Source organism: Argentina silus, assembly GCF_951799395.1.
Source record: "Argentina silus genome assembly, chromosome: 13".
Taxonomy (NCBI): domain Eukaryota; kingdom Metazoa; phylum Chordata; class Actinopteri; order Argentiniformes; family Argentinidae; genus Argentina; species Argentina silus.
The window spans coordinates 9686430-9747927 of NC_139667.1; the positions used below are offsets into that span (position 1 = coordinate 9686430).

At 41.3% G+C, this 61498-nt stretch overlaps 8 protein-coding genes across 8 annotated transcripts in view; 5 read left to right on the forward strand and 3 right to left on the reverse strand.

Moving 5' to 3' along the window:
- LOC310813909 (calpain-1 catalytic subunit-like) overlaps window positions 1-2527 on the forward strand; it is a 14571-nt gene extending 12044 nt beyond the window's left edge. Inside the window, exon 22 of the mRNA XM_083683088.1 lies at window positions 1629-2527. Within this exon, the coding sequence (XP_083539214.1) occupies window positions 1629-1655 (27 nt within the window). The 3' untranslated portion in view covers window positions 1656-2527. The remainder of the gene's footprint in view (window positions 1-1628) is intronic.
- A 12511-nt stretch (window positions 2528-15038) lies between these two features.
- LOC310814228 (olfactory receptor 10J4-like) lies at window positions 15039-16216 on the forward strand (the record flags this gene model as incomplete). The annotated part of the gene is made up of 1 exon (XM_083683527.1): window positions 15039-16216. One exon carries the CDS (start codon window positions 15039-15041, stop codon window positions 15933-15935), a length of 897 nt encoding a protein of 298 aa, XP_083539653.1. The 3' UTR covers window positions 15936-16216.
- Window positions 16217-17965: 1749 nt separating this feature from the next.
- On the reverse strand, window positions 17966-18913 carry LOC310814229 (olfactory receptor 11A1-like; the record flags this gene model as incomplete). The annotated part of the gene is made up of 1 exon (XM_083683528.1): window positions 17966-18913. The coding sequence occupies one exon, from the start codon at window positions 18911-18913 to the stop codon at window positions 17966-17968; it is 948 nt and encodes a 315-aa protein (XP_083539654.1).
- A 7212-nt stretch (window positions 18914-26125) lies between these two features.
- Window positions 26126-27064, forward strand: LOC310814230 (olfactory receptor 5M5-like; the record flags this gene model as incomplete). Its single annotated transcript, XM_083683529.1, has 1 exon — window positions 26126-27064. One exon carries the CDS (start codon window positions 26126-26128, stop codon window positions 27062-27064), a length of 939 nt encoding a protein of 312 aa, XP_083539655.1.
- A 2658-nt stretch (window positions 27065-29722) lies between these two features.
- LOC310813931 (toll-like receptor 5) lies at window positions 29723-37557 on the forward strand. Its single transcript, XM_083683120.1, is given in 4 exon segments — window positions 29723-29829; window positions 30921-31740; window positions 31742-33272; window positions 33529-37557. Coding segments are annotated over 3 exon segments (2646 nt in total). The 5' UTR covers window positions 29723-29829; window positions 30921-30927; the 3' UTR covers window positions 33831-37557.
- Window positions 37558-40242: 2685 nt separating this feature from the next.
- On the forward strand, window positions 40243-43298 carry LOC310813828 (programmed cell death 1 ligand 1-like). Its single transcript, XM_083682962.1, has 4 exons — window positions 40243-40395; window positions 40777-41124; window positions 41297-41575; window positions 41716-43298. Exons 1-4 carry the CDS (start codon window positions 40326-40328, stop codon window positions 41910-41912), a joined length of 894 nt encoding a protein of 297 aa, XP_083539088.1. The 5' UTR covers window positions 40243-40325; the 3' UTR covers window positions 41913-43298.
- A 194-nt stretch (window positions 43299-43492) lies between these two features.
- LOC310814231 (zona pellucida sperm-binding protein 3-like) lies at window positions 43493-46063 on the reverse strand (the record flags this gene model as incomplete). Its single annotated transcript, XM_083683530.1, has 8 exons — window positions 45816-46063; window positions 45629-45741; window positions 45445-45551; window positions 45150-45324; window positions 44761-44878; window positions 44566-44645; window positions 44366-44454; window positions 43493-44217 (listed from the first exon to the last, which is right to left on the reverse strand). Exons 1-8 carry the CDS (start codon window positions 46050-46052, stop codon window positions 43493-43495), a joined length of 1644 nt encoding a protein of 547 aa, XP_083539656.1. The 5' UTR covers window positions 46053-46063.
- A 1343-nt stretch (window positions 46064-47406) lies between these two features.
- On the reverse strand, window positions 47407-60107 carry LOC310814648 (sodium-dependent lysophosphatidylcholine symporter 1-B-like). Its single transcript, XM_083684140.1, has 14 exons — window positions 59993-60107; window positions 58365-58493; window positions 56956-57080; window positions 53490-53613; window positions 53294-53372; window positions 53001-53170; window positions 52630-52720; window positions 52028-52146; window positions 51796-51879; window positions 50836-50919; window positions 50587-50699; window positions 50316-50459; window positions 49860-50036; window positions 47407-49527 (listed from the first exon to the last, which is right to left on the reverse strand). The coding sequence occupies exons 1-14, from the start codon at window positions 60077-60079 to the stop codon at window positions 49473-49475; spliced, it is 1581 nt and encodes a 526-aa protein (XP_083540266.1). The 5' UTR covers window positions 60080-60107; the 3' UTR covers window positions 47407-49472.
- Between the last annotated feature and the right edge of the window lie 1391 nt (window positions 60108-61498).

The window sequence follows — 61498 nt, forward strand, 5'->3', positions numbered from 1 at the left end:
CGACCTCGAGTGGAGGGCATTTGAGGGTTGGTTTGAGAGGCGGGGTGTGGTGCCTTTTCAGTGTTCCACTCCCATAGCCCTCTCCTTCTTACAGGACCATCCGGCATGCCATGTTGGTCCTGATGAACTGACTATATATACACCCCCTTGTCTGTCGTTTTCTGTAGTGAGCGCGCCGCATCTGTCTGATGATGCGCTTATGAGCGCTCGATCAAGTCTTTGGTGACCGTTGACTGTTGACTCTAGGGTGACGATACATCCTAACACCACGTTCGTTTTCAAAGTCTATGATGTACAGTAGTCGTGCTACTGTTCAGTTTTCCTTGCATCCCCCGCCATTTCTTCTCTGGGATAGGTGTCTGAACACTCTCTGCCAGGTGGGCGCACTATGCAAGGACAGATCTGAGGAGTTCAGGGGGTGTGATCAACTGTTTGTGTTTCGCAACCCGCATATGGGGTAGGGCACTATCCAAACAGCACCTTCTCACTATATAGTGGAAGCATACAGTTCTAAATGCCTGCAGCCCCCTTTGGGAGTCCGGGCACATCCCAGTAGAGGAAATGCTATGTCAAATGCTTTCCAATCAAGGGAGATTTGTGCTGCAGTCAGTTGGGCTCTCCCTCACACTTTCGTGGGATTCTACCGCCTGGATGTCCCTGCATCTTCTTTAGCTCATGCGGTCCATGGCACTGTAACTGGGTAGGCTGAAACGGGTACATTTCCATGTATTCGCTCAGATTTTCTGTACAGGCGTGATTTCAGCAAATAGGGTACACAGGGGTGCACATCCCATAGTAGATGTCTCAGTCATCTCTTTCAGAGAACCAGTGTTACATACTGTAACCCAAAGTTTTCTCACACTTAAAGGTGGAGGAATTATGAGGGAATTAAGTCAAGGTCAGAATACATGGATCTGTATGCTCTAATGGATACACCTCTACAACACACCCTTTTCCACCCATCTCCGCCCCAATCATGTATATGGCAGGCACACATTGTGGTTCCCTATGAGGTTTCTCCATGATTAAGTCCAATGTCAGAATACGTGTAGAGATAAGTGTGGGAAAAGTTCCACTTCAGGGCCAGAGTGCACACATGTGATTTCCCAGATCTAAATCGGACACTGATTTCGATGATAGAAACAAAACTAGCAGACACTCGTGAATCTGGTACACATGACTGGTGACATATTAGGTAATTCTAATATTACATTTTTCTTCTCCTACTATGAGTGTACCCAACAATTATTTAATGTCTGTGATTCATGCATTCAGAGAAACATAATATGTTGATAATTTTTAGTTGTTATAACTTACAAATATAATATATTTATTGTAAATTCCTCTGGATATGTTAAATGACTACAATTTAAAACATGTAAACTCTACGGGAATGTTAATCAGTAGATTAATCATCTAATAGGACACACATTTTTATCGACTTATCGACCTGTGATGCATTGTGTAACTGTTATAAAGGCTTTATGAATGCATACAAGGGTCCCTACAGTAAAGTGTTTCCAAATATTCCTTGATTCAAACTAAAACATAACATGTTCTTTGTACATTTTCACATGTATACTGCTGCCAAACAATTTATCTGTCATCACTTTTTGCGTTTTTTTCAGTGGATGTTTATCTCAATGTATACATAAACTACTGAGCGTTACAGAAGAGGACGGAGAGAGGAATTCTGCTGGAGTTGTGAGACTAGAAATAGTGTCAAGATGTACTAGACAAATCATACATTAATGTAATATTTGGTGTAATTTGTATTTGCTGTAATGAACATAAAGCTAATTCACTTAAAAAAGAACAGAGAGAAGATGGGCATTATGGTTCAGTGTATATGGTTTGGGGTATATGGTTCAGGGTATACGGTTCAGGGTGTACGATTCAGGGTATATGATTCAGGGTATATGCAAAATAGTGCTTGCAAAATAAAAAGGTCACAGACAACCCACACATCTTGAAACACTGCATTTGATAACAATTATCTTATTTGAGCTACCAAAATGCGTGTTTTTTTTAAAAATATGTTTTTAGGGCATTTCTGCTTTATTGGGATAGAGACAGTAGAGATTGACAGGAAGGATGGGAGAGAGAGGATAGGTCGGGGGTCGGAATCGAACCGGGATCCTTTTGATTATGTGGTAAGCGCATTAGTGTGCTACGCCACTAAGCGCCCCCACGTGTGATAATTCTTAAGTGCTTTTTTAATTTTGGGATATCCAAGCATTTTATCAGGACTTTTATCAAGAACTACAAAAGAATATTTGTTTCCTGGTATATTAATCAGTACCACTATATATTTCTATATGAAGGCTGATTCTGCCAAATGTTTTGATAAGTTGTCCTTTGTTCATTATTTTGTTCTGCATGTACTACTTTTCCTTTTTATCTTCACTCTATCAATGTATGAGCTACTCTCAGTGTAACCAGACCATAGTAACACAAATCAAGTTGTTTTATTTTAGCAACCTATGAATGTTGAATTTTACTGGTGAAATAAAATGCATATATCAGATTACTATTCATCTTTATTCTCCAGGTGCCTTTGATGGCAATTGCATACAGAGTTTATCTGAAATAAAAATGACAGGCCAGTCACTTATAGGATACATGCGCCTGCACACAATAGTAGTTACCGACTAAGTGCTTAGTGCTTAACTAAGTGCTTAGTTTGCAAGGTGGTATGTTGGGGGTGGGAGATGGTGTGTAACCAATAATTGCAACCCAAATGTTTGTGCTTTTAGTGTTTTTGTTTGTTAATTCAAGTTAATAATGCTAATAACTTCAAATAAAAGCTGAGAATCTCTAATTTAACCTCATGTTTGATTTCAAATCCAAACTTTTGGATATCTTTTTTTTTTTTTTAACCCTCTAAGTAGTGCTGAGTGGAAATGTGCAGATTCAGCAGTACAGAAACATGCAGATGAGCATTTTATGGTGGCCTTGTACTATCGTTTTGCTAGTAGACTGTTGAAAAATTACCATATAAGCAGCTCTATGTGGTGTTGTTATTAGAGAAAAGGATGTGATAATGTGATGAAAGGCTAATCGTGACACTTGCTGTGGCCCATACAGACATCCTCCAAAAAAACCATACCTTTGGGTGTCGTATCTCTCCTATCAAGGTTCACAACAGCACTCTTGACAGCGTTCCAACGTCCCAGGTACAGTATCTAGCCACACAAGCTATGAAAATCCCCCAAAAATGTGGTAGGAGAACCATGTGAGGAAATTCCTGAGCCAAGAGATTTGGTATAGAGGGAGAACAGTAAGGGCCCTAGGACAGAGGGCCCTAGTGGTGAAGGCTTGTGGAGAGGACAGCGATCCTCTCCACACCACCTGGTAAGAGCGATCGGCTAGGTAGGATGCAAACCAGGAGAGTGCAGAGCCAGAGATGCCCAATTCTGAGAGGGTGGAGAGAAGGATCGGGCGGTTTACTGTATTGAATGTGTGCATACATTGTATTGGACACATGTAAAATAGTTTTTGAAGGTTGTACTCATCATAATAAGATAGCCTTTCGCAATCGCTTGCTTGATCAATCAAAGCAGAGCAGTTGATGTGTAGTTACAATGGGAGGGGGAGGGAGAGGAGACTCGCTCAGTCACGATCAAGCAAGAGAGAGGGAGAGAGAGAACGGGAGAGGGATACAGCGTGTCCTGTGGAATTTCATTATTAAAGTACCTAAAAAGCCTGCAGAAGTCGGGGAATAGGTCTTTTGGACAGATAAGATTCATATTATCATGTACCATGAGTGTTTGCAAGTGGAAAGTTTGGAGAAAGAATACCACCTCATCTGTAAAACATGGTGGGGGGGGGTGTTATGATGGACATGTATAGATGCCACTAGAACTGGCTAACTTGTCTTAATTGATGATGTAACTGTTGATGGCAGCAGCAGAATATATCAGCAGAAGTGTACAGAAACATCTTGTCTGCTAGAGTACAAGCAAATGCCTCCAAATTCATTTGATGGCACTTCATCATACATTAAGACAATGACCCAAAACATAATGCTATAGCAACTAGGGAGTACCCCCAATTTAGTTTTATTCATATTTTGATAGAATAAGACAGAGATGTTGATAGTAACAAGACACCTTTGAAATCTGAAACAATATCCAGTAAATTGTGCATTCTGTGAACTAGTTCTGCTGTTATACAACAGGGGGTTCCTTTGACACCCTTGGCATGTTCCACACCCTTGTGTACCTTTCTTGTTATTTCCATGTAAACAGATCAAGAGAATGCTGAGATATGTTATGGGTCACACCCAAGGACAGGTGGATTGACAAAACAGGTTCCTAAGATGAGATGAGATGATGTGACAAAAAAAGAGAATCATTTCTATATATGTCTTAGTACTTTGAAAGTGTATACTGTAGTTTACATTGATAATTGCAAAATGTCAAAATGTTATGCCTGTTTGAAATGTGGATGTTTTAGGGGCCTCTTAAATTAGGTAACTAGCAATATACTTTTTTATTGGTAATAAAACAATTGTCGTAAAGAGAGGACATATGTGCATATGAGGAATAATTAAGAATTGTGCTCTTTCTTAATATAAGCCTGACTGGTACTGATTTCAAATAATATCTAGGAATTTCCATTCCAAATGCAAAGGCACTGGGAACATTGTGTTATATACAATATATTGTATATATACATAATATATTGTGTATATATATATATATATATATATAGATGTTATAATATTCATTTTGTAGATCACAGAGTACTTAATTAAAGAGAGCTGCAGAACACTTGTTGAGCAGCCAAAGTATATTGCTAGGTGAATGTTGCCTTTGTTATGACCACTTGTTAGTCACAACAAAAGAGGGGGACCACACGGTAAAGGATTAAGGGTTAACCAAAATGTATTCAAAAATTAAAACTAAAGAATATAATAATAATTAGATGAGGTGTGGAAATCAGTACATCAGTGTGAATGTAGAGTGTTGCATGTGGGATAAGTGTGTCTGTGAGGTTGTTGTAGAGTAGAAAGCAAAAAAAGGAAACAACCAAATAAAAAGGGCGCCCTGCCCGGAGGAAAAAACTGAAGAGAGAGCCACAGGCCATGGTCCTCTTAAGGCCTCTGCAGGTCATCAGCTCGTTAGGGCCATATATGTCTTGAAGGCACAGAACACAGGTCAGGCAAACAGGCCCGGAGGCCGTCACATCCTCCTGCTTCACTTAGAAAACTGTCAATGGATCACAAACATAGAACTAACAACGTGAAATCTCTTGTTGCGACCACTGATGCTTAGAAATAGGCATGGACATAAAACACACACACACACATTTTAAACATAACATTTTATAGGCGTTTTGCTCAACACATTCTAAAACATACAACCGATGTACAGTGCCTTCGCAAAGTATTCAGACCCCTTAACTTTTTCCACATTTTGTTGTGTTATAGACTCAATTTAAAATGGATTAAATTTAATAAAAAATAAAAAATAAATGCCATCAATCCACACACAATACCCCAGAATGACAAAGTGAAAACAGGTTTTTAGAAATTTAAATAACATAAATATACAGACCCTTTGCTATGACACTCTTAAAATGAGCTAAAATGCAAAAATATCATCAAGTCACTCAATAAGTTGAATTGAGTCTATCTTAAGGCAAGGATAATAGTTAATCTATTTTTGGAATTAATATCTTTGTTTTTATAGGGTCTCTGATTTGCATAGGAATCAATTACACACTGAGTAGATTAGGATGACACTACCAATTCAGCAAGTTTCATAATTTTCTCTTGATCCTGACAAACTCCCCAGTCCCTGCCAGTGACAAACATACCCATAACTTGATGCAGCTACCACTATTCTTCACACAAGAGATGGTGCGGAAACTGCATTGCATGTGCTGGATTTGCACAAACAATAATGCTTTGTAGTAAAAACCAAATAAACACATTTCCAGACACTTTCTTGGCTGTATCACTTGAATTCATTGTTGCAAACACAATTATGGATATGAGATACATTATAAGGGATTATTTTTGGCCACTTGGTTATATACCAATTTTGTAGAGTGACTGAGATGATGTAGAAGTAAATAACATAGCAAATAAATTACCTGAAATAACATATTGCCTGTAGCATGTTCTTCAATTTAGGACAGTGGGAGAGTCTTTGATAAGCTATGATTTTGTTTTTGAAAAGCAATTTCGCTAGCTACATTAGTCAGCTTGCATCTGTATAGTCAGCTAATGTTGTCCAGCCATCTCCCACTTTGAAAAGGTTTGAGGACTGGATTTCTCAGTTCACCTACTACAATGGTAACATTTAAAAGATGATTAGAAATACAGTAAGTATGTCTGGGATTTCATCATAGCTTAGATGTTGACAGCTCGTCTCCTAGGCAGCTTGCCTTCAGAAGATAAAATGTATGTATGTATGTATGTATGTATGTATGTATGTATGTATGTATGTATGTATGTATGTATGTATGCATGCATGCATGCAAGCAATATTTTCAATCCGGAAGCATGGAGTAGATCTGGTAGGTAAGACCAAATCATTTTCATTCATGGCTAGTTCAGGCTGTTTTGATGAAGGCAGATGAAGCCAGCCAGTGTTCTAACCAGAGCCAGGGTGTTCTTAGCCAGATAGCATCCTCCTTTATGCAAGTCCTATTGACAGACAGAGTCGGAGACTGTCATGTATAGAAAAAAAAGAAATGACCCCGCCAAGAGTTTGTATTAAAATCCTTCTTTCACTGACTCCAATGGTTCATGAGGTGGTTGTCCTTTTTGACGGGCATCAAGCTTGCCAAATTCTGCTTCTGGCGGTAAGCACACTCGACCTGGGTTCACACTTACTTAATGCATCTATCCACACTGTACCTATTAGGCCTGCATTTTACATGAATTACCCGATATCAAATTACAGTACACCACATGTTATTATCCTGCATTATTGCTTGCTGCAGTAGCATCCATCAAGTTCAGGCTCGGTATGTTTGGGAAGCATTGTGTGATATCGTTCCTTTATTAGCTTATTGTATAACGATCTAGCTACACTGCACAGAGTGAGCTGAGAACATAACCAGCTAACTGTGGCATATTGCCTTAAATTCATGAGTTGTTGACAGCTCACGTTACCACTGGTTATATTATAGTTCATATATAAAAGGGGCATTCCGGGATGGACTGATATGAATATGTACGGCTCCAGTTGTTCAATGGAGTACCTGACTACTTTACCTGAGATTCTCTTGTTCAAAGCAGATACAATATGGTTTCAGGAGTGACTGAATTCGATCGTCGTGGAATTTTAGACTTTTAGCGAGCGAGTTGGCTAGGAGCTAGACTAAAAAGTAACGAGGCAAGTGGAGCATACTCCGCAGTGTGCACATGGCTAGCTGGCTAGGTCATACCAGTTGCTAGCTAGCTGTGATCAAATGGAACAGCTAAAACCTCCCACAGAGCTGAAATTGACAGGAAATGTTGAAGAGCAATGGAAGCGATTCAAACAGCGGTTCACGGCAATCGGAGGAGAGGCACCAAACGACAAACGGAAGGTTGTGGGAGCGGAAGCCAATGATGTCTTCAACAGTTATCAACTGACTGCCGAGGAGCAGGAGGTCTATGATGTGGTATTGAAGTGGTTTGAAGCATTTTGTACTTTTTTTTCAAAAGTAGATGTCAGTCAAAAACAGATGCAGTCAGAAACAATTATTGTCATTGATTATCAGCTTTGATGCAATGTTTTCAGATTGAAAACATAGCCCCCCATTTCAGGACACCAAAAGTATTAGAAAATTGGCTTGACAGGTGTTTCTGGTTAATCAGCTATGTTCCTTTACATAATTTGTGCAGGCATAAGAGAGCTAGCAATGTCTAGCATTCATTCTAGGGTTTGCATTGCCTTTGGAGTCTGCTGTCAACCTGAGGACCAAAGAGATGAAACTCAAGGAAGCCATTATGAGGCTGCAATATCAGAAAAATCAATCATAAACATAGCCAAAACCGTAGACTTACCAAAATCAACAGTTTATAACATTAAAAAAGAAAGACAGCACTGGTGAGCTCAGCAATCGCAAATGGGCTGGTAGGTCAAGGAAGACTTCTACAGTGGATTACTGAAGAATGCTCACCATAACTAAGAAAAAACTTAAAACAACCACAGATTAGGAACACTCTCCAGGAGGTACAGTAGGCGTGAATGTGTCAGAGACTTCCATCCACAGAATAGGTCATCAGCCGAACTATAGAGGCTTCACTGCAAGGTGCAAACCACTAATTATCCTCAAAAACGATGGTCAGGTTACAGTTTGCTAAAAAGCATCTAAAAAGCCTGCAGAGGTCTGGAAAATGGTCTTGTGGACAGATATGATGAATATTATCATGTACCAGAGTGGTTGCGAGAGGAAAGTTTTGGGGGGGAAAAGCATCTGTCCAAGATTTACAGCATACCACCTCATCTGTGAAATATATTGGTGGGGGTGCTATGGTTTGGGCATGTATAGTAGCCACAAGAACTGGCTACCTTGTCTTAATTGATGATGTAACTGCTGACGGCAGCAGCAAAATGTATTCTGAAGTGTACAAAAACATCTTGTCTGCTGGAGTGCAAGCACATGCCTCCAAATTCATTAGATGGTGCTTCATCGTACAGTAAGACAATTACCCAAAACATACTGCCATAGCAACTAGGGAGTTTTTCAGGGCCAAATAGCGGAAAGTTCTTGACTGGCCGAGTCAATCTGCAGATTTAAATCCAATTTAACATGCATTTCATTTCCTGATGATAAGATTTTAGTCAAAAAGGCCTCGAAAAGAACAAGTGAAGGTGGCTGCCGTACAGGCCCGGCAGAGCATCACTAGAGAATATACCCAGCTCTGGTGGGGTCAATGGGTCGCAGACTTCAGGCAGTTATTGTTTGCAAAGGATTGTCTACTTTTGGGTACCCTGAAATAGCTGGACGATGCATAAAAACTTGTGTTCAGAATTGTGAAACCAATATGTACACAAATACCATCAATTAAAAGCTGAGAATCTCTACTTTAACCTCATCGTAATTGTTTGATTTCAAATCCAAACTTTTGGAGTGTAGAGCCGAAAGAAGAAAAAAATGCTTAACTGTCCCATTACTTACGCAGGGCATTGTATATGCACTCACTGGCCACTTTATTAGACACACCTGTTCAACTGCTCGTTAACGCAAATATCTAATCAGCCAGTCACATGGCAGCAACTCAATGCATTTAGGCATGTAGACATGGTCAAGACGACCTGCTGAAGTTCAAACCGAGCATCAGAATGGGGAAGAAAAGTGATTTAAGTGACTTTGAACATGGCATGGTTGTTGGTGCCAGACGGGCTGGTCTGAGTATTTCAGAAACTGCTGATCTACTGGGATTTTCACGCACAACCATCTCTAGGGTTTACAGAGAATGGTCAGAAAAAGAGAAAATATCCAGTGAGCGGCAGTTCTCTGGGCGAAAATGCCTTGTTGATGTCAGAGGAGAATGGCCAGACTGGTTCGAGATGATAGAAAGGCAACAGTAACTCAAATAACCACTCGTTACAACCAAGGTATACAGAAGATCATCTCTGTATGCACAACACGTCGAACCTTGAAGCAGATGGGCTACAGCAGCAGAAGACCACACCGGGTGCCACTCCTGTCAGCTAAGAACAGGAAACTGAGGCTACAATTCGCACGGGCTCACCAAAATTGGACAATGGAAGATTGGAAAAAATGTGGCCTGGTCTGATAAGTCTCGATTTCTGCTGCGACATTCAGATGATAGGGTCAGAATTTGGCGTAAACAACATGAAAGCATGGATCCATCCCGCCTTGTATCAACGGTTCAGGCTGGTGGTGGTGGTGTAATGGTGTGGGGGATATTTTCTTGGCACTTTGGGCCCTTGAGTACCAATTGAGCATTGTTTAAACGCCACAGCCTACCTGAGTATTGTTGCTGACCATGTCCATCCCTTTATGACCACAGTATCTTCTGATGGCTACTTCCAGCAGGATAACGCGCCATGTCACAAAGCTCACATCATCTCAAACTGGTTTCTTGATCATGACAACGAGTTCACTGTACTCCAATGGCCTCCACAGTCACCAGATCTCAATCCAATAGAGCACCTTTGGGATGTGGTGGAACGGGAGATTCACATCATGGATGTGCAGCCGACAAATCTGCAGCAACTGCGTGATGCTATCATGTCAATATGGACCAAAATCTCTGAGGAATGTTTCCAGCACCTTGTTGAATCTATGCCACAAAGAATTAAGGCAGTTCTGAAGGCAAAAGGGGGTCCAACCCGGTACTAGCAAGGTGTACCTAATAAAGTGGCCAATTGTGTTGGAGGAGACGGTAAAGGTGCCTCCCCTCCGACCGTCTTCTCCAATGCATTTTAAGAAGAGAGGATGCAAGAAAAGATTAATTGAGACCCTCAGTGGATGGACAAAATACTTCCATAAATTCCAGAATTACATGAATTATTGTCCTTGCATTAAGATGGACTCAATTCAACATATTGAGTGATGACATTTTTGCATTTTAGCTCATTTTAAGAGTGTCATAGCAAAGGGTCTGAATACTTATGTACATGAGGTTTTTTTGTACTTCAATTTTAATAAATGTACTGAAACTCCTAGAAACGTGTTTTCGCTTTGTCATTCTGGAGTATTGTGTGTGGATTGATGGCAACTTATTTTAATTTAATCTATTTTAAAATGGGTCTATAACACAACAAAATGTGGAAAAAGTGAAGGGGTCTGAATACTTTCCGAAGGCACTGTAGGCATGTATGATAACATATACTGATGTCTTGTATACATTATGTACTGTTTGTCTAATAATGTTTTAGTTAATTGATGGAAAATGGCTAATAATAGCTCAGGATCATTATGAGATGATTTAATTCTGTCTGCTAGGGCTGGGAGCAAGTGTCACAGCGATCACAGCCTTTCGAGTAATCAAAATTACAAAAGACAACTTTTTGAATAATGGGTCTCCTGTCATTTATTCTATAGTCACATAACTAGTAATGTGTTGGTTTTCGTGTGGCTAGAGAGGGGAAGCCAGGAAATGTTCTTGCATGATGCTGATGAATAAGAAACATGTATAAACAAACGAAGAATTCCTCTCGTTCAGTGGATCGAAGTGGTTACATTATCTAGAATTCTCGAATAATTGAACTGAACAAGCAAGTAATGAAAGCACTGAGTCACTGCATATCTGCCAACATTCCATTCATCTGACTTGTCTTGGACATGGTGTTTTCTCTGCAAGTACAGAGTGGCTGTCAATGTACCATTTGACCCAGCCCCACTCAGGTGATTTTGACTACTGGTGCGTCACTATGCTATGCTTATCTGTTGAGGCCATTGTAACAGGATCCTTCGACACAGAGGCGGACTCAGTAGTTGTGGTAAGGGCAAAGCCCGTTTATTAACACTTTTCCTCGTTATCTTTTGCACTCAAGAATCCCTCGTCGACTTTCCAGTCGCAGCTTTCCAGCTTCCCCCACAAGCAGAGGCACACACATCTTAAACCATTTCGTTAACGAGGCTTCATTCGCAACAGGTGCACAACGAAGCCTCGCTTCCGTAACCCTGGCCACGGTCCTGTAGCTTTCTCTACAGGCTGAACGCTGCATGTCCCCCCACAGCCATCCATAACATAAAAAAAATAAAGAGAAAAAAATTAAAAAGACAATGTTAGAGACAGAAATAGAGCTTGTTGCCTCTCTGAAATTGAATTATCCTGAATTTGAGGTTAGCTGAAGCTAGACTTCTTACAAGAACTGAATTTTTGATGCTATATTTCTGAAATACCCCCCAGGTATTGTTTCGCCATAGCTGTGGTCGTGTGGGCTGTTTTGTCCATTGTATACAAAGCTAGCATCTCAACGACACATAGAATGCACATCTATATCATCTTAATCTACAATAGTAACTGCAATTCAAAGGTCATTCCAATTAATGATGTGTGCCATGTGTTGGTAAACAGCTGAAGGAAGGGGCTGAAGAAATACAGCAACTCTCAAATTCACCATTTATGAGACCATGCTTTGAAGCTATAAAATGTGTATTTACAATTACATTGTTTACAAACAGTAAAACACGATTATATGTTGTCTTCTGATGAACGAAGCTCATACTCTTCAAGAATAAATGGCTATATATAATTAATTTAAAAGTCCAAAAATGTATGTACCAATCCCAGATTGCCCATTTAAAGACTATAGGGTTATTTCCCAGCCTGTAGACCAGCAATAACTCGTTGTGCATCATAAAACTGCAAACTGCTCCTGAACTGTGGAACACATGAAACCACCCTACAACCCATCAAGCTAGTTTTCCGGAATGCTGTAATGTTAGTTACTGAGGGATGAGTCATGAACATGAGGTAAATCACATAAGGCGTTTTCACACTGGCCATATGACAAGATTGAAAACATCTATTGATACATTTACAGTAATCTCTCTGTCTCACAAACTGCTGCATAACTTCTTTGTGTATCATCGAGAACTTTCATGAAGAGGGACGGACACACTTCACCTTCCTTGACACTTTCATAATATAGCTTGTCTTGTTATGTTGCTTGTGAATTTCCAAGGACTTCTTGTTATAAAAGGGTTAGTATACTGTAAATCATATTTAACAGCCTAATCTTGAAACATGTTGTATATCAACGAATGAAACAGGAATCACGTCCCACATACAACCTATGTCTATTGACCATAGGCTATATGATGAGCACAGATATTTAAGAATATTTATTAAAAAAAAATAATAATAATAATAATCATAAAAAAATAAATGATCACATCCGAAGTCGGCCGGTCAAGGCATTAAATGCCAGGGCATGAATCATGTGGTGATGTTTTGGTGATCCTCCAAATATGAGGGGGATGTTCCTGATCAAGTACAATGTTTGACTGGCATTGATGTATGCCATTTAGCTGATGCTTTTATCCAAAGTGACTTACATTGCAGTGAGTGGACACATTTTTCAGTATATTTATGGTCCCCATTGAGTCCAATACCATTACCTGAATGTTGCAGGTTTATCCTCGTTGGATGGTTCTTTTTGTCGAAATAGCCATAGTTAAATTCTGGTGAATATCTTTGCTGGAAATAAGATTACCACTCGTACTGAAATAGCAGTTTGATCTCATACTGTGCCACACCTTCTAAGATATCATTAATTATATCTAGCACAAAGTTGTCAGATGCATTAAAGTATGTCAAGGTATTGAGTATGGTATCAAAAACCGACTACCACAATGGGAGCTTTCAACTGGATTCTGAACAAGATATCAAAAATGCTCCTCATTTAGTGCTTTGTTAAGCAAAATTCTGTCATCCTGAGAATTCAGGCTCTGAATAACAGGTAGTATGGTTCGTATGGAAGTAGATACTTTTAGTAAATAGTAGGCAGTATGAGCTTTCGTATACGGCAAGTATCACTGAGTGTTTGAGTTTGGACGGCATAATTATGCTAAGCTAGTTGTCAGAGCAATAACGCTGTTGACATTTGTCAGTAGTCACTCCAGTATATGCACAACGTATTATCAAATTATTTTTCATTAAACCAGAAATTTGGGAAATATAATTTTCAGCATTAATAACATAGGTATTACAAATCACAGGACTGATGACTGTGAAAACGTGTTCTTTATTTGAAGGAGAAGACAAACTACTTCTTACTTTTAGCTATTTATTTATATGTCAGAATTCCAAACTTGTACAAGGACCACTTTTGGAGAAGAAAATCAGTCAGCAAGCTGTTAATCTGTAACCAACCCTCCAAAAATGGATGCATTCAAACAGTCAAACAAAGCATTTACAATATACAAAATGATTGTGATTGGCTATTTGGTTGGGGAGGAACCACGGTTTAGACTTGGTCACGGGCTGGTTACACCATTCATCCCATCTGCGGAGTTAGCACCCTGTAAGAGATAAGATACCTACTCTGGTATGTCCTCCCTAGCCTGTCCTCCCTAGCCAGGTACTTTTCCACTATAGCTCTTTGTGTAAGCGTGTGTTGCAACATCTTTCTTGATGACCTGGCTTAACCTCTCCATGTATTAATCCAACGTACTATGGGACTAATGCTTGATTCATCTCTCATTTATCAACAGGCCTTCACATTAGTAAATTTAGCACACTGCAGTAATGTATTTTTATTATAGCAATAATAAACTGTTTTTATAAAAAATAATTTCTAACATGACAGAACAAGTTTAAAAGGTTGTGTTGTATTTGTGTTGTTTGGCACTATCCATTCCTTTTCAAAGACACTTGTGTTGGTTTTTGCCCAGAGTCTGCACATGTCAGTCTGCACACGTCATTGCCCAGAGTCTGCTCATGCTTGTTTATGAACATGAAACATATGTTTCCAGAAGTATGTTACTTTATGCTGTATGGTGTTATAAATAAAATCAGTCAGCAGTGAGAAGAGTTTTTTATACCATGGAGCATGTAGGTTCCAGTAGCCATACAATTCTCCTGTGGGTCCTCCTCACGAAGTCACAAAGGAGAGGATGAGCAGGATAAAAGAGGATGAGCAGGGTGAAAATACATTCACTTCATTACAGTGTGAATGACAACAACACAAGCAGGTAATATGAACAGCATTTACATAATACATTTTGTTGTGGAGGGCATTTATATTATTTATTATGGATTACATTATAATATTCTTTAAAATTACAGTGGCTAATTATGGTGTTGCTATTGTATTGCTCTGTAACTTAGTTTGTTTAAACAAGCAATATAAATCTTATCTCAACTTGCAAAACCTTTACAGAGGCCAGTTATAGTGAACATTTGTGGAATCTAAAGTGACATTAAGGACACAACATAGATAATTTAAGCAATCAGCTGCTACAGGAGCAGGCCTCTGTCACAACACTGCATTCCTCTCCTTTAGACAGTAGAGAAGCCAATATTGACCAGTGTTTTCTGATTTCCCAGCCCTGCACCACTCCTGGCTCACATGGAAAATGGAACTTCTACATTCTATTTCTACCTCACCATGTTTGAGGATCAGGGATTCTCCAGATACATTTTATTCATCTTGTTTCTAGTTCTGTATCTTGCCATTATAGCTTCCAATGTTGTCATATTGCTGGTTGTATTTCTAGAGAGGTCACTGCATGAGCCTATGTATTTTTTCATTTCTTGTCTGTCATTCAATTCACTCTATGGCTCAGCTGGTTTCTTCCCGAGATTCATGATGGACCTCCTCTCTGACACTCACTTGATATCCCGTCCTGCTTGTTTCATACAAATATACATTATATATTCTTACGCATCATATGAACTCACCATTTTAACCATTATGGCTCATGACAGATATGTTGCAATATGTAAGCCATTACATTACCACAGCATAATGAATTCAAAGGCAGTTTGTCTCTTAATAGCCTTTGCTTGGATCTATCCCATTTTTTTAGTTGGATTTGTTATGCTCTTGTCCAATAGGCTACCATTGTGTGGTAATAGAATAGCAAGAGTATTCTGTACCAACTGGTCTGTGGTGAGGCTCTCATGTGTTGACACTAAATTAAATAATATTGCAGGACTGCTTATGACTGCAATTACAATCTTTTTACCCTTGGGTTTTGTTTTATATACTTATGTAAGAATTCTACTTGTTTGTAAGAAAAACTCCTCAGAATTCAGAGGCAAAGCATTACAAACATGTCTACCTCATATTGTTACATGTGTTAACTATTCATTAACCATATTTTGTGAAATTACTCTAAGTCGTTATGACGCTAATGAACTAAATCCATTGGTAGCTATGATTTTATCAATTGAGTTCTTAGTTATTCCACCAATTTTGAATCCTCTTGTGTATGGCCTAACTCTACCGCGAATCCGAGGATTCATTCTAAGATTCTTACCTTCACTCAAAATGGTTTCTTAAAGCTGCAGTAGTAAGATGTTTTCATTATAGTTTGATGAACATGTCACGACACGTCGTCAGCTATCAGTATGTAAAATGTTCTGAGAGAAGATCCAGTTTCTATGACTGCCACTCTCAAATAGGGACCACTAAATCTCACATCAAAGATATTTTATTTGATTGATGACATGTCAACAGTCATCTCTTAAGTGTTTTAATGTTATATACATGTATAAGTGTTCATAGGTCAAATGTTTCTTCGGGACAATTTCTTTCAGATCAAGAGTGTGTGTGTTTGAATGATGACGTATACTCCACTCACTATCATAACTGCTGCATCTACTAAAGTTAAGTTGGATATGAGGCTACAAGCCACAGTTCTTAATTAAATAATTTCTTACATAAGAACACTTGTCTTAATATGGTTGAAAGTTTAATGACTGAAAACTATTTACCTCTTTTAGAGATGGTACTGTTGGAATTTGTGTTGGATTGTTGGTGTTATTATGTATTCAATAAACCATTCATTTTTTAAGATTGTATTTGTTTCTTTGCAATTTAATAAAAAGACCTGAAAGTTTACCTTAGAAGTTGAAACTGAAAAGAATGAGTCAAATGTTGTCACTGTGTCATTAATCAATTTGTGTGTATTCTGTTTTTATCTACACTTTATCTGATATCATGGTCTATACTGGCCTTTTGCGATATAGCATTCTGATAACTTAAGTCAAAGTTTATTGGTTGTTTGCACAGGGTACACGTCGTAAACTCAACAGTGCAATGATAACATAGAAGTAAAAATAGAATAACAACATTACACTAAGTTAAGGGGCCATACAAGAACTAAGTCAATACAAATGTTTAAAATATAAGTAGCAGTAGTTAGCAGTAAGTCAGTAGGGCATTTAGGGTATTGGGAAATATACACAATAGGATATACAGTATGAACTAAGAAATGTGCTGTATCAATTGTGTTTTTTTCCAGGTACATAATGAGTAGTACAATTTAAATAGTATAAATATATACAGTATATAGCAGTAGTTATGGTAGTGAGTGTAGTATGTGTAGTAGTGTAGAGAGAGAGAGTGTGTGTGTGTGTGTGTGTGTGTGTGTGTGTGTGTGTGAGTGAGTAAGTGAATGAGTCAGTGAGTCAGTGAGTGAGTGAGTGAGTGAATAGAGCAAGCACAATAGTTTTTACAGTGTGTCCATATACACTGTAATTAATTTCCATAAAACTTACGCACAGCTCCTTTAATGAAGTTATACATTTTCTTTTCCTCAAATTCAATGTTATCAACAGAATGTACAGAGTAGTTGCCACAAGTGCTAGTGTTAATGTCCCCAATAATCATCTTTCTACTTCATAAGAAAATAGGTTTATAGATTCCTGTTGCATTCACAAAATGCATTTCTGGTGTAGACTGAGCACATCAAAGGATGAATGGGGGCAGAATGGAAAAGAAAATAGCAAGTTTAGTGGCAACTGTTTTATTGCAAAATTTGTCCTTTGAAGCAGTTTGTACTTTTATCCCATGCTCATTAATTTTGGAATGTTTTGCTTGTACTTCACAATATCTTGTGATCATGGTTTGAGTAATCATATGATTCTTATTTGTTGCACATAACATTCTTTATCATGACTCATGACTGATCAAAATAACTGGGGCCAAAGGTATTGTGTATGTGCAGATTTTGCTTACCGTACGTTTAGCCTCTGTCAGGTTAATTTACTGAATTTTCAAAATGTCACTGTTCAACGCCAATATCGAGTGGACTCTACACAGTATGTATATGTACATTGACATGCCACATACAGTGCTTAAACATTAGAAGCGCACACAAACAAGCAACTATTTTTCATTTTCTACTCAATATAACATCAACACTGGTCGCCAAACCCAATATAATCTTCTGAGAGGCATTTCTTGCGTACCAAAAACAATACAGAGAGTATGACTCAAATTTACCAATCATGGGTATTTAATTGTTTACCCGCAATTGTTGTATTGGATTCACGGTTAACATTTCAATGGTTACAATCAATTTTAAGCTATTTTGTAACCATTTTCTGATATATTTTACTTAAGAGCAAATTCTCACACACATTTCTGATTTTAGACATCTTCAGCCCATACATTATAGGATTGAAGAGTGCTTGGCATATCAGAAAGTACACTGACAAGACAATGCGCAGAGCATCTGGGACATGACTCACGTCAAACCTACTCTGGAGGATCTCAAAGAAACAGCCAAAGGAGAAGTTGATCAGGGAGGCAATGTGTGGGGAGCATGTGCTGATAGCTTTCTGTTTTGTCTCATTGGAAGCTTTTAGACAGATTGTCAGAATCTTGATGTAAGAGAATGAAATAGGGATCAATGGGACGGCAACAGAGAGGACGATACCAAAGAGTCCATATCTGTTATTAACTGTGGTATCTGAGCAGGCTAATTTGACTAACAGGTAGTTGTCACAATACAGTTTGTCTATGATGTTCCCACAAAATCTTAAACGAATACTTAAGGAGAGATTGATGATGCTTTTAGCAAAACAGTAAATCCATACAAACATAATCATCATACAAACCCTACTGGGAGTCATGATGATATTGTACTGTAGAGGATAACAGATAGAAACATATCGGTCATATGACATGACTGCCAGATTACAGTATTCAATAGACGCATATGTATAAAGACCAAATATCTGTATGAAACAAAAGAAAACAGAGACATCATGGGTGTCTCGAAACAACTGTGTCATCAGACAAGGAAACAAAGCTGTGCTGCCATATAATTCATTTGCAAATAAACTGCAGAGAAACAGATACATGGGTTCATGCAGCCTCTTCTCCACACAGATGACCACAATAAGGACTGTGTTTGAAATGATGATTGAGATGTATAATACACTTACTATAGTGAAATACAAGTACCTCAAGTTTCCAACGTTGCCATATGCAGTCAGAACAAATGACATGATCTGAGTTGAGTTCTCCATTGTTCTGATGATACAGTAAACCTACTACACTCTTACCCTAATGATGGATATACTGTATGACGACAAACTGTTTTAGCATATCTGCATTAAATAGGAACATGTATTAGATCATATCTAGTATATAAAGTATGAGATAATATCTTCACAATTCTAACAATGTTATTATCAGATCATATTTTCTATCTGACAAGACATTTATACATAAATCACCCTTGTAATCAGGTTAGTTGTCATTTGCTGTGTTGCCTTGGGGGTATGTGCTGTCCAGCTGAATTGTTAATGGATTAGTGCAGCTTCCAGTGCATGGGTTAGGCTTAGGGCATACTCTGCCTTCACGATCGACGCATACTAACATGCCACAGCTAAACTCTGAGTTATTACACTGTGATAATAATAGTCCATATAACCACAGCTAAACTACACTGTAATAATAGTCCTCTGTGGTCCTGAGGATATGGCATATATTAACAGTCCATATAACCACGGCTGAACTACACTGTGATAATAATACATACAACCACTGTGATAACAGTCCGTATAACCACAGCTAATCTACCCAGTGATAATAGTTTGTATAACCATAGCTAATCTACACTGTGATAATAATACATAAAACCACAGCTAAACTATATACTGTGATAATATATTACCTCTTACACTGTGATGACACACCCCAGTGTGTTCTCCAGTGAGCTGTAGACTAACTGGACTGAAATTGGAATGGTGTTTGGTATTTAAACAAAAAGCAATACACAGTTGACCTGAACTCTAATCACACCAGATTTCAATTATCATGGGAAAATAGCTTTCAGTCACTACTCTACACTCCAAACTCTTACTGCTTTATACAGGATGGACTACAGAGGTTTAATAGAGGTAGATTCCAGATCAAGATTTAACATAGTTTTAACATGGGTTTGATACTTTGATTTTGATGTTTAGTTTTTTCTTTTCTTTTTTTTTCTTTTGATAACTTGTTTCAGTATCAGAAATTGGAATAACAGAAATCAAACTTCTAAAACAAAGTATCAAACCCATGTTACACCAAAAACTACAAAACTACAAAGCGCTTTAGGGAGGAGTGAGCTTACCGTTCCTGAGTTAGCTATTGCCTGGTTTGTTTACATACATTAGCATTGTGCTAGCGCATACATCTACTGTATCACTTGTGTTAACTAACGTGCATCTTAGCTTAGACGGACCTCCGTTGCTGAGAGGCACAAAGCTTTTTGGACGTTATAGGAAGTTCATAACATCATCAAAATATGCCTCTTACACACAACCAATAATTGGCATTTGCCCCTCTATCGCAATGTGTAATTAACAGCATTTATTTAAATGCTTACTTGAATGAAATTTGTACTGGATGGAGCTTTCGGATTGAAATGTGATGTACAGTATTGTACATAGAGAGACAGCATGATAAAACAACTCAGAACTGACTGTACTGTGAAGTTGCGATTGGTAGTGCAGTATTTTTTAGATCAACGGACTGAGGCAGTGAAGAAGCTATGGCCTGCTGCTAGATAGCTGACGTTAACTAGCTTCAACATGGACATAATGAACCTAGGGTTCTTGGTTCTACAGCCAGTAATAGCTATAAAGTCATAGTTTGCATTTTAGATTTCAATTAAGGCTATGCAATGATGGAGCTAACGGTAGCTAGCTAGTCAACTCAAGCTAGTTTTCTTATTCATGACTGGGTTTTTAATGTAAAATGGCTTTTAATGTGCCCACTGTTTATGTCTCTATTTTTGGCTGCAGAAGCTGTGCTTCAAACAGTTTAAAACCACAAAGAATGTTACATTGTGCCCATTGCGTGGTCTAATATTGATGACTGATCCATGCTGGACTTCGCCCTGACAGCCAAAAATGCAGAAATCCCCCTCTACATCATATAGGCATCTCTGATTTCTAAAAGGGTACAACAGGAAAGGTAGAATCTGCAATTCTCACACATCATCACATGACATTGGGTGACATCCATTGTACAGACCAAAATATACAAATTTCCCCACAGTCAATAATGTCTATCACATCATGTTTGATTTCTGCCGTTTATACTTGATTCGAATCAACCACAAACCCCCACCCCTATGCATTTGTGCCTAAGATTGCATTGGTGTATCTAGTGAATTGTTTCACCTGGCCTATCAGAGAGCTAGATGAAATGACTGTGCTATTACTTACACCTATTCATTCCTCTCAGATCTATGCAAGTGGCTAGAGGGTAGGGGCTTGAGGTTGTTATCAGATATGTGTCTGTGAGCAGGAACTCAACCTGTAGTTTGATGTCATATTGCTGAGTCTACCCAAAACACTGATAGCAACATGCCAAGATGGACAGCTATATTCCTTTTCTTTGAGAAATAAAAAAAAAAATATGAAAGTAGTAAGATAGCACATGACTGTCTCCACCAAATCTGTCTGCAAATACATGGGAGTCATTATGATAGTGTACTGTAGAGGATAACAGACAAACATATTGGTCATATGACATGACTGGCACTATTGCAGTATTCAACAGCCGCATATGTGTAGACAAAATATCAAAGACATCATGGGTGTCAAGAAATGACGATGTCATCAGGAAGGAAACAAAGCTGTGTTGCCATATACAGTGCCAAGTAATGGGGCAGTCATGTTTGTTTGGCTCTACACTCCAAAAGTTTTCGATGAGGTAAAGTAGAGATTCTCAGCTTTATTGATTCATTTATTTGATGGTATTTGTGTACATATTGGAAATTACACACTTTCAATGCATTGTCCCCCTATTTCAGGTTACCCAAAGGTAATCGGACAGATTCATCCAATGTCCAAATGAAGCACTCATGTTTAGTATTTGGTCAACAATCCTTTGCATTCAATAACTGATTGAAGTCTGCGACCCATTGACCCCAGGGTGTCTTCTCTGGTGATGCTCTGCTAGGCCTGTCCTGAAGCCATCTTCAGTTGTTTTTTTGCCTAAAATAGTATCATCACGAAATGAAATGCATGTTCAATTGGATTTAAATCTGAAGATTGACTTGGCCAGTCAAGACCTTTCCATTTTTTGGCCCTGAAAAACGCACCGTTCAATGAGTTTGGAGGCATTTGTTTGTACTTGGGCTGACAAGGAGTTGATGTACAATTCAGAATTCATCCTGCTGTGCCGTCAGCAGTTACATTATCAATGAAGACAAGTGAGCCAGTTCCAGAGGAGGCCATACATGCCCAAGCATAACATCCCCTCCAGCATATTTTAAGGATGAGGTGGTATTCTGTGGCTATTGGGCGGTTCTTTTTGTTCTTCACACTTTCCTCTTGCCATCACATGTTAATCTATGTCTCCTCTGTCCACTAGATCTCTACAGGCTCTTTTAGGGACCTTTTAGCACTGTTTTGGTGGCTAACTAGTGGTTTGTACCTTGCAGTGTAGCCTCTGTAGTTCTGCTGGTGAAGTCTTCTGCGGATGGTTGTCTCTCCCACATTCACACCTACCTCCTGGAGAGTTTTCCTTATCTGTGTGTCAGTTGTTGATTTATTTTCTTTCTGATATTTGAGTCGTTGGCTTCCCTGACTTTCATTGACATCTATTTGGTCATCATGTTGACAGAAAATGACAGACTCCAACGGCAAACGCAAAGCCTAGAATCAATGCCAGACATTGAGAGCTCTCTTATGACTGCACAAATGAACGGAACACACCTGACGAACCATAAACACCTGTCAAGCCAATTCTCCCATCACTTTTGGGTACCCTGAAATGGGGGGACTATGCATAAAAACTGTTGTAATTTCTGAATGGTGAAACCAATATGTACACAAATACCATCAAATAAAATACATTAAATATGTTTATACTGTTTTGGGGGTATATTTATTTATTTAATTACAGCATCTGTTGAAATACATCGATATTTTTCAAATACAATGTTTTTGTAAGTAGAGCCCTTTCGGGTCTTTTCAAAGACTCTTTCAGAATGTCGACATTAGGGCCAAAAAAGAGCTCAGCCAGCATGGACACAAAAAGGATACTATTTCGATGTCCAAGGTCAAATGTTAGCTGGGAGAGGATAGAATGGCTTCTCTACCTCTGGGAGACTTCCAACTTAATTGGTCTTAGGAGAGTTGCCAACCAAGGGGTACTTTTGTTTTTGCTTGTGTCTGTTTGGTCTCACGCCATAGTAGGTTGGTGTTACTCACAGGTTAGTGTAAGCTAAATTGCTCTCCGGGGATGAAGAAAGACTGTGGAATAATGACCTAATGGCCAGATAAACATGTTTACCTTGTTGGCCATCTGTCACATAGAGGAATGGGCTATCATGTAACTCTAAAATCATGTACATCATCTATAATTGTTTGCCTTCATTAAACGCTTCATCAAACGCATTAAAACCTGTTATCATAGAATAACATTTCTAACACCTGTGTTCATTGGGATTGTTTTCTGTTAAACACTCATGTTGTTTTTGCCCCAGGTTTAGGTTGATGAGAATATTGACTATCCTTGCCTATCCCTAACCCTTCAGAAGACATCATCAGACATGCTATTCTTGGGAGAGAGCCCTGTGTTCTCTGACTGTCCTTGACCCAAGTGGCCTGTTGGCCACCAGTTAGTGGAGTGTATTGAGGAGGGGAGTGGGACTAATTACATTAATTACTATAATGTTACATCACATCTGCTGCACTTTGGGTTTGCTAGAATACATGTGTTTCATGAATTTGCAAGCAGTTTAAAATGATTGGAAACATTTAGATTTCTTGAATTTGTCTTATAACACAGTTAAATATACGAGTAGGTATACATTATCTGTTATCTCACTAATATATAAGAGTAACCATTATTATTATTATTATTATTATATAACCATATACATTTCTTATGTTATTTATGCACACACCACACCCCCAAGGGAGAAAGCCATATTCAGCACCGCTGGAGCAGTTAGGGGTTAAGTGCCTTGCTCAAGGGCACAATGGCAGTGGTAAGAGCCTTAGATATGATACCAGTAACCTTCCAGTTACCAGCTCACATCCGGCTCCCTCCTAGGGTGGGGATCAATGTGCCTCAATGTGATGTTGTACGCGAGATAAAGGTTTTGTTCAAACAGCACAACATAATCATGGCCAGGTTATCACAGAGTTCACTTTAATGTCTAATGTTCATGTGTATAGTGAACAACAGAGAGACTAGAATCGAGTCATCGACATCAGGCATCGTACCATGTGTAAACTCCTCACAGTTTCTTGTAACTTATGCATGGTCATAGCACATTGGGTATTCTTAATGGAATCTAGAATCTGGTATGATCGAGTGTCTGTCACACAGGGATGAGCAAATCCTTATCAATCATTATTAATCTTAACATATTTTTTGGAGTCAGATATAACATAATGTTAACTTGTGTTAGTTAGTCATGTCACCACTAGTGTGTAGAGTCTGCTTTCTCATGTCGATAACCGTCTGATGTTTAATGGGGAATAAATGTCTAGTCTTTCTTTCTCTCTTTTTAATGATCCTTCACTAGTTGACTGCGGCGTTGGTCAGTTAGCTTGTTTGACTGCAGCTTGCTTAATGTTCCTCGCTGAAGCAAGTATTATCGAGCAAGCTAGAAAACAAATGCTACCTCCATGAAGTAGTAAGTTTAAAGGGATAGTTCATGTTTTTCAATGTTAGACCTAATTTTCCACTTATTTGGAGTGTTGCAGCCACATCCAGATATTTTTTAGGTCATATTCATATTTTCTTTGTCTGGCTCTGGGCTAACATTTAGCCATACCAGTGTAAATGAATTGTATCTCCTCCGCACCCTTCACTGGCTCCCGGTAGCAGCTCCCATCAGATTCAAGACCCTGGTGCTTGCCTACCGGGCGGCAAAGGAAACAGCCCCTCCCTACTTGCAAGCAATGGTCAGCCCCCAAATCCCTGCCCGATCACTCCGCTCTTCACCTCGGATGACCGCCTCTACGTGGATGCAGCAGCCGCACAACTCGTTCACGGCTTTTCACTGTCCTGACGCCCTGCTGGTGGAACGAGCTTCCCACTGCTGTCATGACTGCAGAGTCACTACCAATCTTCCGCCATAGATTGAAGACCCATCTATTCAGGCGACATCTTAATGATCCCTCCTAAAGACCTCTTCATCCCCACTACCTCCCTGTAAAAAGTTTCTCTTCTGTTGATAAAAAATAGCAAAAATAGCATCTTCTAGCATTGTGACTGCCAATTGCCCCAGGTCTGAGCATTGATTACTTTATCTTATGATGACTGATAGATAGATGATTCACTTACTGAAACAAATGTATTTGTTGTAAGTCGCTTTGGATAAAGGCGCCTGCTAAATGCCATAAATGTAAATGTATGCTATACGTATAACTATTTAAAAACATCTCCACAAGAAATACAGCTCTCATATCTTTGTGGGCTATACATGCATGTCGATATGAAAACAATTTATTATTTCAACTATTACATTATATTATATTATATTATTATATTATTCAAATTGAGAATACTTCCTGTTTTGCCCTCGGTTTGGAACTAATTTTTTATTACATCCGCCCTCAAGAACGTGCTACTTGTTGCTCACTTGACCAGAACAACGCAGACAATGTCATTCGGTTGAAGTATCTTGTCCATTCTATTCAAAGGCACAATGCCTGATACTTTTCAATAAAAACAATATCATATTTTTCTACGGAACAAAATCATGTTTTACATTTTGCGTGGAGACGTGTTGACAGCCGTTTTCAGTGATTTTGATCCCATTCATACACTGGTATGGTTAAATGCGAACCCTGGAGCCAGCCAAAGAATACCTGAACTATCCCTTTAACTCATGACTTTGAACTCATTGTATTTCCATGTCAGCTTTGTGTGTGTCAGTGACATCGACTTCACAGGCCCTGAATCCCCAGATCAGCCCTTCCATGTGACCATGCAGTAACAGAGCATATAAAACAGGCAGTGTTCATAGGGATTAACACTAACAACATGTCTATGGAACGACAAAGCACATGGTATCTACTTCTTAGATCATTACTGTACTCTGTGGGATTGTATTACTGATGTGTTGCGTGATTTTACCATCTATATGTAGCATTTAACTAGTTATCTTACAAATGAGAATGTGTGCTATGAACTTCTATTGAAAATCCATCCTGTAAAGTTTAAAATGTTTTTGTGCATAATTGTTCTGTTTTTCATATTTTTTTGCAGATATTACCTCAATGGACAATGTATCCATCATTACAGTCTTTACACTCTCTGGGTTAAATGAGACAATGGACCACAGAGTCACACTGTTCTCTCTGTCTTTACTATGTTACTGTGTGATTGTTCTAGTTAATGTTGCTCTCATTGTGACCATCATCGTGGACAAAAACCTCCATGAGCCCATGTACATCCTCCTGTGCAATATGTGCATCAATGGACTTTATGGGCCAACAGGCTTCTACCCCAAATTCCTGCTGGATCTACTGTCTCATCCTCATGTGATCTCTTATGCAGGCTGCCTGTGTCAGTCCTTTGTAATATACTCCTCTGCCATCTATGAGTGCTCCATTTTAACAGTGATGGCATATGACAGGTATGTTGCAATATGTAAACCACTGGAGTATCACTCTCTTATGACTAACCAGAGGGTCGCTCAGTTAGTCTCATTCTCCTGGATCAGTCCAGTTTGCTGTCTGACTATGGCTTCATTACTAACTTCTAGACTAAGGTTATGTGGCTCACACATACAGAAACTGTACTGTGCAAATTGGAGTATTGTTAAACTCTCTTGCTCTTCAACCACAATTGATAATGTTGTTGGATACATTGTTGTATTCTATTATTCTGGACATGTCATGTTCATTGTTTGTTCCTATATGTATCTGATCAGAGCATGTTTACGGTCCATTGAGGACAGGGCAAAGTTCATGCAAACTTGCGTGCCACATGTACTGTCATTATTTAACGCATTTGTCACCGTACTTTTTGATGTAATGCACGCTCGATACAGTTCAAGAGATTTACCACAAAGCCTTAAGAACTTCCTGGCCATAGAATCTCTAGTTGTTCCTCCAATTTTCAACCCCATCATTTATGGGCTTAAACTGACTCAAGTTAGAAACAGAATACTGGGTTTATATGTGAGACACGACAGAGTGAGATGTGGGAAGTGACCAGGGAGTCATGAGTAGGTTTTGGAGGACTATTCCTCTCGTGGGCCAATGCTGCTTACACAAGATACAGGAATGATCATTTGAAAAAAAATCTGATCCAATAATCCAATTACAGCTCTATGCTGTTTGCCAATAAACACGCATTTTATATGTTTAATAATTGTATATGTGTTCATTAATGAGCTGTTTGTTTCAGACAGTTAATGCCAGCAGCTAGTTTAGCCTAGTTATAGAGTTGGTTAGAGATGTACTGGTCAGGATATGTAAACAATATCCAACCACAACGGATAACATTTACATTGAGGTTTATCAAGGGTTTACAAGTAGTTGTAAGTAGTAGTAGTAAGTGTATTTTTAGTTTAGATAGTTTTAAGTTGTGTACCCTGTATTATAAGTTTTATCTCATCTCTGCTCAGGCAGTAGCAGTAGAGATCCTCTGTGGTAGCAGCCAGTCAGTCAGACAACCATCGATCTCTGTGCCACTGCTACACAGTGAGATTTATCCTAATGCATTAGTTAGCCAGTAGCCACAGGAGCTGCCTATGCTGTCTGATGAGTGACAAAATAACTATTCAATTTTCGAAGCAGGAGGCATACTGCTGAATACAAACTATCAATCTATGAGATACATTGTAGAGATTATGACTCCTCTCGAAGTTACACTTGTGTTGCTGTTACTCTCTCTCCCTCTCATTTGCGTTCTGTGTGTGTGTGTGTGTGTGTGTGTGTGTGTGTGTGTGTGTATCTCGTGTGTTTAATTAAATAAAATAAAATAATTAAACTGACATCAGTCAATAGTTGTTTAACAACCGAACAAAAAACACATTTTTCCTATACTGCTCAGCACTAGTGTAAACATCTTGTACATCCTCTATAGAGACAACAGTAATACAAAGTGTTACCAAAACAAGCTAGGTATTCCTAAACAATGATCTACAGTGATGTAGTTGCATCAGATGAGTTTCCTAGGGCCACTTGCAATGTACGTGTTTTGCCATAAGTCCCTCGGTTCATAACCACACCTTTAAATATAACTTCAATTGCAACATCAATTAGCCTGCGTCTAACCTGGCTTTAATTGGAAGCACCTGCGCAATTGTGCTCATGGTTTAATCTCACCTGCTGCGTACCAGAACGACAAGCTTGCAGGAGCATATGTTTTGCAACAGGCTAGACTTACAAATTCAAGGTTTAAGGAACGTGCCAATAGTGTGGAGTAAGCTACAGTTTACTGTTACAAAAGCCACATGCTTTATTTCTAGAATACATTATTATGCTATTAACAGTGGCATTTCCTGCTTGGAGCATTTGTGGAGGCAGATATTGGGAACAAAATCTTGCTATGGGGGTTCTGGGGGGGATCATGCTGTCTTGCTTTCTGCCCCTTACTCAACACAAGATTCAACCTATGTCCATGGGTGTAGGAGCTGGGGGGGACAGGTCCTCCCAATGGAAAATAGCCCCCCCTCAAAGAAAGGGGGGGGGGGAAAACGTTTATTTTGATGGCAGACTATTATTTTGAAACAGGAGTCACCGGTTTTGTGGTGGCAGAACTATTATTCGCAGGTTTTGTTGAAGATTGAAGATCACAACCTGGCGTATCAATGGCACGGTTTTACCGTGGTCTCAATCCGCATGTATGTAGTATAACTGTTTGGGAAATGTTTACAAAGATATTGAAATGTGAAGTTGGTCTATAAATATGGTGGAGGGGATTTTGAGGAAATGTTTGTGTGGGGAAGTACTTTTATTGAAAACTGCAACAATATCATGGTTTTTTACATCTGTGGTCTTTGAGCTCTAATAAGATCTAGATACCTCCATTAAGATTTCCGGTTTCATTTATCGCCGTTTTCGCGGCTTCAAAATAAAAGCGCTAATTAAAACATGAATGGAAAGTGACGGGATCACAATATTTTCTCTTATTTTTGCTGAAATAACCATTAATTGCGCGACAGGAAGTATATATAATTTTGAAAAAGTAATTTTGAGCTTTAAAATGTACATATTGGTGGAATTACATGTAATTTTACACATGTCTATTATATTTGTTTGAACTGGACTGTTCAGAACAGTTTTTCAAAGATTTCAATGCATTGCTGGTACCACTCTACTCTGAAACACTTCCAGAATGCATATCAGGTGAGTTTGAATCTAGAGCGATGTCATTGCAAATGTTGCTGGCTATTTACTGCGGCCATACACCTCAGAGTACCTAATCTAGACCCTAACCACCCTAACCCCCCTAACCCTAACCTCAACTCTAACCCTAACCTCAACCCTAACCCTAACCACCCTAAACCTAACCAACCTAACCCTAACAGTCTACTCGTCTCTCACCAGGTATGAGTCATATAAAGGATAAGGTTAACTCTAACTCTAACCCTCACCCTAGCTCTAACCCCAACTCATTGGTATTGTAGCCTGCATTCCTTCAACACAGTGATGTCAGTGTGCTCTGAAAAAAGAGAAACAGTTACTTTGGGAAATTGTTACATAATCTTGCAAGCCGGATGTTGACACAGAAGAAACATTGACTGTTCTTTTGACAGAAAAGAACAACTACTGAACGGAGAGATAAAAACTGAGCTCAGAGTCGATTAGAAATAAATACATATTCTCTTGACTTATTCACCCTCAAGCATTTTTGAAATAAGTGTGTTGGTCTGTTGGGGAAGGAGTTTAACCAAGCTGTTATTGGACCTCTCCACATTCCACAGACTCACCAACGCTGAAGCGTATTCTGGTTACAGATCCCACCTTAGGTAAGCCTCAACCTCACATGTTTACTTCACTATTATAGCGGTTCAAGCTTGTTTCCTGCGTTAACTGTCTGTGTTGAAGAGGACACAGCACGGATACAACTGTTTCAGCCTAGTTGCTGAGAAAACGGCTGTTTTTTTGGGACTGTCATTTTCTTTTGTATATTAATTATGTCTTGGGAGGCTGTTGTGGCCAATGTAATTGATAACATTTCCCACACCTTTGTGCATTCTAAACAGAGATAACAGTTTTTTTTTTTTTTTTTTTTTTTTAGAATAGGACCTTAACAGTTCTTAACATGCTGTGAAATACTTAATCGCTATTCTAGTCTATAAGAATCATATCAATTGGGCACCTGTTGCATTGGCCAAATGCAGGTCTAACTGACACTTATGATTCTGTAGGCCTAAATAGGCTTCTACAAATACATATATGAATTAATAGTGTGGCTCTGTATAGCTCACACATTGTAGACCTGAGGGGGGTTGGATGGATTCACAATACAAACAGCCCCTAAGCTGTGTCATACCTGACTGGAATAAGGCTGTTTTCAGCACACACAAATAAAGGTTTCATAGAGCCAGTGGACTATGGATCTTACAGGGCAAACACATGTTCACTTTTCAATGATATCTCATGAGGGGCTGGGAAATTCCCAAGACAAAAGTCTCTATCCAATGGGTAAGCCTTTAATGTTTACATTTACATTTATGGCATTTAGCAGACGCCTTTATCCAAAGCGACTTACAACAAATACATTTGTTTAAGTAAGTGAATCATCTATCCATCAGTCATCATAAGATAAAGTAATCAATGCTCAGACCAGGGGCCATAGGCATTCACAATGCTAGAAGAAGGATTTTATTTATTTTTAATTAACAGGAGAGAAACTTGTACAGGGGGGTAGTGGGGTTGAAGAGGTCTTTAGGAGGGACCGTTAAGATGTAGCCTGAAGAAATGGGTCTTCAATCTACGGCGGAATGTCAAGTCAAGGCAATGTTCATTATCCCTTAGAGAAATGGAATCTAAGTCACCATTTTCATCCTATTACCGTTAAACAATTTGCTGTAATTCTGTTCTTTCTTTTCATCAGGGGAATTATGAGGAACCTTCTCAACCTGTCTGTCCTTGGAGCAGTCTACCTACAGGTGTCGCTGTGCACTCCAAGATGCCTGATATACGACGGCCGCATAGCAGACTGCAGCCATAGGTCTCTCTCCCAGGTCCCAGTGCTGCCCCAGTACATTACCCATATCTATATAAGTTTCAACTACATCCGTGAGCTCAATGAGGACTCTTTCCTGGCCCTGGAGGGGCTGCAGGAGCTGGATCTGGGGTGGCAGTACGTCTCTGGGCTTGTCATAAGGGATAACACCTTTCGCAGGCTGGGAAACTTGACTGTGCTTTACTTGGGTAATAACAAAGGTTTACAGATTGAGCCTGATGCATTTGTGGGATTGTCCAACCTGAGGAAACTCTCTCTGTTTACATGTGATCTGAGAGAGTCTGTACTGGAGGGCGACTATCTTCGGCCCCTGTTGTCCTTGGAGACGCTTGATCTATACGGTAACACGGTTAAAAGAATCCGACCTGCATTGTTCTTTCAGAACATGACAGGGTTCCGGGAGTTAAACATTTCTTTAAACCAGATGGATAGCGTATGTGAGGCAGATTTGGTTGGTTTTCAGGGCAAACATTTTGAGCTGCTCAAGATGGATTCCACCGACCTCAGCCGCATGACTCAGTATGGTTTTGATTGGGAAAGATGTGGAAACCCCTTCAGGAACATGTCCATGGGGACTCTGGACTTGACCTCCAATGGATTCACTGTGGACAAGGCCAGACTGTTTTTCAAAGCAATTGAAGGGACCAAAATTGACCATCTTATTCTGGCATCCAACGCCATGGGCAATATCGTTTTCATTCAGCAACAGCAAAGATCCCGACAAGCAGACATTTCAGGGCCTGAAGAATAGTGCTGTCAAGACTTTAGATGTGTCTAAATGCTTTATATTTGCTTTACAAAATGCTGTATTCAGTCTGCTGAGAGAGGCAAAAGAAATTACATTGGCCTATAACTCTATTAATAAGATTGATCAAAAGGCATTTCTTGGTTTAGAAAATGTACAAAAGTTAAACCTGTCATACAATCTCATAGGAGAGATTCGGAGGGATGCATTTCTCAATCTACCTAATATTTTAGTGCTAGATTTGTCCTACAACCATATTGGTGTTTTGGGATATCAAGCATTCACTGGACTTTCCAGTCTGTTAGCCCTTGATCTTACAGGGAACTCTATTCGCAAACTAGGTACACTTGCACCACTACCAAACCTGCAAGTAATTCATTTGGATGATAATAAGTTAACATCACTTTCTGGCCTTACAGGCTTTGCTAGCAACAGTATTATAATCAAGGTTCAAACCAACAGGCTAAGTAATTTTATGGACTTATACACCATCCTAACGAAATTCCATAAAGTTGAATACGTCTGGTTTGGTGAAAATCTCATAACAAAGTGCACCCTGAACCGTAACATTTCCATCCTGCCTCAGAACAGTTTGAAACTGCTGGATCTCAGTGGCAGCTACTTGCAGCTGATATGGGCTCAGGGAATATGTTTGGACGTGTTTGACAATCTCAGCCAGCTCATTAGTCTGAGTTTACACTCCAACTCCCTTCAGTCTCTCCCGGAGGGTATCTTCAATGGCCTCACCTCTCTGGTGGAGATGGACCTCTCCTTCAACTCTCTGACGTACCTCCAACCAAACATCTTTCCAGTGAGTCTCACCACAGTGGATCTCTCCTACAACTTCCTGGCAACCCCTGACCCCAGAACGTTCAGGTTCCTCAGAACTGTCGGCCTGAGTAAGAACCTGTTCCACTGCGACTGCGACCTGCTGCCCTTCCTGATGTGGCTGAACGGCACTAACGTGGCATTCTCAAGCAACGTTGAAGAGTTCCGGTGTGAGTTCCCCTCAGAGCTCCACGGCGTCCGCCTGTCCAATTACAGCACAGCGTTGTGTGAGGAGGATGATGAGGGGCTCATGCTGGAGGTGCGTCTCTCCATCTTCATCACCTGCTCCACCCTCCTCATCCTCGTCACCATCAGCACCATTGTTTTCATCCGTCTCCGTGGATACCTCTTCACCGCCTACAGAAAAGTGATGGTCAGAGTCCTGGAGGGCCCTAAGAGAGAGCCCCCCCCTGGTGGCGATGTGAAGTATGATGCCTACTTGTGCTTCAGCAACAATGACTACAGGTGGGTGGAAGCCGCGTTGCTGAAGAGGCTGGACTCTCAGCTGGCTGAGCGCAATGTCCTCCACTGCTGCTTTGAGGCCAGAGACTTCCTGCCTGGCGAGGATCACCTGGCCAACATCAGAGACGCTGTCTGGGGGAGCAGGAAGACGGTGTGTGTCGTGTCTAAAGAGTTCCTGAAGGACGGTTGGTAATATAATACATCATAATAAATAACATAACAAAGTATAAATTATGTAATAATAACAATAATCATAATAATGATGATGATGGTAGCTGACCCTGTGCCCAGAGCTCTGAGCTCTGTTCTCCCCCCTTTCTCCCCCTCAACAGCAGTCTATGACTTTGTAGTGAGGGGATGCAAAAAATCAATAAAGTACCTTATCTTATGACAATGATGATAACCATATTAGTTATTATATAATATTATTACTACCTCCAGGTTGGTGCCTAGAAGCCTTTTCTCTGGCCCAGAGCAGGATGCTGGAGGAGCTGAAAGACCTTCTGATCCTGGTAGTGGTAGGGAAGATGCCTCCCTATAGGCTGATGAAGTACAAGCCAATCAGAAGCTTCATACAAAAGAAGGAGTACCTGCAGTGGCCGGAGGACTCACAGGACCTGGAGTGGTTCTACGACAAGCTCACTTGGAAGATTGTGAAGGACAGGACAGTCAAGAAGAGGAGCGATCCTAACCTGAACCCCAACCCTAACCCTGGTCCGGATATCGAACTGGAAATCATTTAGAACAGCTAGAACCTGATGTTCATATTTCACTGTTTTTTGAAGTGAAACATATTTTAACTTTATTATTTTTATACTTTTATACTAATATACTTTTAAATCACCAATCTATTATGTGTTACACAAACACACTGTATTATGTCGATACTGTGACCATACTGAATTCACACAAAACCAAATGGAAGAGTAGTTGGCCTAGGCTATGTTTTATTGTGTCATTGCGTTTCTTCAACACTAGAGGGCAGTGTAGGCGTGTTCACAGTGTAGGTGTGTGTTAACAGCGTAGGCGTGTGTTCACAGCATAGTCGTGTGTTAACAGCGTAGGCATGTGTTGTGTTAACAGTGCTCTATGGATATATTTTTGTAGTCAGTGTGATTTAGATTCACAAAACGTTAATGTCCTCAAAGAGACTTTGTTGTGCAGCAGAATTTAGAAGAAGTCCCGTCCATCGGGCACAGGTAGGTACTAAAGTGCTGAAGGGGGGAGTGCCAGGTGTGTGTGTGTGTGTGTGTGTGTGTGTGTGTGTGTGAGATATTGTGTTGGGTGGATTGTGTACATGCCAAGAAAGTTTATGGGCACACTATAATCCTTGTGAGGGATTTCACTGGTACTTGAATATAAAACGCATTTTCTGAATTTTAGCAGCCTACAGCATTTGTGTATACTTACTCTATGTAAAACAAGTATTTAATTTCAATGAGGTTTCAGATGCTACATGCTAAGTGGGATCCTTGGGACTAACTGTGTGTGTGTTAGAAGTCCAATGTCAGCTGTGTGTGTGTGTAGCCAGCCCAGCCAGAGCAGCAGAGAACAGTCAAACAGGTGAACCATTTGTTATTTTAAACTGTGGCCCTTTGAACAAACCTCTTGAAGATGCTGATTTCCTGTACAAGTGAAAAGAAACAGACAATCGTGTTAAAATAACTTTTTAACCATACAGTACATACTTTCATATGGGATCTGAGGCATGTGGCAACATGAAACAGACATAAGCAGGATTCTGTCTTAGAGAATAAAGACAACTGTAGTTCATATCACTAATATTTTCCTTTAACAGTTTAGACGAAAGCTTCATAGACAGACTGTATTTTTTACTGTTTAATCAAAGACATCAACCAAATACCAATCTAGACTGTGTAGGACACATACACTCACCAGCCACTTTATTAGGTACACCTGTTCAACTGCTTGTTAATGCAAATATCTAATCAGCCAATCACATGGCAGCAACTCAATCCATTTAGGCATGTAGACATGGTCAAGACGACCTGCTGAAGTTCAAACCGAGCATCAGAATGGGGAAGAAAGGTGATTTAAGTGACTTTGAACGTGGCATGGTTGTTGGTGCCAGACGGGCTGGTCTGAGCATTTCAGAAACTGCTGATTTTCACGCACAACCATCTCTAGGGTTTACAGAGAATGGTCCGAAAAAGAGAAAATGTCCAGTGAGCGGCAGCTCTCTGGGCGAAAATGCCTTGTTGATGCCAGAGGTCAGAGGACAATGGCCAGACTGGTTCGAGATGATAGAAAGGCAACAGTAACTCAAAGGTTGGTGGTGTTGGTGGTGTAATGGTGTGGGGGATATTTTCTTGGCACACTTTGGGCCCCTTAGTACCAATTGAGCATCATTTAAATGCCGCAGCCTCCCTGAGTATTGTTGCTGACCATCCCTTTATGACCACAGTGTACCTATTTTCTGATGTCTACTTCCAGCAGGATAACGCGCCATGTCACCAAGCTCACATCATCTCAAACTGGTTTCTTGAACATGACAATGAGTTCACTGTACTCCAATGGCCTCCACAGTCACCAGATCTCAATCCAATAGAGCACCTTTGGGATGTGGTGGAACGGGAGATTCGCATCATGGATGTGCAGCCGACAAATCTGCAGCAACTGTGTGATGCTATCATGTCAATATGGACCAAAATCTCTAAGGAATGTTCCCAGCACCTTGTTGAATCTATGCTATAAAGAATTAAGGCAGTTCTGAAGGCAAAAGGGGGTCCAACCCGGTACTAGCAAGGTGTCCCTAATAAAGTGGCCGGTGAGTGTATAATGGACTGTACAGAGCTATTTTTCAAAGATTTCAATACATCTCTCGTACCACTCTACTCCTCAACACTTCTAGAATGCATATCAGGTGAGTTTGAATCAAATGTGATGTCATTGCAAATGTTGCTACGTCCATCGTTAATAATTGTTGTTTCATTCAGGCCAAAGCGAATAGCAATTTCTCTTCCCCCTCTCCCTGTCTCTCTCTCTCTCTCTCTCTCTCTCCCCCCACAAGCAAGCCCACTAATAACTCTAAATCTAATACTAAAAATTGGTTTGTTGGATGGATGGATAGATAGATAGGATGAGCCAGGGGTACTTCAGTTGAGAGGGTATAGAGTTGGTTGGTTAACTGGATGAGAGTTTTTGGATTTACAAAAAGCTTTGTAGTTTAAAAAGTTTAATATGTATCAGAAAGCTTTTATCAGAGTTGATTCTCTGGGTTGTTGAAAGAAAATGAGATTGGTTAGTTTGATTAGTTGACTGAATGGATAGATGAAAGAGAGGATGCATAGATGAGAGGGGAGGTATAGAAAGGGTTAAGAGGTTAATCTGCATGGGTTATATTGAGTGAAGTAGTAGTGACTGGTGAAACTAGTTGTTCAGCCTACGCCTAAGCAAGAATTCCTCAGATATGCTATCATGTTATCACAAACCGGTATCATAAAAAGCAAAAGCATTCCTGTTGTATTGGTATGACACCCTGAAGGTCATAGTTCAATGGCGGGTTGGGGCGATATGCATGGATGATTCCAACTATTGTACAGGCAAACATGCAGACACCTGGTGACTTTCCCTTGGCACTGGGGTCAGTATTAGTACTACAGTGCCCTCCACACGTATTGGAAAGCATTTTGTCTTCTTTTAGCTCTATACTACAACAGTTTAGATTTGAAATCAAACAATTACTATGAGGTTAAAGTAGAGATTCTCAGCTTTAATTTGATAAAACTAAGACTCCTAAGTTAGCCTTTTACCCCTTTTTAGGGTTATGGGTTATACTGAGTGAAGCAGTAGTGACTGGTGAAAGGAAGAAAGGATGATGCAAGGTAATTGAAAGGTTAGATATACACTCAGCGAACACTTTATTAGGAACTATACTAATACTGGGTAGGGCCTTTGTTCTAAAAACAGCCTCAATTCTTTGTGGCATTGATTCCACAAGATGTTGGAAACATTCCTTTGAGATTCTGGTCCATGATGACATGATTGCATCACGCAATTCCTGCAGATTTTTCAGGTGCACTTTCAAGCTGTGAATATCCCATTGTACCACATCCCAAAGGTGTTCTATTGGATTCAGATGCGGTGACAGGGAAGGTCACTGAAGAACACTGAACTCATTGTCATGTTCATGAAACCAGTTTGAGACAACTTTTGCTTTGTGACATGGTGCATTATCATGCTGGAAGTAGCCATTAGAAGATGGATAAATTGTGGCCATGAAGGGATGCACATGGTCAGCAACAATACTAAAATTGGCTGTGGCATTCAAGAGATGATTGATTGGTATTAACGGGCCCAAAGTCTGCCAAAAAAACATTCCTCACACCATTTTTTATATTATTTTTTTTTACCTTTGTTATTATTTTGTCTTACTTACCTTATCTTATGTATATGCTTTTATCTTATGTGTATGTTTTTAACTGTAAAATGTGTAATGACCCTGGTGAAATGCACTTTTAACATTAATAAACTTGAAACATATTTCAATCCTTGATTTCAACATATAATATATATAGATATAGATAATATATAGACAATTTAAATTGTTTTGCTTCTTCACAACCATTAAATACAAATAATTTATCCACAATGACTGAATGTGTTTACCAAGAACAGTGTTGTCTCCTTGCTGTCACGGGGCCCTCCACTCTGCTCGAGCTTCCTCCCTCTCCTCTGTTCTCATTCTTCTGGACCTGTCCGCTGCATTCGACACAGTAAACCACATGTGTATGTGTATGATCCTTCTCTCCACCCTCTCAGAATTGGGCATCTCTGGCTCTGCACTCTCCTGGTTTGCATCCTACCTGGCCGATACGATCTACTGTGACCTCCTCCCATACAGCCAAGGACCTTGGGGTGATCCTTGACAACCACTTATGCTGTGTGGTGAACATCACAGCGACAGCACGCTCCTGTAGATTCTGCCTCTACAACATCAGAAGGATAAGTCCATTCCTCACCAGAGAAGCAGCACAACTTTTCGTCCAAACACTTGTGATCTCTCGCATTGACTACTGCAACGCACTCTTGACCGGTCTCCCTGCCTCCACCATCAGGCCTCTGCAGCTCATCAAGAACGCTGCCACCCGTCTGGTGTTCAATCTCCCCAAATTCTCCCACGTCATTCCCCTCCTCCGCACCCTTCACTGGCTCCCAAGAGCAGCACACATCAGATTCAAGACCCTGGTGCTCGCCTACCGGGCAGCAAAGGGAACAGCCCCTTCCTACTTGCAAGCAATGGTCAGATCCCAAACCCCTGCCCAATCACTCTGTTCTTCCACCTTGGCTGGCCGTCTGGCACCACCACCTCTACGAGGATGCAGCGGTTGTGCTATTCGGTCACAGCTTTCCACTGTCTTGGCGCACCGGTGGTGGAACGAGCTTCTCACTGCTGTCAGGACTGGACAGTCACTACCTATCTTCAACCGTAGACTGAGGACCCATCTCTTCAGGCTACATCTTGACTGTCCCTCCTAAAGACCTCTTCACCCCCCACTACCCCCCTGTACAGTTCCTCTACTGTTAAAAAAAGCTTCTAGCATTGTGACTACCAATGGCCCCTGGTTCTAGCATAGATTTATTTTCTTATGATGACTGATGTATAGATGATTCACTTACAGCAAGTACATTTGTCTAAAGTAAGTCGCATTGGATAAAAGTGTCTGCTAAATGTCAAAAATGTAAATGTACATACTCCAGTCTCACAAAAGAGCTCTTAGTTAAAAAAAGGTCCTTTGAGTTCATATGATATTAATGGTGTTGGTCTTTAATTTCTCTCATACTCTTATTTTGCCAGAGGAACGTATTATTCAAACTTTTGTCTGATCAATGATGGACAGTCAGTGTTTGCTAATTTAGATACATCTATAGGCTGCCCTCTAGTGTCATCTAAGGGTTGTTACAATTACTGCCGAATTTGTGTCGAACAATGGGAACTATTACATTCTTCTGTATTTCTTTAAAAGTTCGTATTTCATGTCTTTTTTGTACTGTGTGAGAATCTCTGATGATGTTATCTCTCCTTACCTCCTCACCCGCAAATTTTAATTTAAATTACCAAGTAACCAAATGATGTCATCATTCCAGCGTTATTGGCTCCCCCACATTTAGAATCAAACCTACGTCTATTTTTAACGGTAGGCACTAGAATGATTCCCACTGTGTTAATAAATATCGTACATTGAATCTGCTGCACAAATGATATTGAATTGAAGAGTCAACGCTATTCGGGCACATCTGTTTTTGCATTTCCCTGTGTTAGCTTAATCCTGAGAGCTCTGTTAAACATTCGATTTGTGTTGCTTACTTATCCTAAAATGGTGATATTCTCCAACTGTATGAAATATTTGCTTTCGATATTCAAAGTGATTCACATGATCACAATCTAATGAATGACTTTGTATTGTTTCATGTGTTTCAAATAACCAAAATAAATTCATACAATGAATTATTCTCACTTCATTCTTTTTTACTTGTTTCTTAGAGAACTCTGATTCATGTCACTCTGATCACGCTGTCACTCTGATTCATGTTTTGTGTCACTCTTCCTAACACTCAGTAGGGTATTTGTATGAATCATACAATTATAACTGAATCAGAAAATTGATATTCAGTTGAACAAATGTATGTTAGTCATTTGTAGTCATTTGTCAAAATTGTTCTTATACAAATCTGGATTCACACATGTACGAAGGGATATTTATATGTTGGTCTCCATGGATTTTTGAGTTTACAGGAACTACTCTCCTCGAAACCCGTAAACGGTATCATAAATAATTTCCTTGGATACAGTGTTGCTGCCAACAACACTCCTGGTTCACATGAGCTCAAAGCTCATTGGTTGTTTGGGTTTAAAAGAAGCATGTCTATACATGAATATGCACAAAGAGAATCCTTGAGAAATGGGTAAATAAATGATAAATCTCTGTTAGATAAAAACTGAGAATGAAGGTGAATCTTGATTTACAAACCATTTAAAAAATCTTTTGAATGATTTACAAAGAACTAAAAATACATGAAAGACAACGTCATTACGATTGTAATGGAAAACGTGTCAACGTCATACATTCTTGTTGGGTGGAGTCAAAAGTAGGTCAAGTCAGGTAGATTGTATTTAAGCACAAGCACCAGAGCTAAGAGTTTACTGCTGATACATTTGAGGATTTGCTGAGTTCGTACAAATACTGGTTCAATCCATTGAACTGAAGAACACTGATATGAACAGGAAATCCTGGTTCCATCAAGGATTCTATTTTGCTCTTCTGGTCTTCAAGGCATCCGATGCAAGTAAGTCTGACAAATTTATAATCATCTTCTATAATCAACTGAAAAGTGTTAGTTACCTATGTATTGAAACCATTAAGCTGTAACCATTAAGCTCATCTATGATTCGTCAACATATTCATAAGTTGGCAATTATTTAAAGACTCTAGACTGGTTAACTATTCGATCCATTTTCAGTAGATTGTTGAGGATCAATGTGTCTTAATTTCATTCAAACTGGGATAACCATAAAACTTGGGTGGATTATTGACTTTTGTTATGTGTGACTATATACAGGTTTGGGAGTAATTTCTTTTATCAAATGTTTCAGTGGAATAGTCAGTAATATTCTGTTTGTCAGTAAGATGTGATTATAAAGATCTACCTGTTTCCTTGTCTCTGTAGTTGACTTTGAGATCACTGTTCCCAGTGTGCCCCAGCTTGCCATCCATGGGAAACCCATAGTCCTGGACTGTAGCTTCCCTGTGGGTGAGGCCTGGGACCTGGACAGTACTGTTATCACATGGCAGAGAGGTCTGGAGGTGGTCCACAGCTTCTACCATGGCCAGGACCAACTGGACCGCCAGAGCAGTCACTATGTTAACAGAACCAGCCTGTACCACTCCGAGATGGAGAGGGGGAACGCTTCTCTCAGGCTGGAGAATACCACCCTGGGGGATGTGGGACACTATACCTGCTCTGTGAGTACACTGCTGGGCAGTGAGAAGAAGACCTTCCCTCTGAAATTAGCAGGTAATGTTGCCCTAACGTCCTTATCTTCTATGTGGAATGTGAGTGTTGGCTAATGGCCATCATAGAAATAATCTTTATTCATTGTCATACTTATTGGATGCCCTTGTGATCTTGATGGAGAGATGTATGGTACTATTTTCATGATATTAAAGTGCTTCCATCTTCTCTCCAGCATTCTACCCTGAACCACATCTGAAGTTCACATCATCTCCTGGTAGTTTAGAGGTCCTTCTGATCTCACATGGAGGGTACCCCGTCCCCTCTGTACAGTGGCTGGACGACAGTGGAGCAGACGTCACCAATGACACACACCTCTCACAGGACACACAGGGACTCTACACTGTGTCCAGTACCCTGACCCTACGGGGAACAGTCAACACAGCCCTCACCTTTCTCCTGAAGAACAAGGACCTGGGACAGGAGATCAGGAGAGAGATCACATTTCAATCAGGTAAACCTACAGCTGTATGTTGTTAATGTACTGTTTATGGTGGAAGATAAGGGACAGAGAGAAAGAAATAAGCACAATATGATAGAAGATGTGTCATTACTGATTCATTCTGACTAACCTTGATCTTATCTTTACAACAGACAGCAATGCTGTGCTACCTGTGGGTCACCAGAGAAGCACATGGTATATTGTCCTGCCCTTCCTCCTTTTGACGGTTGGACTGGGAACACTAATTTTACTCTGGAGGAAAAGAACGGGCATGGCAATGAACCACAGTGACAATGGAAACCATTCATATACAAATGGGAGAACACTGACTGTTGGACAAGGATGTTGACCTCTAACTTATCTTGTCTACATCTAATTAGACAATTATAGTCTTATTTAATTAAACAATTCCTGCCATCTGTTGTCAGGACTGAATTGTTGGATGTGCTAACAACAACACTCCTAGAAAAAAGACTTCCACCTTGGACCAAGGCGAGTTATTGGGCTGTCCCTGGAGGAGAACCCTGTGAAGAAGCCTTTTTGGTTCCATGTAGCACCCAAAAGAATGGCTCATGCCAGGGAGTAATGACATGAAAATCTACCACATTCTTGCCCTTCTTCCTTTAGCATATTAATGGAGGATGATACCAGTCATAAATACTGATACTGTTTTATCAAGTCGATAAATATACTGTAATATTTGTGCTGAGACTGAGACTGCAATATTATTTTAAGTTTGGTAAGCTGGGCTGCTACTTAGTTTCTTGAAATACGTAAACAATTACAAACCAGCTCAAATGTGGAGTATCCTAGTGGAATTCTAAGATAGCATGCTTTTGTTTTTGACAAAATACATATGTACCATGTATGAAACACAATAAGTTCTACAATAAGGCAGGATACAATAAGTCATTTCATGTTTGAAAGTTTTTTTTAAAGTGTCTAACTCTCTGAGAATTTCATAAGCTGCTGAACCTATTGTGTTAGTGTTTAATTTCCACTGTCATTTTTGTACATGTTTATTGTTCTGTCAATGACAATATATTTCAGTAAAGAATATTTTTAAGTATTGACATTTTGTGGATGAGTGGAAGTGGTGAACCCAGTGATACCATGCCGTCAATGTGTTGGTTTGACTATTGCTCCATAATTACTGTTTGAGAAAAATATTGTTGACTGTTTAAGAATAGAATGGTTTTCAGCAACAACAAAAAAGAGGAGAATATAGTTACAAAACCCAGTCAATGCTTTTAGTATTAATTGGGGATCTTATGGGAGTACAGGTATTTAAAACTATCTAGAAAATGTTGCCCAAGTTTTCACTGATAATGAGCAATGATGACTGCACTTAAACTTCCGGTAGACTAGCAACCAGTTTCAAAGGTAAAGGAATGTTGTGGGTGTGATCTGGAACTTGTCATGGTGAGAGGGAAACATCTGGTTTATAGCTGGGAAGTATAAAGCACTTACACATAAGAGTAAAAGAAGGAGTTGCCTACCTACAAGTTATGTTATGGCATAATATTTACATTTCAAATAACCCCACTTAGCATCGTTAACTGGAGTGGGTGGGAAATGAAATGTTGCACTTTAGTACTCATTAAACTCTGCATGTGTAAAGACAGACAGGCACAGAGTTGTTGTTGGCTGGTAGAACAATAACATCTATTGAGGGCTTTACCTCATCAGTCCCTAATCCTCGCAACTGAACATGTGCATCTGTTTTGTCATCATGATATTAGGAAGTTAAGTTAAATGTTACAGAAAAGCAATCCTGTTTATCATTTCATATTTAAAATTAATTCAAAAGAATAAAGAAAGTTGCATTGACTATTTCCATTTAGTTTAGTTTATTTCAAACGGGTCAGTGGTGTACTGTGGAATTGAATAGATAGTGTGTTGTCCACTGAATGTTCTCTTTCACCAATGCTACCGCCATTTGAAAGTCCAAACCGTGTCCCCCTCTCCCACCATGCCAGTCTCTTCCAGACCATTATAATCACTCAGGATCTTCTCCCCTTCAGTCTTAAAGATGGGAAACTTGTGTTCCTCCTCACCTCTCTCCACAGTCTCCTCCTCCTCCGCTTCCTTGTTAGGAGTCTCCCTTGACAGTTCCTCACCCACCCCAAATCCCCATCCCTTCATAGCCAGTGTAACCTCCCTACCCTGAGATCCAGACTCCTCCTCCATCCCTGGTCCAACCCATTCCCCTTCACTAGAGCCCCCCTCCTCCATCAACACTGACCCCTCCCTCTCCCACTGACCTTCCGGCCAGAACTCTGACCCAATCTTCTCCACTGACCCCTCTTCCCCTATCAACTCTGAATACCTCACACTGGACCTCTGTGTCCCCTCAAAAACCTTCCCCATCCTAGACACTGACTCTTCCACCTCATGTTCCTCCCCCTCCCTGTCTGTGGCCCTCTCCTCTTCCATGGAGTGAGTGTAGCTCTGTCTTTCATCATGATAGGTCTCCACATCAAAGTCCTCCAGCTGATCCTCTGGAGTATGTAGCTCATCCATTTTGGCCTCAAACCAGATAATGTCACCATCTTCATCACTGACGGTGGCAGGTAAGGAGGACACTGATGGGGAACTCTCCTGAGGTGTGGCACGCTGGTCTGAGATCATTAGCGGCCCGCTGCTGGCGAAGCCTAGAGGACACATCAAACGGGCAGAGAACCACCGTCATTAATTAATGACATCATCATCGTCGATACTCATTACAATGTTATATTGTGTCATAAATGAGAGGTTACTATCTGGGTAATGAGGTAGGCAAATATTGATAAAACAACACACCCTCCAACATGGCTCTTCTAGGTTTCGACGTGACACATTTTGAGTCACAGCAGTCACATATAATGTCCTTTCCCGTGAGAGCTTGCCACCTATTGTGTGGAGAGTAAATGTTATGTGAAGGTAGAGACTTGTGAAATAACAGCAGCTCAAGGGTAGTTTGTTTTAGTTCCAAGTCAGACCTCAAGTTCCAATTAGCATACCTTTTCTCTCGGAAGGTGCAGGACTTGTGCAATGGACTGGGGTCCTCTGTTGTCACAGACAGCTTACAGTGAATGAAGACCTAAAAAGATGACAAACTATAAACTCGTCAGGCAGATAAGCAAAAAAATTAAATAAATCAGGTGTAGACAGTGAAAAGATTCTCTCCAGAGCAGAGATGTTTATTCTATTCTTACCTGTGTGTTGGGGTCAGAGGTGAACTGGAAGGCGTTGAGGGAGAACCTGAGGGTGTCGTCAGTCCTGGGAGAGACAAACTGAGATGCTCCAGGGTTCCTCTGGCTCTCCAGCATGCATCTGTGGAAGAAGAAATGGGTTTTTAAATTCCGGTCAGTCTAATGTGTGTAAGTTGACATGTATCCTTCCAAACCTAATCATGCAAACTAAGGGAAACTGCTTGTGACACGGGACACACAGGCCTACATCTGCACTTTACAACTCTGACTGACAATGTTCTTTTTGTAGATTGTGTGTATTGTGTCCTGTGAGTCAATGTGTCTAGATGTTTTAATGATTTCATGCTAAACCAATTTCTCCATGAGGGATAATAAGGTTTTCTACTACATACCCAAAGTTGTCAATGATGTTGTACTTGTGGGCAGTGTTGGTGTCATTGGAAGTTGTGGCATAGCAGTAATTGATGAACAGCTTTCCTCCAGGGAGCAAGTGAAAAGCAGAAACCTGGAAATGAACAGTCTGCCCCAGCTGGTACATGGGGGACTTAGCTGGCATGGTCCATGCATCTGAAACACATGCACCAAATGGCACACATCCTCAACATTTTATAAGCTGTATATGCTGTCATCAAACAGTATTGTAGAGAAACGAAGAAGCTCAACCACCCATGAGCACTACATCCTTACCGTCCATCAGCTGGACTCGGAAGTCATCAGTGCGCCCCTTGAGCCTTTTGCGCAGAGTGGGAGTTTTCCAGGTGGGGCGCACCGCGAGCTGGTAAACATGATGATACCTACGCAGGAGAGAATTTCTCTGGGTTTACTTATCACCAACAGAGAGATGATTAAATGACTGTGAGGTGAGTCTAACCTTTGAAACCGACAATGAATCTCAACGTTGACTCGATGCGTCATGCGTGGGATACGGTTCGGTTGGGGCGCATAGTGGAGCACGAATGTATAGATGATATAACCTGGTGGAGTCTGTCGGTGAAAAACAATTGTATTTTCACTTACTCTGTAGCAAACATGTCTCGAACAATATATTGCAATCTTACCTCGCGTTTTCCATCACATTCTGTCAAAGGATAAGTGAAGAGGAAGTCACCATAAGGTCTGAGAACACCATTGCTTTTGCAGGTATTTCCCAATGTCAATTCCTCAGCATTTGCAGCAAAACCATAGAATGCTTTTTTGACCCGTACAACTAAGTCAGCTGTCGAGCAGGTAACTGACACGTCTGGTAGATACGCGAAATCGTGTCGGATCTTTGGTTCAGGACTGTTGGGACGCATGCGTCCCTGGATTTGTGGTGGTGGAGAGTAGAATTGACTTGCAGGCGCTGGCTGAGGTCCATGGATGAGTTTGGGTGAGAATGGAACACGATCTCCAGGTAACTTCAGGGCGGATGTTCTTTTAGCTGTTGATGACAGGTTGGCGCTGACACCGGTGCTTTTTGATGTGCCCAGTTGCAGAATGTTTTTCCTGCCAGCTGGACGTGAAACAGGTGGAGACTCATAAATACCCGTTGTAGAATAAGCGATGTTAAGTGAACATACACTCCATAAAATACAGAGACACAATTTTGTTTTCATCGCAAGAAACTGTGATGTACCTCTCTACCTTTCTGTAGCGTGTCCTCTAAAGGAACGCAGCTTGAGGTAATTGGGCAATTAGGAGAACTGGGGCTCCGTACGAAAACTTTATCAATGCTTCCTTCCTCCCTTCCTAGGTAATCACTAAAGTAACACGATTGGATATGTGAAAGCTAGATGTCCCTCACTATAGCTCTCTCCAATCCTGTCATGTGAGATCAAGGTAGGGTAGATATTTACTACTATTTGGGTGAGGTCACACCTCATCCTAATAGACTCCGTCATGTGCGTCAATGTGCCTGATATGATTCGTCAAATGGCACAGACAAGACGACACCTAACAAACCACAATGGATGGAACTACCCGCGGCAAGATCGTCTGAAATAGAGACAGAGCGTCCGTTAACACGATGACAGCCTAGACCCAGGAGGAGCCTTCTGATGGGGCTGTTTAGGACACCCAAACTTGTTATAGTGGAAGAGATCTGTGTTTCACCTTTACGCTGCGCCGCGGGCAATTAGGATGCACTTTGACGCACCAGAGTATTAGGATGAGGTGTCAGACCTCAGTGAGATAATGGGCGCAGGGTAACAACACCTATTGTATTTGAAGTGTTCAAATATTGTCATTTATAAACGTTTATTTAGGCCCAGTACATAAGACATCTACATTCAGTTGTCAGTCCTCTTTTTAGTGCTTAATCATGTCAAGTTCACACACAGTCCTGTTACAAACGAGAGAAATTGACTATGCAAATGAGCGAAGCTCATCAGAGTTGACAACTGGTAATTGATGCGCATCGACTCATATTTCAAGATTGCACAGTACCAAGAGCGAGTCCTGTTTCTCATACATACAGCAGCGTTTCCTCTCCTGATATGCGTGTATGTACAGAATAAGAATGGGAGTAACTGCTGTTAATAACTTTGGTTGTCGAGCTAGAAGTCGGTACGTGGTCTTAGAAAGGTAAACATTGTTTTGTCATGATAAACATTACTAATTTATCTGCTATTTTCAAATAAATAATTGAGTATTTTCATCTGTTAGAATTTATTCATGATTTTTTACTTTACTAATAATATTTTATTATTGTACATAATATTTAGCAGCTATTGTCACTGGCAACTCTATCAAACAGTTTCTGAAACATGTTTACAATTTACATACAATATATACAGAAAATGTACACCATATATGGACATCATACTGGAGAGAGGAGCACATTGGGACGTGCTTAATACCATTCAGTTTTCAAGATGACACCTTGGAGAAGGATTAAGAAAACGTTCCACAAGAATATCCCATAAACATCTCTTGAAATATTGTAAATGGTCAAGTTACTTAAATGAGACAAGGCTCAGGATTTTCTACACAATTGTTCAACGAGACATTGAGAGTAAAACATGTTTTCCTTCCTTACGGCTGACTGCATCCCTCACTGTCTATTTAAGGCCATTGAGTGATGGCAAAATAATACTTTTGGAATTCTGATCCTCCTGTTGAGGGTTACTAAGAATAAGATGCTAAAACTGATTGTCACATTACACATAAAACATATTCAAAACACCACACCATTTACTGACAGGTTGACATGTGAAACTTCTAAAAAGTAAACAAGTTAAGAAAAAATCTGCTCATCTTGTAATGAAAGTCAACCCATCATTCTGTCGATCCTACAAGTTTTCCAGGACATGACAATCTAATAAACATATACACAACATACACTTGATGTGTGCTCTGCTCACACACACACACAGGCACACATCAACAGTACATACAATATCAACCCACAAACTCTCCTATATACACACAAATGAAAGTACACCTCCATACACAAGAACAAGTGCATAGTATACAGGTTTTGATGAATTTGCAACATATCAACAAATTAGTACTGTGTTGCTTTTGTCAGAAAATAATAATCCCTTGGATTAATTTCTAGTTTAATAAATAATTAAATAAAGCCTTCCACTACACTTGAGGTGAAAATCCTGTGCTTTTATCCAAAAGGACCTCTAAGATATCCATACAGTTGATGGCATCAACACATTACTCAAAGAGTGAGAGGCAGTTGTTAAATAGAGTGGAGTTTTGTCACTTCTATTGGAATGCATCCCTCAGGTCCTATCAGAAATCTCCAGAAGAGAATCTGCTTTGGCAGGACAACCGTGTAGCACCAGGTGGCAGAACAACATGAACCAAATAAAACCTGGTCAGAACCTTATAAAATGTCATTGCAACTACAGCGTACAGACATGTGATGTTAAGGTAGTAATTCAGTTGAGATGCAGTACATCTGAAAATACAGAAATCTAATTAAAGATCAGTTAGTAAGGTCCTAAAAAGTTTTTTTATTTTTTTTAATTAATGGTTCCTTTTTCTGTTCCCCTACCAGATACCAGGACTATTCTCCCAAGTATTACCTCCTCAGTGAAATCCCTCCAATGAATGCAGTTTTCTGTATTTGTATATATCTGTGCTCTCCACACCCCTAGAGAACACAAATACTGTGTTGTGTGTACACACTCTCTTGAAACCTCTGAACATAATTCAGATAAAACACAATCATACAACTCCAGACTAGATGAAATATGTTGATGATAATGCCCTTAAAAATGAGGGCTGAAATGTTTCCCTCTATGAGGACCATCCTGCTGAATGGAAAGTCTTGTTTTTAAATTGTTTAGTGCAGAGAAAGGCTTCGCACCTCTTGACCTAACACTTGGATCAGGTAGACAAACCTCCCATTCAAGTCTTTGATTTGATTTTAAAGATCCAACACAAAAAATCCCAAAACCAAGTTTTGTAATGTAAACAAACAAACACATAAACCAATACCACATTTCGAAAGGCCTACAGAAGTTACTCAACAGGCCACAGAGGCTGAGATTACTCTGAATGTCCACTAGGGGGCCCTGTAGGCCTGTGGAATCCAATGGAGAGGACCATTATGTTTGGGTAGCCTCACCACAGTGTGGTCTGTGGTTTCTTCCTCTGTTAGTCCAGTTAAACCCAAAACACACAAAGCCTGTCCAAGGTCCCCGGTGGCCTTGTCACTCCTGCCAGCCATGGCAAACAGGCGGGACAGTGGTGGCCTTTTCGTTGGGTCCCTCCTCCTCCTACACAACGCTCCCAAGCTCTGTGGACTCAGTCTCGGAATCCTGCTCGCTGTCCCTGTGTTAAAGAACGGGAACACAGCCAAGAGTTAGGCACAAAGGACTTGGCTTGTTTAAACCAGGCTCCTTATTCATGACAGGGCAACTCTGGTTTAAAGCATTTACTTCTAATTAAGCTAAGGTATAGAAAAAGATGCCAGGACGGAACTGAGTTAAGTGTCCCAGTATGAAGTGAATAGTCCCTGTCCTCTTAGACTCTGCGGTTCCATTAGGGAAGAAATAGCTCAAGTCGGGCATGAACCCCGCTCTATTACAATAGGTTTCTGGCCTAATTTGGAAACCCACCAATCAGCCGTGCGTGCGTGCGTGCGTGCGTGCGTGCGGACTCACATCATCTCCTGCAGTAGTTTTCGGTTGCCCTGCCTCCTCTCCTCATTGATGGGGTAGGTCTTGAATATGAAAAGGCCCAGAAAGATCAGAACCACAGGCGCAGGGGAGACTAGCACCTTCAGGGTTAAATTCACCGCCTCCGGTTGCGAGCAGCCCCTGGTTATATACCCGGCAAAGCTGCTCAAAAATGTACAGAGAGAGAGGGAGGGAGGGAGAGAGAGAGAAGAAAGAAAGCAGATATAAGTACAGTTTGGCTAATTATGAGTGAGGATTATGTTATTGTTAACCACATGATTAGAATGGTGGACTGCAGAAATTAAGCTTATCTTATACAGGTAATATCCTATGATGGAATTTAGGCCTCTCTGAGAATCCCATTTCTTTCACCTGAGGCAGTAAGAGTCCTGCATAAGGGGTAGCTTGTTATGTACAATAAAGAGAGAGAGACCAACTCACTCTAAACTGAGAGTGGAGATACCGAGGGACACTCCAGAGGCGAACTTGGTGAAGAAGACATAGAAAGAGTAGAAAATAGCCTCATGGCCGTGGGAATCAGGGTTCTTCACTTTGAAATCATCCACCACATCTGGGAGCATGGACCTGCCAAGGGAAACACACAGTCTGAGGAGTTGATAGAAAAGACAGAAACACACCACACAAGAGAAGACACTGGAGGTATATGGGGAAACTCAGAGTGATCTCTGGGATCTAATCAGAAAGTACTCACCAGGGCAGAAGGAAAGCTGCAGCCACACTCACTCCTGCTGCCACGGAGACCATGTAGGACACCATGAGATTGCTCTCAACGCAGACTATCAGGATCATGAAGGGTACTGCCCACTGTCAGGAGAGAGAGGCACAGAAGATAAGATATGAGATGAAAGAGCTTGCCTCAGAAACACACAGATGTAGGCACACACACACACAGACAAGCTTTGACATGAGGTCACACACACACACACACACACACACTCACTGTGATGCCAATGTAAACGGCAGTCTTCTTCCCAAAACGTGTCAGGAACCACTGCCAGAATGGAATAGACAAAGTCCCAGAGAGCTAGAAATGGAACATCAAAGAATAACATCAACTTCACCATCCAATCATCATGATACATTCACCCACATAGGAACTTTACTTTTCATTCACCTCCATAGGAATGTGCACGTAAGACCTCTCTAAGCATTGTGGGCAATGTGGTAACAGGAAAGGCCAGACTGACCAATGGAGTAAAAGGTCATGAGAGAAGGTCACAGTCCCTTTGTTGAACCCTGCAGGCTGTAGATGACCCATGACCTCTTAGAGAGATGTGGTCAACCAGTGTGTCAGATGACCACACAAGCAGGAGCCAATGGCTGACTATTCAGCCGTTTGGGAAATATCAAACGACCAAGCTAGCAGAAAACATCTCTTCTCTTCCTTTCAGACCCTAAAGAAACATCCACATCTTCTTCTTCTTCTAACGGCCAGTACTCTGCAGCTCTCCTACTCAGGGTGGTGAAGGAAAAAGCGACAGAGAAGAGAAAGAACCAAAACAACAGCGAAATTGAGAGAAAAGGCGAAGCGCCGTTCCCATGGTGGCGTTGACAGATCGCCGGGGCAACAAAGGAACCCTCTGTGCTCTTTTCTCTGGCCAGCGGAGCCAGAGTGTGTGAGCGGAGAACAGGTTCCCAGGGGCCACAACAACGCCTCCTCTCACCCCGAAAATGTGCCCTTTCATCCCCACGGCGACACGTCTCCTCAACCCCCCCCACCGGTCCCCGAAACACTATGGACCCAGAGAGGTTCCACTATACTGCAAGGTCACCTGAGCCAGCCAGTACTGCTGAAGGCACAGGTCTTGTAGGTTATATATAATAATGCCTACTGATGCCTATAGGGGGAGGTTTGGGAAAGTAACCATTGGTTTTCTATAAGAACCAGGAGTCCACTCACCATAATTACCAGCAGAATGTTCTGGAAGTCGTTCCTGAAGCCGAGGGTGTACGTGCAGAACAGGGCAAAGTTCCCCTCCAATAGCTGTGAGGAGAGGAGGAAATACACATCATAAAGGATTTGATATCTAAATCTGTGAACTACTGTTGTGTGTGTGTGTGTGTGTGTGTGTGTGTGTGTGTGTGCGCGCAGTGTGTATGGTACTGTAGCACAGAATAAGTGCATCACTCACCATGAAGGCCAGGGAGGTGAAGAGGAAACCCATGACCAGTTTGACATACGGCCCGTGGCTCATTACCATTCTTATGCCCTCAGAGAACGACATAGGCTCCGACCTCAGACGGCCGTTCTCTGAAGACCCCACCACAGAGAGAGATGACAACACAACGGTTAGAGGCCATCCACCCACTGTCACACGCATCAGCTGAAACAGGCTTGTTATGAGGGAATCAATACAGAACATACATTTTTGGCAGGCAGCAAATGTCGTGGACCAACGTAGAAATTGAATGCATCTATGTATCAATGGGAGACTGACAGAGGTAGAAAGGATGGGTTCATTGTAATGCATTGAACAGAATGAGGAATGGTGTCAAACATTCTATGTTTGTCCATGACATTGGCTGCCTGCTAAAATGTAGCCTCCTCATTTTGTCTAGTACCCCAACATCTCAGGGTTAAGAGAGAGAGGGAAACGTTTGCTCAAGGACAATGAATATGAATCACTCACACCCTGAACATGAGATTTAAGTTTTTTTCTTTTAAACTATGCCATCGTGAATATCTTCAGGTGGTAGAGAAGGGACTGATTTGCATGTCTGTCTATATTCTTACCTTCCTGCTCTCTGACGCCCAGGAACAAGACAGCAGCACAGAATACGTAGATGGCACAGATGACTCCTGAGGCGATCATGTAGGCTCGCTTCTGTTAGGGGGACAGGAGAGGAGGCTTTACGGTCAGCACTGACACTCAGGGCCCAATTCAGTCCAAACCACTAATCAGGTTAATGTCTAGGTCTAGAACAACCTTGTTCCAATGATTCAATATATGCCGTCTCAAATAATTAATTCTGTCATTTTCCACCTAAGCTTCCAAGAAGCTAAGAAGGCACGATCCAGCATTGGATATGGGATCAGGAGGACTGGGGACAGTTTAAAACACTGAACTCCAGGCTCCAGGCCCTTCTCTGCGGTCACCCTCTCACCGTCTCATCCAGGGAGATGTGGGAGATGTTGACCTCTGACCCCAACTGGGAGGAGTTGCCATTGTCGATAAAATCCAGCTCTCCCTTGATACAGGGGGCGATGGCCCCGCCCACAATCTGTCCCTGGATCGCCGTGCCGATCACTGTACCCAGGACCTCCACGGTCATACCTTAGAGATGAAGGGATGAGGAGAGAGATGGAGAGAGAGTAAGACATGAATCAAGACCATCGTCCGATTAGAACCACAAGGCGGTGGTGGTTCCGAACCACAAAGCAGGCCAGGTTGACTTACGGTAGGCAGTGGCAGAGTCCCTCTCTTTCTGATCCGTGCTGATGAACATGGTGAGGGAGGAGTAGGGGACATGGAAGCACTGCACAAAACACACAAAGGAAACCCAGTCAGACATACAGCAGCACCGGACCCATCCTGACTGAACAGTGAGCCTTACGGATAACAGATAGACGGTGTCGCCAGGAAAGAGACGTACCGTCTGCAGAGACTGAAATAGGCAGTAGAAGACCAGGTACCACAGCACCTTTCCCTCCTCCACCGGGGGGACATACCAGATCAGGAAGTAGGTGAGAACGGCAAACGGAGTGGAGATGAGGATCCTGGAAGACAAGAGGAGATCGATACACTTTATATAGGGATCACTGGGGAGGTCACACATGTCTATCTTTTAATCACACAATTCTAATATTCACGCAGCATTTTCAGGTGGAGAGGTAACAAGCAGGTATGATGGTGGTGGAGTTTGGGTACTAGATTCTATCCACTGTAACAGCAGCGTGAACCCCCCCTTTCTTCCTCCTTTTCTTACAGTCACTCTTTTTTGTTTTTTTTGGTTTGTCGCTGAGCATTGGGAGCTGGTCTTTTGTGAATAATCCCCCTAATCCTCCCTTGTGTAGGGCTGCGCGTGGAGAATGGGCTCAGCATGGCCTTTCTCTCTGCACAGTACTGGGAATTTATGGTGGGCTGGCCTTATGGTGGCGCCATTCTGATCTCCCTCTCTCTCTCTCTCTAGAACCACACAATGTGCCTGACCACCAGGCCAATCCACTCCAAATAGGAGAACAATAGATCCACTACTGGGTTTCCAGCACACTGTCCCATTCAAGAGTACAGGCGTGGGTATGGCCGGAGGGTATCGAAGACAAATTTATATTGACTAAGACATTTCTATGCCAGTAGGGCAGCGGTTAGGGCAGTGGGCGTTCTCTTTGTCTTTGTCTTCTATGTCAGCACAAACAGAACTTCATTTTCACATTAGTTTGTAATATGTTTTTATTCCTACAAGAGCAGGAACATAACAATCTCCAGCATAATATTTTTGGTTTTTGTTCCCTGTGTTTGACCTGCAAGCATGAAGTGTACACTGTTCACAGTCCCCCGGGGGCATATCATCTCACTGAACACACGTTTGTTCAATTGACCCGACACGTCACCCCACACACGCATGGCTGCTTAAACGGGGCGCCCCTTTTTCTGTGACATACCACACCAACAGATAGGGAAATCCCCTCTTTCTCCCTACATAGCTGACTGAATCAGGTTAATGTGAGTCAATAGACTAATTCGACTGAAAATAGAGGTCAGATATTATTTTGATTGGCTACGTTACACAATCTCACTATGGTTGATTACACAAAGATCACAGATGTGCTTAACATGAGCAAGAGGATCAACCCCCCAGCAATGACCTTGAAGCAAAACACACACAAACACACAACACGCTTCATGTGGGACAAGAAAGAGGAAGAAAACCGACGCCTTTTTATTTAGCAGGCAATCACGTGCCTCTGACTCTTCAATGTTGACTGATCAAAAACGCTGCGAAACCTCAGACAGAGAGACTCTAAATAAAACACTTATCAGCATAACCTATTAAGATAACATTGTGTTCTCTCTCTATTATTACAATTATCCTTTTGATCTTAGGTCAATGAAGACATGCAGTAAACCATAAACTCGTATAGCTATATCCATGTCTTAGTTTTGCGGCTGAATGGAGCAGAGAGGCAGGGTTTTTATGACACGCACGCACACACTCTAGTACAGCCATTAAACAGTTCAGGATCATTGCTGTAAAATTTTTGATAAAATGAATCCACTGATAATAGGTACTAAATGGCAGGGGCACTCAGAGGGAACACAGTAGTGTCATGAATGCATCACTGATAGTGAAGACATCCACATCTCCTTGTCCTTGCTCCGTCTCTGTTCATGGAGCTACTTGGGGGGCTTTGTGTGGTTCACACAGGCTACAAAACTATCCACACTGCCGCCTTCTAACAATGACCTTATTGACATGCAGCCAAGAATCTCCCCTCTGCTTGACCCGTGGTAACCTTGCTGAGACAAGCCCCCTCCCTAACTGCCACACACACGCTTCTCAGACCCCTATTGGTCTAAAGCCAGTGGTGTGTTGAGGGTTGGACCAATGAGAGAAGGAGAAGCCTCTTTGTTCCCCTCCCCCTCTTCCTCTTCCTCTCCACATGCAGAACACACTTGGGTTCTACCTCACATGCCCAGGGTCCTCTGACATGAATCACATTTCTTGTGTATTTCTTGTGTCTAAACGTCTTCGCTCTCAATATCATTTGCCTATCGAATCAAAATCAGATGTCAAATATCCATTTTGACATCAAAGCGTACCTTTCTGAAATATGACACGCTTGCATGCATGTGCGCACCGACACGCTCTGCCCTGTTCCATTGTAGAAGAGTGTGTGTTTAAATATACAGCAGCACATTACATAAGTGCGGTTACTATGTCCCCTCTGATTTAAATAACTATGAGGGTTCTGGTGTGACCCCGTACAATGTTAACGGCAGAGTAGGGATCAGTGTATGTACACACAACATCAAGGTCATGTCTCTTTACAAAAACAGACTCACAACAGAACACCTCCACCATTAAGAAGCCATACCATATCTTTATGGTGTGCCTTCTCTCTCCTCATACGATTTGTCTAGACTTGATTTTAAGTTGAATCATTCGCATTTTCGTATAATCTCTGTCAACTATCAACATGTGAAACAGGTTATTTAAATGAAATGGATTATTGAAATGCTTGAGTGATAAAAAAAACAAACAACAGACCTAGGGAAACAAGAAAGTCATAAAGCCCAAACTTTTCCTGACTGACGTTCTTCAACGTGAAGATGGCTTTTGCCCAGACAGTGTGAAGAGGTGCCCAAAGTGTATGCAATGCCATGTGTCTAGACATCTAGTGTGTCATACAGCCAGTCCTTTAACCACCTAGTGACAGGGATACTGGGCATTTTGCACCAGGTCCAAATGCACACCTGATATCTTAGAGATGGGCTTCAGTCTGCCCTCTTTGCCTTCCTACCCTCTGCTTCTCACAGCCAGGCTTAACAGTCTTGCCTCCTTCACAGCTGCTTAGCCACGAAAGTCCTCCATGGCTGCTTGGCCAGAAGCTTCAAAGCACTACCAGCTTTTCATGGAAACTTGCAGTGCCAACTTAGAACAAAGGAGAGAACCACCTGGGCATTCACATTCCACAACTAATGATGTCTACTGGAGCAAACAGGCTGTGGCTAATTACAGCCTGTCCTGATGCACCCACAGATGAAAGCAAAAGCCAACCCCAAGATGGACCACGCCCAAATAACAGATATAGATGGATATGACAGATATTACAGTATGTAGAGTCAGCAGAGATGTGAGCAGTTAGATGCCTCACTGCATCCAGTCACAACCTGTCCTCCTCTCCTATTCAATCCATTCCACTGAAGCTTTGTTACCACGGTTACTGCCCACTCCTCCATTAAATACATGTTCTCTCCATCTACCCCGTGACAAGATGTTCTGTTTTTCATCTTTAAGAGTAAGTCTACCTCTCCTCCACCCTCCAGTCAATATCCCAGTTTTACTTGATTTAAATATCCTCTCCCATTGTTTTCATTTCCTCGCCCCCCCAACCTACCAGGGCATCATGCGGCCACAGCGGGTCCATTGGCTCCGGCTCACCAGGAAGCCCACGGTGGGGTCGGTCACAGCATCCCAGGCCCGGCCCACAAACAGGATGATGGAGGCGTAGAATGGGTCCAGCTACACAGAGAGAGGGGGGTGGTAGGAAGGAGGGAGAAAGGAAAAGAAAGGCAGGAAAAGAGAGAGGGAGAGGAGTAGATACAGAGAGGGGAAGGCGGGTAGAGAGAGAGAGAGAGAGAGAAGGAAGAAGAGAGGAAGAGAAAGAAAGAAAGAAAAGAAAGAAAGAAAGAAAGAAAGAAAGAGAGAGAGAGAGAGAGAGGATAAGATGAGTCAGTGATTGTCACAGGCAGTCAGCCACCACCACCCGTTACTGAGTAAAGACTAACTATTGTAAAAGACAGAAAAGGGAGCCATATCTTAGTTGTGGATTACATCTTGGACACAAGATTCCTCTCGAGGGACACTTGAAGAGATTTCAAGGTTGTGGAAGGACAGTAAAATTGCAGAGGCCAAATTTGCAACAGTGATCTGTTAAGAAACAGTGGAGCATTCAAGACCACTCTGGCGAGCTCACCATCTCCCTGGTTGAATGGGCTGTATTCTATAGGACTCCTATAGTGCACATTCATACAGTGTACACTCGCTAATTGAGTAGCAATTACAAAACAGCGGGAGTCCATGCGCTTGACTCAATGCTTCGTGCCAGAGACTGTTAAAATGATACCAGCTCAAAGACAGCACTGAAGTATTTGGCCTTGCCTTTAATCAGTTCCATGTATGTCCTAGGCACAGTGAGAAGAAATATATAGACGATAGATAGGAAGAAAAAAAATAGATACACTTGACTTTTCCTCCTTTGGGCTTGATAAATGACCTCATTTTCAAGGAAGATTGGTCTAGAAGGTGAAGTGCTGACCTTCACTGCAGAGAGCTACACATGCTCAGCTGTGAGGAGCAACTGACTTGCACACTGAGTTACACTAGGCTTGGGACTGTGCTGTAATCCCCGGGGTAGCAGCTATTTTAGCCTGGTTTAAATAGAAAAATGGATTTGAAATCTCAACGAGACTAAACAGTCAGATATGGGTTAGAAACAATGTCTTGGCCTGGATACTAAACTACAGTAGGCTTCTCTAGATGGGTCATCATAGTATTGCCCTCTAGCTGAACCCCGTCTCATGTAACCGAGTTGAGATGGTAAAGTCACTCCTCAAGTTCAAAACACCCCCACCACCAACGCTGTCGAATTACTAGCTTTTTGATAGCTCAGCTGGTTTACATCGGGTATTTGAGGAGACGGTACATGTGTTGGCAAATCAGAGGTTGTGACTCGTTCGAGACTCAGTCGGAGCAACTTGAATTGCGGTGCGACTGTTTGCAACAACGTCTGTTTCACTCCCTCACCTGGGCCACATCCAGCAGGTAGATCTGGAGGAAGAAGCCCAGTGCACTGCCTGTGATCTGGTAGGGAGCTCCTCCGATGGCGTAGCACAGCTTATTGCACATTGACAGACGACTCTTCTGGTCCCTCCGCTGGAAAACAGGGAAACAGGAGAAAACACACACAAGCATGAGGAACAAGGATGGGGAATAAAGGACTAAATACAGATGCAAAGGATGAATGAAAGGATTGGATTTGAATGGGTTATGATTGACAATTTTTATTTTCTTCTGATATGAGGGCTTATTGCATGTCCATGTACCTCTGTCTATGCATTGAAAAACTGATATTAGAAGATAGTGTTCAAGAGGTGAATTTATACTTGTTTATGAGCATCACTTATTTGATTATGCATTGTTTCAGCAATGGAGCTCAGTTGACCACTTTCATTGCTCAGGCCAGTCCCACACATCTGGCCCGTCTCACCCACTCGGCCCGTCACAGGCTTTGGCTATGGTCCAACAGCAGCCAGTCAAACAACCCGTTCCATTGTGAGACCGAGATTGGCTAACTCTCCTCACCCCACTCCGCTGAGTGTCAGATTAGGACCTAATCCCCCCTCTGACTGTGCAGTCTGGGCAGCTCTCAGCTTAGAAAGTGGTGTGAGACTCTGAGGTCACGAGGTTCATCCACTGTACAACTTCAGCTGGCGCAGAGGGAGGCAGTGATTGGTTCTGACCATGGGATGTTGTAGGCACTGTGAAATTCCATCTCTGGCCTTAGGGCAGCCAACAGTCAGCGGACAGTCAGGAGTCCTCACATCCTCCTCCCAAAACCAATCAACACACATCCTGCTTCTGATAGGCAATGAGTAAATACACCCTTCCCCACAGCCAATCAATGTACAATCATCCAATTACAGCAGCTAATGTGTCACTGTGTTGTCACCTGTGCCATGCAGACAGGCAGAATGAGAAGTGAACAGCCTCAGAGCGTTCCAGGCAGCTGAAACTCAGGAGCTCAACCAGAAAGAGATGTGCTCAAGCCAAGAGGGAAGACTATACACACTGGAAAGGTTGCCTCTTAGGGAATTCTAGATACTTGATCTGTGTAACAGTTTATACATGCATATCATTACGAGTCCCAATTTGCACCCAATAGTTACCTTTAGAGAAAATCCAGTTTAGTATGGGTTTAATATAGGCAGGTCCCTTTAAAAGTGGTATAACGATATTTTTTTAGGAACACAGCTGTGCTCAGACAAGCCGGGTGAAACTTAAACCCGATGGACGGAGCAGGAACATTTGGTGTCGTCGAGCCACGCACCCCACTTCAAATAGTCAATCAATTGCGTTTGTCTGGAAAGGTGCTGGAAACATGACTAAAAGGTTACAACTCAAAGCACCACATGCCTTACAACGATCTCGTTGCGGCTGAAAGAAAACAGAACCCCCACCCCCTTTTTATTTCATATTACCTACTGTGTGTTGTCATTTTATAATTATAAATAATTATTATGCTGCCTATAAGCAAAGGGCGTAATAGCCTACACGCGGTCGACACTGAGTGACACCTGATCAACTGATAATCAGTAGAAACCTATAGCCTACATAATAATAGTCAATGTGATAATTCTCATTCATCCACTTACCTTTGTAATTTTGATTCCATCTTGACTTAAAGGTTTTGGTAATAGGGTTGCCGCAGCGTATTGCTCAGCGCCCTCTCCTCTTGCCATAATTAAATCGATAAATGATTCAAAAGCCTTTCAAGTGTATACGTTCTTCACTAAACGCTGGAAACCGCGGGCGAATGAACGTTGAGGAGCTCTGTGTGTGTTCCACACAGTTTGGGAGGCTCGTCTCCTTCATATGACAGGCAGTTGGTCAGAGTGCGTGCTCTGCCGGCTCATTCATTCACACACTACAATACTACGCTTGCTACGTCATTTTAACCCTTTCAGTATCGAGCATGGTGACGTTGACACATTGCCACTGACTCCCTGCTCTGTCCATCACAATTCAATGTTATTCAATGCACTTGACGCACAGGAGGACAGAACCTGTGCCACAATTTGGGTGATTTTAGAGAATAGGGTTATGAAATGCATTGTGTGTGTGTGTGTGTGTGTGTGTGTGTGTGTGTGTGTGTGTGTGTGTGTGTGTGTGTGTGTGTGTGTGTGTGTGTGTGTGCGCGCGCGCGTGTGTGCTTGCGTCCGTGTGTGTGTGCGTGCGTGCATGTGTGTGTGTGTAAATATCATCAGGCACCATGTCCTTCTTTGAACCATGAGTCACTTTGTATACACAACAAAAGCAAAAATGGGTAAGGGCTTGAGCTTGCTCACATGGTAGTTATGTGTGTTGGTGTTCCTCTAGAGAGATACTTATGCGCTGAATGCATGTCACACAGTGGCAATGTCCCTCTGCAGTGTTAATATACATGCTTTCACAGTAGTCAACTTGTCAACGGAAGAATGCGTTTAATGTTGTCCTATGTGGTTACATGACCCGTATCTGTAAATAGAAATGAATGACAGTACAGCCTATCTACACAGCGGCTGAGCAACAGTTCTCACAGAGGGTTCTCACTACTCTAGCTAACTGTCCAGTCAGCTGTAAACTGTGTGAACAGTGTTCACAGCAGGGGAAGTAGAAATGGAGGTAGAAATTGGAGGACGGGCTCCACACCTGGAAAAAAAACCGAATAAGGCACATTATACAGCACCAGCAGACGTAAGGTCATAACCCGTTCAAATCTTCATTGATTATCTCAGTGGAATGTGCCCCTTTTTTCGTGGTCTCTAACAGAAGCCTGAAGTGAACATTGCTGTACGCACACAGACAGAATGCTGACACAGCTGACTGTGAGTCTTAGAAGAGGTGTTAGGACAGTACTTGACCCGCCAATATGGAACACATCATCCAGATGAAAACAGGCCAATAGAGCTCAGCCTACTGTCTATTCCTGAGCTTGGCATTTAGTGCCCATTTCCACTCGACCTTTGACCCACCTCTACAAGGATACTCTCGTGTATGGTGGGAGGGGAGTGGTGTCCTGGAATAAGATACAACCTCCTCCTTCAACCTGTTCCCAAACACCCCCTTGCCTACGACACAAAACGAGGGCTCATGTTACAGTAGTATTTATAAAATAGCAT

Coding starts and splice junctions, on each gene's coding strand:
- LOC310813828 (XM_083682962.1), top strand. CDS start 40,326: ATGAACAGGAAATCCTGGTTCCATCAAGGATTCTATTTTGCTCTTCTG. Junction 40,396..40,776: donor CTTCAAGGCATCCGATGCAA/GTAAGTCTGACA, acceptor TTGTCTCTGTAG/TTGACTTTGAGATCACTGTT. Junction 41,576..41,715: donor AGAGATCACATTTCAATCAG/GTAAACCTACAG, acceptor TCTTTACAACAG/ACAGCAATGCTGTGCTACCT.
- LOC310814648 (XM_083684140.1), bottom strand. CDS start 60,079: ATGGCAAGAGGAGAGGGCGCTGAGCAATACGCTGCGGCAACCCTATTA. Junction 58,494..59,992: donor ATGGAATCAAAATTACAAAG/GTAAGTGGATGA, acceptor CCTGTTTTCCAG/CGGAGGGACCAGAAGAGTCG. Junction 53,171..53,293: donor GGACTCTGCCACTGCCTACC/GTAAGTCAACCT, acceptor TTCATCTCTAAG/GTATGACCGTGGAGGTCCTG.